Source organism: Pseudopipra pipra, chromosome W, assembly GCF_036250125.1.
Source record: "Pseudopipra pipra isolate bDixPip1 chromosome W, bDixPip1.hap1, whole genome shotgun sequence".
In the NCBI taxonomy this organism is placed as follows: domain Eukaryota; kingdom Metazoa; phylum Chordata; class Aves; order Passeriformes; family Pipridae; genus Pseudopipra; species Pseudopipra pipra.
In genome coordinates, this window is record NC_087580.1 from 6,175,434 (window position 1) to 6,244,860 (window position 69,427).

General features: G+C 52.8%; 1 protein-coding gene and 5 long non-coding RNA genes across 7 annotated transcripts; 1 reads left to right on the forward strand and 5 right to left on the reverse strand.

Annotated features, from left to right (window-relative positions):
• Positions 1–1,613: 1,613 nt before the first annotated feature.
• LOC135405194 (uncharacterized) lies at positions 1,614–3,134 on the forward strand. Its single transcript, XR_010425789.1, has 4 exons — positions 1,614–1,653; positions 2,379–2,414; positions 2,533–2,568; positions 2,710–3,134. It is a non-coding gene; the product is annotated as an uncharacterized LOC135405194 (long non-coding RNA).
• Positions 3,135–16,108: 12,974 nt separating this feature from the next.
• On the reverse strand, positions 16,109–16,810 carry LOC135405193 (uncharacterized). The gene is made up of 3 exons (XR_010425788.1): positions 16,588–16,810; positions 16,337–16,462; positions 16,109–16,244 (listed from the first exon to the last, which is right to left on the reverse strand). It is a non-coding gene; the product is annotated as an uncharacterized LOC135405193 (long non-coding RNA).
• An 855-nt stretch (positions 16,811–17,665) lies between these two features.
• On the reverse strand, positions 17,666–19,697 carry LOC135406492 (uncharacterized). Its single transcript, XR_010426290.1, has 3 exons — positions 18,602–19,697; positions 18,104–18,249; positions 17,666–17,992 (listed from the first exon to the last, which is right to left on the reverse strand). It is a non-coding gene; the product is annotated as an uncharacterized LOC135406492 (long non-coding RNA).
• Positions 19,698–25,143: 5,446 nt separating this feature from the next.
• On the reverse strand, positions 25,144–46,610 carry LOC135404816 (ankyrin repeat domain-containing protein 26-like). The gene is made up of 9 exons (XM_064639546.1): positions 46,393–46,610; positions 45,866–45,980; positions 45,448–45,621; positions 45,253–45,359; positions 44,457–44,547; positions 44,025–44,200; positions 26,401–26,494; positions 25,654–25,935; positions 25,144–25,395 (listed from the first exon to the last, which is right to left on the reverse strand). The coding sequence occupies exons 1-9, from the start codon at positions 46,608–46,610 to the stop codon at positions 25,156–25,158; spliced, it is 1,497 nt and encodes a 498-aa protein (XP_064495616.1). The 3' UTR covers positions 25,144–25,155.
• On the reverse strand, positions 33,470–34,493 carry LOC135405102 (uncharacterized). Its single transcript, XR_010425738.1, has 2 exons — positions 33,694–34,493; positions 33,470–33,601 (listed from the first exon to the last, which is right to left on the reverse strand). It is a non-coding gene; the product is annotated as an uncharacterized LOC135405102 (long non-coding RNA).
• On the reverse strand, positions 34,869–36,027 carry LOC135404352 (uncharacterized). Of its 2 annotated transcripts, XR_010425623.1 has the most exons (4): positions 35,959–36,027; positions 35,463–35,608; positions 35,101–35,351; positions 34,869–34,982 (listed from the first exon to the last, which is right to left on the reverse strand). It is a non-coding gene; the product is annotated as an uncharacterized LOC135404352 (long non-coding RNA). The 2 variants fall into 2 exon arrangements; XR_010425622.1 differs by lacking the exon at positions 35,959–36,027 and having other exon boundaries at positions 35,463–35,686.
• Positions 46,611–69,427: the final 22,817 nt, after the last annotated feature.

Here is a 69,427-nt window from a genome sequence, read left to right on the forward strand (position 1 = left end):
CTGGACCCATTTAGGGCCTGCAGTGCTGGGAACTGGGGTGGGCTGGATCTGGGATCTGACACATCGGAGCAATTCCCCAAGCCTTCCCCTTGTCTCCAGGTGCCCAACATTGCCCAGTGCTCCCCAGTGCCTCCAGTGCCTGGAGATCCCAGTCACGGGGCTGTTCCCACTGCCCAGGTCCCCCATTGTTCTCCCACCTAAGGAGGTGGGATTTTCCCAAATCATATTCAGTGGCAGCCCCCTTCTTTCCCCACGGGGCTGGAGTGGGAACAGGGACAATTGTGCTCAGACACACTGGTCTGGGGCCTGGGTCAGCTCTGGGGTGTCCCAGAGGGAAAGCTCTGGGAAGGGATGGGCAGGAGCACATGGGTGGATCAGGTTTTGGGGACTGTTGGAGGATGGATTGTGTTGTGTGGGATTGTCCCCACAGGGTATGCAGCTGCTTTCAGCTCCCTGCCCACCCCCTTGGCACCCCCAGGGGCCTGGGCCCTTCCAGGGGCAGCTGCCCCGTGCAGGAAGCTGGAGGGATGCCGGGGAAGGTGGCTGGATGGGTGCCGCAGGCGGGATGGACTCTGTGCCAGGGCTGGGCTTGTGGCCAGGGCTGGGGGCTGTGCCCAGCCGGGCTTTGCCCCGGGGGCTCTCGGGGAGGGGGCAGGGAGGAGTCCCGGCAGGGATAAATGTGCTCCTGCCCTTGTGCAGCCTCAGCCCGCGCTGCCCAGGCCCAGAGGAAGATGAAGGTCGCTGTGCTCAGCGTGGCCCTGCTCTTCACCATCCTGCTGAGCCCCCCGGCAGATGCCAAGGTGAGGCCCCCATGCCACGGCCATGGGCTCAGGGATGGGCCCCTTCCCAATCCAGGGGCTCCCCCAGCACTCCCAAGCACCCCCAGCCCCGGGCCAGGCCACTTTCTTCTGGCCACAATTCCCTCTCTCCTTCCCCTTCCCACAATTCAGCTCCTGCTGCTGCAGCTCCGCTTCCTCACGGGATGCTTGCACCCGGCTCCGTCCTGGCACAGTCCCACGGCTTCCTGCTCTTTCTGACCCCAAATCCCACCTTTTTGGGCCTCCCCATCCCATCCTCTTGGTCCCCTGGGGCATCTCCCCACCATCTCCTCTCTTTCCCAGCCAAGGCAAAGGCCCAACCCAAACTGGGTGGAACTGGGCCAAGCCCCACTGGAGTCCAAGGAGGACAAACAGGCCCAAGCTCCACCCTGGGCTCAAGTGGGACAAGGCCTGGCCAGGCTGAACTGGCACCAACTGGGAAATGCCCTGCCATGGCCCCTTCCCAGGGCCTTTCCTCCAGGCTCTGCCCTCAATGCCTTGCCTTTCCCCCTGCACTGGTGTCCCCAACTTGCCTGGGAGCCGCAATCCCAAAGAGCCCCGCTCAGCCCGGGGGGCAGCCGGGGCTGGAGGGGGTGGGGACACCCGTGTCCCCCCCAGCCCCACAAGGCCAACCCCAACCAAGCCTTTGCTCTCCTCCTGCAGCCCTTTGAGGCCAGTGGCGAACTCTGCGAGTTGGTAAGTCTGGGAGTTTGGGGGCACCCAGTGTGGGAACTGGGGGCACTTTGGGCCCCCCATCCCTTCCTGGCACTGGGGACACCCCAGTGACCAGTGATGTCTCCTTGTCTCTCTACAGGCAGGCATCATCGGCGGCCCGGTGGGTACCAGGGCTTGTGCTGGGCCCAGACCCTCCCCTCTGGTGGCCACCACCCTCCAGGGCATCCCAGTGCTCCCCAGTCCACCCCAGTGTGCAGCAGGGAGGGCCTTCCTCAGGGCCCCCACTCTATTCCCACACACCCCAGTCCACCCCACCACACACACACAGGGCATCATTCCCACACCATTTCTTCCCCTCTTTCTCCTCTAATCCTTTCCCTTTCCCACTGCCCATGACACTCGTGTCCAGAAATCCCCTTCCTTGACCCCTCAGTCCCAAACCCCCTCCCAGTCCCTTCCAGTTTTCTCCCCTTCCCCATTTCTCCTGCCCCCACCCCTGCCCTGCTTCATTCCCTGGGTGCCCTCCACTGCAATCCCTTCCTCCTCACCCGCATCCCCCATGGTCCCATCCCTTCCACACCCCAATGACCATCCTGTGGGATCCCCAATTCCCCCCACTTCACCCTCTTTGGTTCCCCTCCTCCTCCCTCCCACCCTCCTGCAGGCCCTGAATTCCCCTGGCTCTCCTTGTCTCCATCCCCACCCTGGGCCCTGCAGGAACAGGGATCCCAGGGGAAACTGGGTGCAGTGGGGCTGGGGGAGCAGAAGGGATTTTCCCCCTCAGACCAGGGACCAACCATGGGCTGGGGGGTCTGGGGACACCCGTGTCCCTCCCCCAGCCCCACGGGGGCCAATCCCGCTTAAACCTTTGCTCTCCTTCCCCAGCCATCTGCAGGACAAGGAGGAGCTGGATGTCTCCAGGTAAGTCCTGGAGCTGGGATGTCCCCATTGTGGGAAATTGGAGGAAATGTAGTCCCCCCATCCCTCCTGGGCCTGGGGACACCCCAGTGACCAGTGACACCTCATACTCTCTCTACAGGGAGACATCAATATCCATCCAGTGAGGAGGCCTGGGGTGGGTATCCTGAGTTCTGCTGGGCTCACACCCTCCCCTCTCATGACCACAACCTCCCCCCCGGCATCCCAGTGTGTCCCAGTCCATCCCAGTGTGCCCCAGTCCACCCCAGTGTGTCTCTAACCCTGCCTTCGTCCCCAGCCCCCCAAAGTTGACCTGGGGAAGCTGCTGCGCCAGTGACGCTCGGCTGCCTCTCTGCATGTCCAGGTGAGAAATATGGGAGGCTCCTCAGCCCCCCAAAGGAGCCTGGCAGGGCCCTGGGGGGTCCCTGAGCCCTCTGCAGTGGGCAGAGCTTGGGGACAGCAGAGGGACACCCAGGGGGCTGTCCCTGCTCCGTGTCCCGGGGCAGCTGGACAGAGCTGCCCCCAAGCCTTGCCTTGCACTGGGGGCTCTGCAGACCCCCAGGCTCACCGGGAGGGCAGGGAGGGGCTCGGGGAGGTGTCACAGCATCCCGGGCTCAGGGGCTCTGGGGCCACATGGATCTCAGCATCCAATTCCCTTCTCCTGCCCCAGCTCCCTGCAGACAGACGGGGTGGGGACAAGGCCCCTGCCATGTCCCTGTGGACACCGGGGATGACGTTTGGGGCTCTGTCTTTCAGGACTGGAAGTGGTGGTGACACCCGTGTCCTTGCCCCCTCCAGCGGCATGAGGAGATGATCATCCCTGGAGGACCCCCCTGATCCCCTGGGTGCCCTGGCAATTTCCCTGCAAGAATCAATAAACCCCTGCAGCAAAACAAATGCTCTGTGTCTGTCTGGGTGGGTGTGTTCCCACATCCAAGGGTGCCTTCCCGTGTCCATGTGTGTTCCCACACCCCCTGGGCACCCGGTGGTTTGGGGGCACAGCAGGAAACAGGGTCTGACTGGGGCTGTCCAAGCACCGTCCCCAAGGAGCACAGCTTGGTGTCGGGGCAGGGGAGGGTCAGGGACAATCAGCCAAGGCCCCTCAGTCCTTCCCTGAGCTCTGGGAGGGATGGGAAAGGGGATCAAAGGAGCCAGCGGGTGTCAAATGCCCCCAGATCTCAAGGGCCAGGCTCGGGGCTGAAGGGATGGAGAGCAGCCCTGCATCCAAGGCCATGGGGATAGTGGGGGATGAAAAGCAGGATGGGAGCCAGCAATGGGAGCTCACAGCCCACAACCCCCCGTGTCCTGGGCTCATCCCACAGCGTGGGCAGCAGGGGAGGGGGTTCTGCCCCTCTGCTCCGCTCAGCTGAGACCCCTCCTGCAGTGCTGCCTCCAGCTCTGGGCTCCTCTGGCTGCCTGCAACGCACCCGCCCGCAATGGCAATGGCTTGGGGGGATTCCCCTGCCAGCCCTGGCATCTCCTGCAGCTCCATGGGCTCCTCAGCACAGCAAAGACACGCACCTCTTGGGGCACTTCCAGAGGAGGCCACCAAGGGCATCCCAGGGCTGCAGCACCTCTAATGGAGACAGGCTGAGAGAGTGGGGGCTCTTCAGCCTGCAGAAGAAAAGCCTGTGGGGAGACCTCCTTGGGGCCTTCCAGTACTTCAAGGCAGCTTTTTAGTGACATGTGGGCAAAGGGTTCAGTAGGGCCTGTCACAGTAGGACAGGGAGTGAGGGAATTAAACTAAAAGAGGGGAGGTTCAAACTAGAGAGAGGGAAGAAACACTTGATGATGAGAATGAAACACTGGAACACATTTGCAGGGAGGTGGTGGATGCCCCATCCCTGCAAACATTCAAGGCCAGGTTGGATGGGGCTCTGAGCAAGGTGATCTAGGAAAGATGTCTCTGCTCCCCCTCCAGGGGATCCCCCGCCCTGTGCTCTTGGCTACCAGAGTGATGGGCAGCTCTCAAAGGATGCAAGTGCCCAGAGAGCAGAGGGAACACACAGGACCTCTGTTAGCAGGGACATCTTCAGGTGAGATGGGAATAGTTTGGACCAACACGCTCAGGCTCTACAGTTTTTCACAGTACTTTTGGAAGTTCTGTGAAACTGTAGTTGCTCACAATATTTGGGAGTCTGATAACCACGAGGTCCCACAGTGTCACAGGGTCCCCTTGGTGACAGGAGGTCATCAAGTGTCCCACAGATTTGTGGGGGTAGAGTTTTTGGAGGTGTTCTCTGACCCAATCTTCCATGAGCAAGGCAAGATCTTCCTTCCAACATTCCTACAGACCGGTCTCCCGGGCCAGAGATCCCTGAGGGCTGGTCTTGTCAGTGCAAAGGTGTTCAGTAACTCTGCCTTCTCTGCATCCTTGCCATGAGCAGAGCGGCTCAGGGGGCTCCTGGGGGTCTCTGCACACGAGATCCCCCTCACACTCTTAAGGGAACTTCCCAGGCTCACCATTCCCAGGACTCCCTGGCAGTCACTCTCCCACCAGCCCAGACTGGCACTGCTGACACTCAGGCCCCTTCCCAGCAGCAGCAGCTCCAGTGACCCGACGGGTCCCCTGTGACTCCCCACACCCCCCACTCTCACAGTCAGACCAGGTTTCCTCACTGCTTCCATTGCAGGTTTCCCATGGCAGAGTCTCATGTCTTAGAAACAATAAAACAATTTATTTCTTGTGAAGAAACACAGAAACAGCCCGAGCTGGTGCCTCAAGGAGGGACCCCCAACAAAAACCTCTATGAGTTTTTATCCCCTCCCACTCCAAGCACACAAACTGCTCTTCCTGTTGAGCCCTGGGCTCCTGCCCTGTCTCCAAGTGTCCTCTCCCTTGGCTGCTCCAGGGTCAGCAGCTCATGGCCTTTGGTCTGAGGCCCCTCACCCAGAGCTCATCCCACAGCTCCAACTGCAGCTGCTCCCTGAGCCACCTGCACCCACGGGATTCCTCAGCCCTGGGCACCACGAGGCTCCTGACAGTGTCCCAGGGTCCCTTTGGTTCCATGAGCCCCCACAGTGTCCCAGGGTCTCTTGGGTTCCATGAAGCCCTGTGGTGTCACAGGTTCCATGAGCCCCCACAGTGTCCCAGGGTCCCTTTGGTTCCATGAGCCCCCACAGTGTCCCAGGGTCCCTTTGGTTCCATGAGCCCCCACAGTGTCCCAGGGTCCCTTTGGTCCCATGAGCCCCCACAGTGTCCCAGGGTCCCTTTGGTTCCATGAGCCCCCACAGTGTCCCAGGGTCTCTTGGGTTCCATGAAGCCCTGTGGTGTCACAGGTTCCATGAGCCCCCACAGTGACCCAGGGTCCCTTTGGTTCCATGAGGTTCCACAGTGTCCCAGGGCTCTAAACTGGACATGATGGGGGAGGGGCACAAGCTCAGGCTTGTTCCGGGAAATCTGTGGGATAACATGAAAAACTTAGAGGGACAAGGTACCCGTGAGGGCCCCTCTGAGGTGACTCTGAGATGGAACAGCCACACTGGAGCACAGCTGATGTCTCACAGAGGTGAGCCAGGGACTCCTGGGGTAATGGAAGCCAACAGGGAACCATCAGAGAAATCCCCTTGTAGCAAAAGGAGGCTCAAGAGGGAACAAACACCTCGTTCAAGAAATTTCCCACTTTAGTCAGCTTGGTGCCAAGCTTGTTTTTACAGACCGTTACTGTCAGAGTTGATCATTACATCACTGAAACTTTAAGTTTTGCCAAACTAACCATGAGAAGCTTCAATGAAGAAATCCTGGGGGAACTAAAATCTGGACACATGGAATCCAGAATTTAGAGCCCTCCAAGGACATGTGAAGTAACCACAAGGTAAAGAAGAGACTAACAAAGACAATTCATCCTGTGCTGGAAACTTCCTGCCTGGTATAAGTAATAATAAGACTGTTCTTGCAAAACTTGTGCTACAGTCCTAATTGGTTTAGCAGTAGAGTAGAAAGTTACTGTTTATGCAGCCTTTGACCCCATTTTGAAGCAGCCTTTGACCCCCAGTTTGAAGCATCTGTATAGTTTGCTGAGGAACAAGAGAACCCAGCAGCTGCAAGGGATAGGGAAGCCCCTGCTTTGAAGTTTGGTGATCAACTCCCTTCATTTGTGGCCAGAATGGGACAGTTCATCAGGTTCCTGAGACTGTCCAGAGACAGGTGAGAGGGGAAGAAAGGGTAAGGAAATGTCATAATCTGGAAAGGAGTCCACAGGGAAAGACTGAGGAATCTCATCAGTGAGTAAATGTGGGAATGGGGGGAAGCAAAAGGAAAATGCCCAAGGGGGACAAAAGGTCGGTGCCCAAGAGGGGCAAAAATCCAGATAGGGGATGTGGCAAAAAGGGTGACAACTCTTATATTCCTCCAGATAGTCCCTGAGGTAAAACGTTGGAATTTTGTGGTGATGCGTGGTTCAAGCAAATTTCTTCCATAAAACTAGAGCATATGAAAGAAGGAGAAAACCAAAGCAAGAATAAATAGGAAATGAACTCAAAAGAGAGATTATAAGTCAGAATAACAATTTAATAAAATAATACAATAAGTACAATTATACAGACAAACAATTGGTTTTAACCCACAAACCCCAAATATATAACCCAGCACCTTGGGGCATGAACAGAGTGGTGTTCTTTGGGCCCCCTGAGTCCAAAGGAAAAGGTGAGGGGAAAACCTGTTGGTGAGAGTGCTGTTGCAGTCTGGTCAAGAGTGGTGATTGCAGTCCAGCTGAGGGTGGTGGTCTCAGTCTGGTTGAGAGCGGGGAGCTGCAGTCTTCCTCTGGATCCCACAAGTGGTAAAAAAGGTTCCAAAACTCCAAGTTTATATATTCTCCAGTTCAGGCAGGAATGCTCAGTCCTTCCCTCAGAGCGGGGTATTCCATAAAAGGGTGTGAGGACAGGAACATATTCCTATCTCGCAGGCCTCTTAATGCCTAGTTTATAGTCTGAGGAGTCAGGCTCTGTGTGCAGATGGTGTAAATGTTCTATTGATAACAGTTTCTGGGAAATGGCATGGAAGGCTATAGAATACACAGTTTTGGGTTACACCCATCCAGTGATGAACTGGTCTCAGCTGTCCTAACTAGGACATCGGGACACTGCAGAAACTCCTGAAAACAGAGGAACCTGAGACTGTGCAGAACCTGAGGGCAGAAAGGAGCCATCGGGACACTGCAAAACCTCGTGGAATGAAGGGGCCACTGCTTCACATCTGGGTCTCATGGAATCAAAGGAAACCTGGGACACTGGGGAAACTCATGGAAGCAGGGAGACCCTGGGAATCGAGGGGCCATGGGGACACTGCAGGACCTTGTGGGGCCAAAGGAACCCTGGGCTGCTGCAGAACCTCACGGAGCTGGGAAGCTGCTGTGTGGGGCCCCCACGAGGAGTGGCTGAGGCTGCTGAAGGAGAAGGGGAATGAAGCCAATTTGCAGAAGTGGAAGCCATGGGCAACGCCACTGAGCCCCCTTGCCACGGTCAGTTACCATGGCAACCATCATACATTCCCATCGTGTGCTGGGTTGAAAGTAAACCGGAGGGAGAAATGAACCCACCCGAGGGATTACAAGTCAGACTTACAATTTACTGAGAAGATTACAATAAATACAGTGATACAGAGAAAACTGGTTTTAACCCCCAGAAATAGCTGTATAAGCCAGCAGCCTGGGACAAGAACAGAACAGTGCTGAGCACCACGTGGCCCCCCAGGGTGCAAAGGACAAGGGAAAGCTGTTGGTGCAGATGATGGTGGCAGTTGTGTTGAGGTAATGATGGCAGTCCTGTGGAGAGTGCCAGTCCCAGTCCTGTTGGAGTTCTGGTCCTCCTCTCCATCCCACGAGTGGTAGCAGAAGTGCCCAAAGCCCAAGAGTAAATGTGCTCAGGTTCAGGTGGGGATGTGCAGCACCTCCCCCAGGGCAGGGAGTTTCACAATGGGCGATTTAACTCTGTGAGTCCCGGGGTATTTTTGGAGTGTGTGATGGTCTGGGTGTTGCAGCTGCCTGTTCTGCCAGTCCAAGGTGGCCCATTGGCAGAGATGACCCCTCAGGCTGGGGGTGAAGGTGCTAATGCCTCCCCGAGGGGAGTTATCCCAGCTAAGTCATGTGTGTGAAGACAAAGGAACACTCCTTGCACAGTTCTTTCCCAGCCAGCTGGTCGGCTGAGGTGTCAGGTGGTCCCTGGGCAGCTGCTGCAACGGATCCATTGTTAAGAGTCCATCAGAAATGCCACAGAGGGTGTAGAATACACAGTTTTGGTTGTAGCCACACAGTGATAAACTGGTCCCGGTTCTTGCAACTAGGAGAGATTGCTAGGGTTGGTTACCATGGCAACAATCATGCACTCCCATTGCAATGGTCAGTTACCATGGCAACCATCAGACATTCTCATTGCTATGGTAAGTTACCATGGGAACCAGCACACATTTCCATTGCTACAAACAGTTACCATGGCAACCATCATACATTCCGGTGCTACGGTTGGTTACCATGGCAACCCTCATACAGTGCCATTGCTACAGTCAGTTGCCATGGCAAACAGCAGAGATTTTCATTGCTATGGTCCGTTATAATGGCAACCATCACACATTCCCATTGCTACAGCCGGTTACCATGGCAACCATCATACATTCCCATTGCTAGGTCAGTATCCTTGGCGACCATCATACATTCCATTGCTATGGTCGGTTACCATGGCAACCATCAGACATTCCCATTGCTATGGTCGGTTACCATGGCAACCATCAGACATTCCCATTCCAATGGTCGGTTACCGTGGCAACCATCAGACAGTCCCATTGCTATGGCTGGTTACCATGGCAACCATCAGACATTTCCATTGCTATGGTCGGTTACCATGGCAACCATCAGACAGTCCCATTGCTATGGCTGGTTACCGTGGCAACCATCACACATTCCCATTGCCATGGTCAGTCACCACAGTGTCCTGGATAGGGAGCAGAGGGGGCAGTTTAGCGCTTTGTGGGTGTCACCAAGTTATTTATCCTGTACCATCCGTGCCATCCCTAGGGCTGTGCTTCCAGCAGGAAAAGCCGGGGCTCTGCACCGCAACTGCTCCATCCTGCCCCGCTCTCTGCAGGGCAGGGACTGTCAGCATCACTCCTGCGCTCCCCGTCCTCTGCCCTGCTGCTCCCCCTCATGTTTTCCCTGGATTGGGACGATGGACCTTTGGTGCTGAAAGGGGAAACCACGACGGGCCGTGGTGCTGAACCAAAGCTCTGAGCAGGACGGGGCGGTTGGGGAGCAGCCTCAGCCCCCTCAGCCCTCGGGTTGGGAGGAGAAGAGAGGAGCCAGCGCGGGACTGAGCCCAGGGAGCGGCTGCGCCACACGGCCGGGACGACCCAGCTCCCGGGGTTTGGCTTGTCCTTGGTTCTCCTTGTTGTTGGGCTGAGGGGTTGGACACGTTACCCTTGGGAGCTCCCCCACCGCATTGCCTTTGTCCGGGGGCACCGCACGGACACGTCACTTGGGGAGCACCCAGCATCTTCTCTGTGTGCCCCGTGGTGACCCCTTTTGGGAGTGAAACACCTTCTCTTTCTGGATACTTTTGCTGGTGATATTGCTGTTGTGACTGTGCGTCTTGTTCCATTGCTCTGTGCTTTTAGTGAATTATTATCTCCACCCAGAGTCTCTGATTTTTTGTCCCTCCCTCACCAGAAGGGCCGTGGGAAAGGGAGTGACTTATGTGAATTTTAATTTCCTGATGGTGCTAAAACCACCACACCTGCCATGCACCAGGAAAGATGGAATGATGCAGTGGGTGCTGGGACCTGCCAACATTGGGATGCACATTTAGCAAAGGTCACCTGGTCACTCAGCACTGGGGGATGTGCCAATCGGGCTGGCCCTGTCCAATCCAAGTTTTTACGTGCCATAGAAAGGGATAAAGTTCCTGTAGTGCACATTAAAAACATGCTGAGAAGACAGTCTGGGTTATTCCTGCTTCAGGCAAAGGGAAGTGCACCCGTGGGATTCACGTGTCTCAAGGACACGGATGCGCTTGGTGGGGAAGGAGGGAAAGATGGGAAATCCAGTGTGTGCCTCGAAGGGACTGGATTTTGGGTGAGAACAGCCAAGGAATTCAGTTGTGTTATGGTGGTAACTCTCTAACTCTGCATTCTCACTGCTGTGGCCGCTCTTTGCCGTGTCAGGGGTATTACAGTGAAAATCACTGAGAGAAATGAACAATGAGCTTGGAGGAGACCAGACAAGCACAGCGGTGATGGAACAAGAACTGGCTGCAAGAGGCAACAATCCCACAGTAGACAGCATTTTTCCTGCCCTGAAAGAGTATTTTGGCAGATGGAGCCTAAAATCCTGGACTAAATGAACTCAACAGACTTTCATAGACTAAGCAATGAGATCTGTGGGTTTCTATCAAATGATAGGAAAGGTGATGGTGGAATGTATTGGAAAGTGTGGGATCTGACATGGTGTAAATGGTGTGGAATAAGGGGTGGACACCAGCCTTGTCTTGGCTGTTCTTCCTAGTAGATAGAGTTAATCTTCCTATAGATTAACTACAGATTAATTCTGAGATAGAGTTAATTTTCTTCCTAACTAGAGAGTTAATTTTCTTCCTAATACCTGGTGCAGGGCTGTGGTTTGGGTTCCATGGGAGAACAATGTTGATCACACACTGATGGTTTGGTTGTGCTTACCCTCATCAAGGACTTTCCAGCTTCCCGTGCTCTGCCGGGTGCACAAGAAGCTGGGAGGGAGCAGGGCCAGGACAGCCGACCTGGAATTCCAAAGGGATATTCCACACCACAGAACATCATTCCCAGTGGATACATGAGGAGGGGTTGTGCAGGAGGGGCAGATCACTGCTTGGGGTGTGGGGCATTAGGCAGTGTGTGTGAGCAATCATGTTGAGCATCACTTGTTCCTCTGGGGTTTTATTCCTCTCTCTCTTTCTTTTGTCTCCCTTTTCAATACAGTTATTATTACAGTTACTACACTTATTATTATTTTCATACTTTACTTTGTTTCAGTTATTACATTTTTCTTATCTCAACGCAGGGGTTTTGCCTTTTCTTGATTCTCCTCCCCCTGTCAGTGCAGGGGGAGGTCGTGGGACTGAGTGAGCAGTTCTGTGGCACTTGGCTACTCACTGGGGTTAAACCACACAAAAAGGGAATGCACAGGAGTGGAGACCCTGCTGGGATGTGCTTTGTATTCAGGAACTGCCCAGCACCAGCTGGATAGAGAAGGGCCAGACCTTCTGTCCCTGCAGGGCTGGGATTCACTCCCTGCCCCAAAGGCCCCCAATGTGTCTGAGGAGCCCTGGGTGGTGCCTGTCCCACAACTGCTGGGAATGGGGACGGGGTCCCTGCACAGGCCCTGTGCTGTCCATGGCAGCTGCTGCACTTGTGCTGCAGAGCCCTGGCACCTCCCCTGGCACTACAGGCCCCTCTTTGGGTACTAAATTCAGGTTCAGCTGCCCTGAATTATGTTCAGCAAGGAAGGGATGTCCAGGAGACAACTGCCATTGTATTCTAAGGATGTGTAGAAAATACCCTGATAAAGAACAGGAGAGAGACCTCCCTCCCTGCATTTGGTCAGCTGAGCACCTCTGTGGGCTGCCCTGGACAGGAGGAGCAGTGACAGGTTCCCCTGTCCTACATGTGGGCACCTTCTGCCACTGAAGTTGGCCAAAGCAATGTCCCAGCAGCCTCCAAGAAGATCCCACAGCTGCTGCCCTGTGCCTAGGAACTGCTCCATTGGAGCCTGCAGTTCCCAGCAGGAATCTCGGTCACCTCTGGCCCCTCAGAAGTGACCAGGGATTTGTGTCCCAGCAGGTGACTCCTGGCTTTGGTCTTCATTCATTCCCACAGGAGATGGGACAAGGAGTCTAAGACGGTTTAAATAATTGCACGATACACTTTGTGGGTACAAAGCTGAATCCTTTGTTTGACACAACTCTAGCTATATATAGGGTTCAGGGAAGGGGGGACATACATTGTATTCACATTTGAGGTTGAGGGTCCAGGAAGTGCAGGGAGATATTTTTCTTCAAACAGATAAACAGATATTTCTTTATCACAATTACAACAGGAGATGGGGTAAACAAGGTGGTAAAAGGATTTTCATGGAGACAGCAAGTCTGCTTAATTAAAAGATAGTATAAAAATATCAGGCGGTATATGTAAACAAGCTTTCCTTGTCTGTCTTTCAATTCCATGGTTTCTGGCTAAGATAATTTCTTATCTCTGCAGTGTCATCTGCCCCAACAGGAGTCACCTGCAGGTGCCTGTTTTGGGCCCCCTGAACTGGGGCGGGAGGAACCCCACCCCATGGGGGCTGTGGAGGGAGCTGAGTGTCCTTCTGGCCCCAGGTCTGCAGAGCCACCAGGAGACACCTCTGTTGACTCAGCTGAGTCCCTTCCCTCAGTGCAGCTGAAGGAGATCCCTCCTGGGCACTGTCTGGGTTTCCTGTCTAATGATGGGACATGAAAAGGGGACTCTTGAACTTAACTCATTGTCTGTTTGGAGAAATGACCCTGCTGAAAGAAGTGTCTGTGCCCAGCTGAGAGAAGGAACATCATTATTTCCTTAGCTGTGTCCCAGCAGAGTCCCCTGGAGCCCCAGGGACACTTGGAGGGATCCCTGAAGGGCAGAAGTGCTGCCTGGGGCTGTTGCTGTGCTGCTGAGCTGGGCCGGGCTCCTGGCACACAGGGAGCTCCTGGCAAGCTCTGCCCAGGAGCAGCTCCTCTGCACAGCCCAGCAGGGCTGAGGGCACTGCCTGCAGCACCCAGGGCACAGGAGAGAAGGCAGAGAGATGAGAGGCAGCCTGGGCTGGGAGGTGACTGAGCTCTCACTGTGGGAGAAACCTTCACGGGATTTGAATGAATATTTCTCTGGCTGCAGGAAAGTTCAACTTCCCTTCCTGGAGGGATCTCCTAAAGCTGTCACATCCCACAGCTTCTAGGATCTTTCAGCCGGACTCTCCCAGTTGCTGCAGTGCAGAGGAAGTGGCCATATGGCAGAGCAGGGCAGGAGCTGCAGGCAGCAAGGGTAGAGAGGAGTGAGCAGGAGGTTCAAGAGATCCTGGGGTGGGAGGATAGGGCAGAGCTGCTCGGGGGAGGAACCTTCCCAGCCCTTTGCCAGGGTCAGGCTCTGGCTGCAGAGCAGTGCAGGTGAGTTCCTGCAAGTGCCTCTCCCAGCTGCCAAATGCCAGCAGTGCCAGGAGCTGCCAGGATGGCTCTGCTGGATTTCCTGGGGTGCAGCAGGAGAAGCTGCTGCAGAGCAGGACTTGCTGCTGCCCCCTCAGAGGCCCAGGGCCAGAAGGTTCCCTGTGGCAGGGCTGGCTGTGGGGTGGGAAGGTGGGGGTGCAGCCAGGGGTGCCCAGGGCTGTGGTGCAGAGCAGGGTCCTGCCCCCAGGGCTCTGTGTGCTGGGGCAGGGACTCTGCTGCCTGCCAGGGGCAGCTCTCAGCCCGGCCAAGGAGCTGCCACGGGGCTGGGGGAGAAGGGGTGGGTGGAAGGAGTGACCCCTCAGGGCAGGGCAGGGCTGGGCAGGGCCCTTCAGCTGCAGGCTCAGGGCTCCTCACAGCTTCAGCTCCACCTCCTCCATTTCCAGGGGCCCTTCTCAGGAAGCACATCCCCCCAGAACACCTCCCCCTTCCCAGCCACCGCAGGGGTCTGGGATCTGCTCTGCAGCCCCTGCCCAGGCAGAGCTGCCCCTGGGCACTGGGCTGGGGATGGCTCTGGCAGCACTGGCAGGGAGCTGAGCTGGGCACAGGCAGGGGCTGCTGGCAGGAACAGCTCCTCACCCAGGGACAGGCAGGCAGGGAGAGGGAGCTGCTGCCAGAAGTGCTGGGCAGGGGGATGTGGGCCCTCCCTGCTGTCCCTGTGGCACAGACCCCTTCCCTGAGCAGCTCCTCCCTGGGCTCCTTTCCCAGCCTAAGCAGAGCCTGTGCCCTCAGGCCATGGCCCCTGGGCTGTGCATTGCCCTGCAGCAGCCAGAGCCCAGGCAAGGACAAGGCCCCCATTTCCATCTCTCTCTGTGTGTCCCTCCTCCCTTGGCAGCCGCATTGTGGCATTTCCCTGCCATCCCCTGTTGTCTGGGCTGTTCTTCTTCTCACCATTGGCTTTTCTCAGGCAGTGCAGGGGCTTTGGGGTGGCAGGTTCCTGTCCGGACACAAACCCTTTGGGTGCTGCTGTGGGGATGTGTCTGTGGGAGCAAAATGCCCAAGTGCCCTCCAGGCAACTTCAGGACATTCAGCTGCTTCCCCGGGTGTCCTGCAGGGTGTCCTCCAGAAGGGCACAGCTCTGCCATAGTATCTCTGTGCTATCTGGGATCCCCATGGAGAGGACACCTCGATGGTAAGAGCCATAGAAATGCTCTGGGCAGCTGCAATGATCCCTCTGTGCAGCAGTCTGGGAGAAGAAAGAGGAGATCCTAATCAGGCACCCTGAGGAAAGACAAGGAGTCTGTCAATCTGCCCTTTCAGCCCAGATTCCTCTGCTCCCAGAAAGGCCCTGTCTCTTTTTAAGGGAGCTCCTTAGTGTGATCCTCCCTCAGCTCCAAGCTGCCAGCGAGGGGCGGCTGAGAACAGGAGTGATGGCCAGCGTAGTTCTTCTCTCTGCACTGAGACCATCCCTTTGCCTCCCAGGACCCACGAGATTTCACTTGGAGAACATCAGAAATGTCAGGGATTTCAGCCATCCAAATTTACTTCTAAATTTGGCAAGTGAAACTGTAACAAAACTACAGCAAATCCCCTCAGCTCTGCTCTGCAGTTGGGAAAAGTGTGAACAGCAGGGCTGGAGATGCTTTGATGTGTCACAGGCACATTTAATCTCGGATCACCCCGTGTCCCGAGTTGCCTCTCACAGCAAGGAGGATTCCTCGGGAGCCTCTCACAGAATCCCTGCTCTCAAAGCCCCCATCAGCCAGCAAAACCCAGAGCTCAGGGGAGGGGGATGCAGAGAGGTCTTCCTAAAAAGAGACACGTTTTGCTAATAGAGTCTGACCTGACTCAGTCCTGCCTTTTCCTCCTCAACAGAAAACCACACCCTGAGGCAGCTCAGAGCTGGAGGCAGCACTGCAGGGGGGGTCTCAGCTGAGCGGAGCAGAGGGGCAGAACCCCCCTCCCCTGCTGCCCACGCTGTGGGATGAGCCCAGGACACGGGGGGTTGTGGGCTGTGAGCTCCCATTGCTGGCTCCCATCCTGCTTTTCATCCCCCACTATCCCATGGCCTTGGATGCAGGGCTGCTCTCCATCCCTTCAGCCCCGAGCCTGGCCCTTGAGATCTGGGGGCATTTGACACCCGCTGGCTCCTTTGATCCCCTTTCCCATCCCTCCCAGAGCACAGGGGAGGTCCAGGTGCTCCAGGGGCTGCCCCGTGTGCCCCTTGCCTGTCCCAGCCCCCAGCAGGGACATTCCACGATGCCCCAACCTGCACTGCTCAGGATGCTCATGGAGGGGGTGAAGGGGATCTCATTTGCAGAGACCCCAAGGAGCCCCCTGAGCCTCTCTGCTCATGGCAGGGGAGCGGCCCGAGAGGCACTGGGTGTGCAGGGGCTGGAGAAGGAGGGGACAGTGACACAGGAATGCAGGCACAGAGATGGGAACACAGCCATGGAGATGGGAACACACATGGAGATGGGAACACACCCATGGAGATGGGAACACACCCATGGAGATGGGAACACACACATGTAGAGATGAGAACACACACACAAGATCAAGCAGAGTAGCTTTGCTGAAGGGATTTATTGATCATTCAGGGAAAATGCCCCTGGGCTCTGAGGGAAAGCAGGGGGTTCTTCCAGGGATGATCATCTCTTCATGGTGCTGGAGGGGGACAGGGCACGGGTGTCACCACCAGTCCTGAAAGACAGAGCCCAGAATGTCACCCCCAAAGTCCACTGCAACATGAGAGGGGCCTTGTCCTGACCCCTCTCCCTGCAGGCACTGCTCACCTCAGCCATCCAGGGATGCAGCCACGCCTTTCTCACCAACAGGACCCAGCACCTTCTCAACCACAGGGGGCTGGGGACAAAGACAGGCTCAGAGACACACTGGGTGCAGTGGGATGTATTGGGAGCCTGGGGGAAGAAATGGAATCCTTGGGGAAGGTGCACTGGGGTATACTGGGGCAGACTGGGATGGTCAGAAGTGTCATGGCCATGTGAGGGGAGGACCCGACTCAGGCAGAACTCCTGGTACCCACCTGAGCCGTCTTCAGGATCCCAACTTCCACTAAATGCAGCTGGAGAGAGACCAGGAGCCCTGGCTGGTCACTGGGATGTCCCCGGTGCCAGCGAGGGATGGGGGGACCAAAGTGTCCCCCAGTTCCCAGACTGGATGCCCTCCAGTCCCCCCGGCCCACTCACCTCCCGCAGATCATTTTGGGTTCCTGCCAAGAGTGCCTGGGCAAGGAGAGCAAAGGGTTAAGCAGGATTGGTTCCTGTGGGGCTGGGGGAGCAACACGGGTGTCCCCAGCCCCCCCAGCCCAGGGTTGCCCCCGTCTGAGGGGGAAAATCCCTTCTGCTCCCCCTGCTCCCACTGCACCCAGTTTCACCTCCAACCCCTGTGCCTGCAGGGCCCAGGGTGGGGATGGAGACAAGGAGAGCCAGGGGAATTCAGGGCCTGCAGGGACGGTGGGGGGAGTAGGAGGGGACCCAAAGATGCTGAACTGGGGGGAACTGGGGAGCCCACGGGACTGGGATTGGGGTGTTGAAGGGGCCCTGTGTGGGATGCAGGGGAGGGGAAAGGAATTCAAGTGTAGGGACATGGGGACTGCAAGGGAGAGGCTTGGTGGGGACAGGAGGAGGAGGATGGAGGAGGACAAAAATGAGGGGACTGGGAGATGGTTGGGAGTGGAGAGGGAGGCAAGGAATGGTCTTGGGAGGTACCAGGGCAGTGGCCTGGGTGAAAGGCAAAGGTCTGGAAAGAAAAGCTTTGGGAATGATCAGTGGGAGGATGTTTGGGGACCCTGGGTAGGACACAGAGCAGATCCTGGGGAGGAGATGCCTGAGGGGACCAAAAAGGATGGGATGGGAGGCCCAAGGCGTGGGATTTGGGAGCACCATTAAAAGAAAGAGGTGGGGGCCCTCCCAGCAATTGACAGTGGACCTCCCTTGTCAGGGATTGCTGAATGGCTTCCTGCTGTTGCATCTTTCATTTCTTATCCAAAATCACCCAAATAGTTTTCAAACAGTGCCTGCCAATGGAGCTTGAAGGCACTCGTTCCATCAAAGCCATACCTGTAATTCAGAGGCATAAATAGAGAATGTAGATTTGTCTCTTAAGGTGTTCTCTCATTTCTACTAGAGGTCAATTAGCATCATGTAAAACATGATCATTAAAATTAAAAACTCTTACCCTTCTATTTCCCTTTGAAAAATAATTCTGCTCTTAAAACTCTCACTTCTGTTTGATTGTTTTAAATCCAAATGAATGTGTGTACTAGTGGACACAGACAGGGCTCCCTCACAGAGAAGCCCATGAAGTATGGGCTGGATGAGCAGACAGCAGGCTGGTTGAAATCTGCTGGCCGGGGTGGTGATCAGGAGTGCAACATCCAGCTGGAGGCCAGTGATCAGCAATTCCTGGTGAACATCTTCATTGATGATCTGGATGATGGGATATAGTGCTCAAGTTTAATGGAGCTGATGAGTTTACATTCCGACTGCAAGGAACATGTTTTCACATCTGAAGCAGGGGATGGGAAACCAGAGACTCACTGTGAACACCCAATGATTTCCAGAGCCTTTCCAGAGCATTTCATTCAAATCCGGGAATTTTGGATTAAAAAATCATGGTGCTCCTCCATTACTCTGGAAAGGGGACCCTGGTCTGTCAGGAGTGAGGACATTGCTGAATCTGAAAGCTGGAGAAGACAACAAGAAATGTGCGACCCTCCAGAGGATGAAAGCCCCGGATGAAGTTGTCAAGAAGTTCAGACCCAATGCCTTTCGAGTTTTACGGTTGTGTCTAAACATTTCTTGTAGTTTTTCCCTTGTTTGTCCCCTGAAAGTTTGATGAAAACTCCCCTTGATGTCTGTATCCTTAGACCCCGCTCCCCGATTGGCCAAAGTTTGTTGCATTGCAGTATTTCCTTTTTTGGCCACCCTTTCCCTAAAATGGATAAACCCTACCCCTTTTTCCCTTATCTAGTTACACTTTGCATGCTGGGGTCCCATCTGGGGTGCCAGGAAGAGCTGTGCTTTGGTACCAATTACCTCTGAAGCTGCTCGTATGCCTTCATAGGCTGCTAAGATTTCCTTCTCCTCAGGGGTGGAATTGGCCTCAGAACCTCTGTAGCTTCGGCTCCAGAAACCCAGTGGTCGCCCTCACGTCTCACCAGGTACCTTTGACCAGAGGCTCCAGGAGGGACCTTTCTCTCCAGCTGCAGAGTAGAGCACATTCTTTACATCTGGTCCTGTCCTGACTGCTCCAAGAGCCACGGCATGTGCAATCTCTTGCTTGATCTGCATGAAAGCTTGTTGTTGTTCAGGACCCCACTGGAAATTGTTCTTTTCACAGGTCACAAAGTAAAGAGGGCTCACCATCTGGCTGTACTCTGGGATGTGCATCCTCCAGAAGCCAATGGCTCCCAGAAAAGCTTGGGTTTCTTTCTTGTTTGTGGGTGGAGCCATTGCTACAATCTTGTTGATGACGTCTGTTGGTATCTGGTGTCGTCCATTTGCCATTTCAGCCCTAGGAACTGGATCTCTTGGGCAGGGCCCTTGACCTTACTCTTCTTGATGGCAAAACAGGCCTCGAGGAGAATCTGGATGATCTTCTGTCCTTTCTCAAAAACTTCTTCTGCTGTGTCCCCCCACACAATGATGTCATGGATGTACTGGATGGATGGATGGGGGTCACAGCATCTCGGTTCCTCCGATACTGTTGCCTGTGTACAGTTGTCGTGGCCATTGGCACTTCTTGTCCCCAAAGCTCCAGCGATTCCTTTCGTACAACAAGGGGACCAATGCAGCACCACCTCTCCAATTTTAAGTAGCATTTTCGCTGCCTTCACCACTAGGATCATTGTCGCTGAACAATGTAGGGATGGGTTAGAGCTGATCTTGGAGTCTTTGCTACCAAACCTTGAAGGCCACCATTAAGGAAACTGGCTACTAGGCTGTGGATGTCGAAATTAAGGAAAGGAAGCAATTTGTTCCATCCATCTGAACGGTCCCTTAGAGGATGTCCTAGGACAGGCACAAAACCAGCAAGAATCAGGAAAAAAATTAGTAAAAAGGCCATTGTTATTATTTTTCTTTCTCCTTGTTCCTAAACAAAGCTATGTTTAGATAAACAAAATCCTCCTTGGCAGCTCTCCCAGGTGTGTCCCAAAACAATGGGGGATGTTTACAAACAAACCTGCTCTTGGCAGCTTTCCCAGACAATGTTCCCACAACAAAACCAAAGGAACCAAAACAATCCCACTTCTGACACCAAAACCATCTGTAGCCGGTTGGAGTTGGCTTCCTGCCAAACCCCACAGGCTACAGAAGATTACTACGTGTAAATTTAGGGTAGAACTTAGGTAGGAGGTTCCTGTGCCACAGAGCTCTTTCCCACAGTTTCTCTTGGAAAAGAATGGAGTTCCACAGCTCATTGCTTCCATTTCAATCTTTTTGGCCTTTGACCACTCTGGAAAATCTGTACCAACCTGATGAGCAGAAGTCTTGGGTTTTACCACAGGTGTCTGGGTGGTGTTCTGAGAGCCAGACTTCTGCTCAGTCCCAAACTGATGCCAAGGTGTCCCAGGCCAGGTGAATCCAGAAGTGGACTTGCAGCCAGAACTCCGCTGACAGCGCTGCTTGGGACTGCAGATCTGCTTCTGTGGCGCTCCAAAAAGAGCTTGGTGTTGGCCACTGCAAGTCTCTCAGTAGCTCTGAAACATTCACAAGCACACACAGAGTCATCTCTGGCAGGAAGGCTTTTGCAAAGTTCCCCTCCACAGCCTTGGCTACTACTCGACTTCTAAAAGCCAAGGGCATGAAGAGCGTCCAAAACAAGCACATCCTTTGAGCTGAGCTTGTTCACAGGGCCTGTTTCTAAGAAATCACACCAAGTGCAAGGAGCAGCCAGTGTCACCTCCAGAAGAACTCTGGCCTACCCTGGCCTTCTCAAGGAAAGCTCAACCCTCAGACCCGCTGCCAAAACAGAAGCCAAGAAAGAGCCGCCTTATTTTGGATTCACAGAATCCAACTCTCTTCTCCCAGAGGCCTCTCCTTATTCAAACAGGAAAGGGCACAAGATTCATCTTCTCTGTCACCCACAGGATGACGAGAGGAGAGACTGGCAAAAAGACTGCCTGCTAAAACAACCTCAACTTGAAAAGACACCAATAATGCCACAGTGGTGCTGCTGTGGGGTTACTGCTGGAACTCTAAAGAGAAAGGAAGACAGGTCAGAGGAAGGGAAGGGTCTGAAGGAACTTTCCCCACAAAGATGCCACGTTCTGCTTTCACACCTGATGCTGGCCAGATGTAGAAAAGGGATTTCCAAGGAAAATGCAGGAGGAAAAAGGAGTCTGTTCTTACCAGTCCAAAAAAGCAGGGACTTACCTTTCCAGTTTCTTGGCGAGGCTTTTTCTGGTTTTGGCTTCCACCAGATACAGCTCTTTGTACTTGTCCACTTCTGCCTGGGTGGATTCTTTTTGAAAAGGTCTTTCTGCTTGGTTGCTTTTTGTCCTTCCCAGTGCACGTTCCAGATCTCTAATTCTGTCTTCTAATTGTTTTTTCAGTGAGTCCACATCACTGGCTCTGATTTCTTCTAAGGTGTCCTGGTGGGCTGCCTGTGCCTGAAGGAGACAGTGCACCTTCAACCACCACAAGAAAAAGAGAGCTCTGCCCAGCACAAAATTGCACACACCCAGTTCCAAGGGCCCAGCCTTACTCAGAGAGGCGGTTCTGCCTCCTCACTCCCAGCAGCAACCAAGGCAGAACCCAGGAGCTACCAGGGCAAACAATTCTTTGCAGTGGGAAAGAAGCCCAAATGAGCACTCTGCTTCAAAGCTACTAATGAAGAGACACTGGGTCTGTAGGACAGGGCATGTCCAAAAGGATTCTTCAAAGACAAGAAGAGCATCCCCCACCTCCACCCCCTCACCCACACCCCTGTAATTTCAGTGACTCCTTTTCTGAGCACTTTCACCCCCTACAAGGACAAAGCAGCACCTGTAGGTCTGGCCATGACAGCTGCAAGTTGCCAAACCCATTCAAGGATGAGCAGTGAGAAGCAGAGCAGCGCACAGAGATCCCCCCCAAGCACTGCAAAGTGGGAATCTGCCTTGGGCAGCCTTTGGATTCAGGGACCTGCCAGCACATTCCACACCCATGACAGCACTCCTGCCCAACCATATTGCCTTCTGCCACTGCCTTCAGCAAAGACAGAAGCTAACCCACAGAATACAGGAGCAAAAGAAAAAGACCAAACACCATGGTCACAAGAGAAGTTTACGTAGCACCTGTGGACACGGGGGAGAAATTCACTTACTTGCAAAAACTCATTGACTTCCTGGAGTTTTTGTCTTATTTCCTGGTCTGCTTGTTCTTCCACCTCTCTTTTACACTGTTCTAGTTGGCTGCGATCCACCACGTTGGTCTCCAAATGATGGTGGAGTTTTGCCAGCTCTTCTTGCAGCTGGCATTTGTCCATGGCCAGGTTCTCGCACTCCCCACGCAGGGCAGACAGTTCTTCTTGCAAAGCCTAATTTTTGGCTTCCAGCTGCGTGCACTGTTCACGTTCCCTGTCCAACTGCTGGGAAAGTTCAGCAACCTGCAGACAGAAAATAAAAAAAGGAACTCAGCGTGGTGTAAAGGCAGTGAATTCTGGGCAAACCCCAAAAGGGGGTGCCCAGGGAGACTTTAGTCATCATCTGCTGGCTCAGGACTAGACACAAAGTGCAACCAGGCTTTTCTTTTCCAGCAAGAACAGCTTTCCCATCATTTGTCATAGGATTCCTCAGCTTCCCAGCCTTTTGGAGTTCCTCATGCAAAAATGCTCCACGCTTCTGGACTCCAAAGGAATCACTGCAAAGGCAGGAAGCCATTCTACAGGGATGCCTTCAAACCCAAGCGTGGCTCTGACAGACGCCGCTTTAGCAATGGATCCGAGTGACGAGCTGAGAAGGGATCAGAGGTTCTGTGCCACTGCTGCACAGGCACAGCAGCCTCAAAAGTACTGCTGGGAACAGTCCTTCTGGCTCCCCGCCACAGGATGGGCTGAAACAGCTCCCCATGAGCAAGAAGGGACAGATTTTCCCTTGGGAGGCCCCTGTCCTCCTTGGGCCCTGGGCAGCAACAACACTGTGCAGAAAAGCCAAACCTCAAGTGCCTCCTGCTCAGCTCGTGCCTGAGACAGGGCTCAGGGGCTGATGGTGCCCTGCCAGTGACAGCGCTGTTCCTCCCCTCTCTGCCAGGGCAGCAATTCATCTGGCACACCCAGAGGACGCTGTCACAGCCTCCCTCCAGCTGCAGCCAGGCCTGAGCTGGGCCCCACTGCTCTCAGCCCATGCACGTGATGTCCTGCCAGGACGGCAGACCTGCCCATCCCTCAGGCCCAGCCGGGGGATCTGCACTCTTGGCTGACCCCGCTCACTCTCAGGGGACCTGTTCTGCTCTTCTTGCTCAGGGCCTGTGGGACGGCTCCCTGGCCCCTCAGCTCACGCACCCTGCCAGGCTGGCTGCCACTCCTGGCTTGCCCCTCCTCTGCAGGACAGCCTGGCCTCCATCAGCCCTTACACCTACTGCTTTGCCCTCAACATTTCCATCTTTCCCCAGAAGGAGAACTACTCCGGATTAGTTCGAGTCATCTCCCACTGGAACAGCAGGAGGAGCATTAAGAAAAGCCCATCACATCCAAAATGCAGCCAAGCGAATAAAAACATCCACACGACAAGAAATAGAGGGAAAGCATCTCCCAGCTTTCAAAAGAAGGAACACCACAACCAAAAAGCCCCACCCAGAGCACAGCTCACCTCTCTTTGGAATCTATCAACTTCCTTGACCTTTTCAGAATATCTCTTCTTCATTTCTTCCAGCTGGGACTGACTTCCTTTCTCTTCATTAACCCGGAGTTTCCTCCTCTCTATCCTCAGAAGCTTTTCCAGCCTGCACAGCAAATTAGTCAAGAAACCCATGAAACACAGGAAGAACCAGCCTTTCCCCCACGGTCTCACAGAAACAGCACAGACAGCATCCAAGCCTAGAATGGCTTGGCTTGGCAGGGACCTTAAAGATCATCCAGTTCCAAGCCTCCTGCTCTGGGCAGAGACACCTTCCACCAGACCAGCTTGTTCACAACCCCATCCAACCTGGCCTTGAACACTTCCAGCCATGGGGCATCCACAGCTCCTCTGGGCAACCTGTTGCAGTTCCTCACCACCCTCACAGCAACCAATTTCTTCCGAGGATCAAATCTAAACCTACTCTCTTTCCATTTGAAGCCATTCCCCCTTGTCCTCTCACTACCTGCTCTTTTAAATGCGCCCTCTTCATCCTTCTTGTGGGCTCCCTTCTCACCCCAAAAGGCCACAATTAGGTCACCCCAAAGCCTTCTCTTTTCCAGGCTGAAGGGTTGCAATTGTCCCAGCCTTTCCTCCTAGCAGAGGTGCTCCATCTTTCCAAGCACCTTGGTGGCCTCCTCTGGACTCAGTCCAACAGCTGGAGGTCCTTGCTGTGCTGAGGAGCCCAGAGCTGGATGCAGCCCTCCAGCTGGGCTCTCCCAAGGGCAGAGCAGAGGCAGAATGCCCTCCCTCCACCCGCTGGCCACGCTGCCTTGGACGCAGCCCAGGACACAATTGGCTCTCTGGGCTGCGAGCGCACATCGCCGGCTCATGTCCGGCCTCTCCTCCAGCCCAAGGGCTTCTCGGCAGGGCTGCTCTGCCCCTCTTCATCCCCCAGCCTGCACTGATACAGGGGCTGCCCTGAGCCACGGCCAGCAGCTTGCACTGGCTCTTGGTAAACCATCAGCAGATTGCCATGGGCCCACTTCTCCAGCTTGTCCAGGGCCCTCTGGATGGCATCAGCTGTGTCAACCACACCCCTCAGCTTGGTGGCAGCTGCAAATTTGCTGAGGGCGCACTCCAGCCCTTCCTCTGGATCATTAGTGAAGACATTAAAGAACACTGGGCCCAGTCCAGACCCCTGAGGGACACCACTCGGCACTGATGGCCCTCAGCACTCTGAGCCATTGATCACCACCTCTGCATGGCACTGTTCACCCAATTTCTTATCCATCTAACAGTCCACACATCCAGTCCGTCTCTCTCCACTTTGGAGAGAAGGATGTTGTGGGGGACTGTGTCAAAGGCTTTCCAGAATGACAGGGAGATGACATGGGCAGCCCTTGTCCACTGAGGCAGTCACTCCATCTTAGAAGGCCACCAGGTCAGTCAAGCAGGACTTGCCCTTGGCGAAGCTGTGCTGGTGCTTCCAATCACCTCCCTGTCATCCACGTGCCTTGACAGAGCTTCTAGAAGGATCTTTTCCATCACCTCCCCAGGCACAGAGGGCAGGCTGACAGGTTGGCAGTTCCCAGGGCCCTCCTTTCTACCCCATTCAAAGATGGGCACAGTGGGGTTCGCTTTTTCCCCTCACCTGGGACTTCCCCTGACTGCCACGACTTTTCAAACATCAAGGAGAGTGTCTTGGCAACTCCATCAGACCCTGGTGGCCAATGGAGGGCAATAATGCTGGCCAGATGGAGAAGATGGATTCCCAAGGAAAATGCAGGAAGAAAAAGGAGTCTCTCATTACCTCTCCAAACAAGCATGGACTTACCTTTCCAGTTTCTTGGCAAGGCATCTTCTGGTTATCACTTCCTCCAGATACAGCTCTTTGTACATCCCCATCTCTCCCTGTGTTGCTTCTTTATGAGAAGCACTCTCTTGTTGGGTGTTTTTGACCCTCTCCAATTCACTTTCCAGATTTCTAATCCTTTCTTCCAACTGGATTCTCACGGATTCACAATGACTGTCTTCAATTTGTCCTAGTGGGGCCTGGTGGGCTGCCTGTGCCTGAAGGAGACAGTGCACCTTCAACCACCACAAGAAAAAGAGAGCTCTGCCCAGCACAAAATTGCACACACCCAGTTCCAAGGGCCCAGCCTTACTCAGAGAGGCGGCTCTGCCTCCTCACTCCCAGCAGCAATCAAGGCACAACCCAGGAGCTACCAGGGCAAACAATTCTTTGCAGTGGGAAAGAAGCCCAAATGAGCACTCTGCTTCAAAGCTCCTAATGAAGAGTCTGTGGACACTGGGGAGAAATTCACTTACTTGCAAAACGAGGCTGACCTCTTGTAGCTTTGCACTTCTTTCCTGGTCAGCTCCTTCTGCCACCTCTCCTGTACACTGTTCTCTTTGGCTGCCATCCAGCACCAAAGTCTCCAAATGGTGGTGGAGTTTTGTCACCTCTTCTTGCAGCTGACATTTGCTCTTCTCCAGTTGTTCACACTTCCCAAGCAGAGTGGACAGCTCTTCTGGCAAAGCCTGGTTTAGGGCCTCGAGCTGCATGCCTGTTCCAGGCTCCATGTCCAGCTGCTGGGAAAGTTCACCACCCTGGACACAGAAAAAAAAAAGAAAGGGAAACTCAGCATGGTCTAAAGGCAGTGAATTCTGGGAAAACCTCTCAAGGGGGTGGCCATGGCAACTGTATTTATCATCTACTGGAAAGGAGCCTAGGAAACACTTGAAAGATTCCCCCACAGAAAGAAGAAACTTTAGACCTACTTAAGAATTTGGGAGACACTTCTGGCAGCAATACTTCTGGGTCCCTTGGAGCTCATGACGAAACTCCTCATTTAGAATCTAAGAATTCCTCCAGTGTCCAGCACACCAAATCCCCTCAGGGCTTTTGTAGCAGCTGGGGAAAGGACCAGGCTGCTTTCTGAGCAGCCTCTGCTGAGGAGAAGGCAGAAACTGAGCTCCCCAGGCTCTCCAGGAAAACTTCATCTGGCAATTGCCCCACAGAAATAGGCAACTAGGCTCAAGAGTCACAAAAAGGCAAATTTAGCACCAGCTTACTGAGGCAGAGGCTTGCAGGGCTCTTGGAAGGGCTTCAACGCTCTCGCTTGGCTGCTGGACAGTGCCTTCCAATCTGCTGTTCTCACTGGCAAAGCTTAAGAAGAAATACAGCTCTTATTACCAGAAAACCCAATGCCAGACAAACTGTGCTAAGGAACAGAAGCCACAGCAGAAGTGTCCTTCAAAATCCCACTGACTGTCCCCCTGTTTCCACCCAATCCCCCAAAGCCACAGACCCCTCGCTTCACTGGGTTACTCTCTTACTGTTGCGCGTCTTCTTCCAGGCGGTCCTGCAGTTCCTGGGAAGAAGTTATTGCCTCTCTTTTCTTGTCATCCAAGGCAGTCTTCAAGTCAGGAACACAATGCTCAGACTGAAGATGCTTTTCTTCCTCCTCCTGCAGCTGTAAAACCACGGGAAGAATCCACAGTTGTCAGGGGAGCTTTTCCAGAGAGGAGCCAGCTGCTGCTGAAGAACTCAGGTGCTGCATGTCTGTGTGCATCCCCTCTGCCCAAAGAACTGCAATCCATTCAAGTCCCTTCAAAGCTTCACTTCTACTCCCCAATGAACACAATGAACACTGGTTTGTCCGTTTTCAGGATGGAGAGGAAGCAACAGGCACCCCCAGGTTTCTCCCTGTGGGGACAGGCTTTCCATACCTCCGCGCCAGCCCTGTCCAGCTCCTCCTGCAAGTGCAGATTATCTTCCTCCAGGTGAGCCTCATGGCTTCCAGGAACCACAAGAGCACTCCTAAAGCATGCAAAATTTCATCGGAAACATGTCTGACCCTGCATCAGTTTTCCCCTGCTTGCTCCCAAAACAGCTCTTCCCCCCTTTCCTACAAGCTCCGGGAAAGCAAAGCCAAGTCCATGGAAGTATTGGAGAATTTCTCTTACAAGGGGCCTCCCTAAAGCAGCCTCAACTACCAGCTCAGGCCATGCTGTTCAGGGCTCCTTGCACTGCTCTTCAAAGTGCCCCCAGATGCGGCTGCACAAACTCCCAGGGCAAGCCCTTCGACCCCCTGACCATCTCCATGGCAGGAAGTTTTCTCCTTCTGTGCTCGGAGCCCCTCGTGTCCCCTGGGACAGTGTTGCTTCTCTTTCCCCCAACGCTTCCCTTCAGAGCACTGAACGCCCCAACTCTGCCGTGCCTCAAACCCCCCTGGCCTGCAGAGCAGCCACGCTGCTGAGCTACTGGCAAGTTTCCCCGGGGCTCTGGCTCTGGGTGTGGGGAGGGCACCACAGACAAGGCTTTCTTGCAGACCTCAGCGGGCAAAGGACGAGAGCCCCTGAGGTACGAGAGCAGCCAAGGGCAGACCTGCATTCACCAGTCCCACGGGGAACTGCTTCCACGGGGCTGCTCCTTCTTTTTCCCAGCTCATTGCCACGCCCCTCGTCTGGGTCCCACTTGCAGACTACCCAGAACACCCGGGGGCTGTTTTGACAAAGCCCTCACCTTTCCCCCTGGGCTTGAGCAGGCCTGTCAGCTGCTTTGTTCACAAGGCACTCCAGAATCTCCTCGTGCTGTTGCAAGGCTGCAAGTTTCAAGGGGGTAAATCCCCACTAAAAGGAGAAAGAATCCCCATTAGAAAGACACAGACAAGCTCTGCAGCTGTTGGAAAGAGCAGCTTTAGCCACGTGCCAAGGTTACCTGGTTCTGAGCATCACTGTTGGCATGATGCTCCAGTAACAGCCCTGCTACAGCTGTGTTTTTAGAGAGGACAGCCAGGTGAAGGGCAGTGTTGCCGTCAGCGTCTGCCAGATTGGGGTCGGCACCGTGTTCCAGCAGAACAGCAACACATTCTTCCTGCTCCTGCTGGACTGCCTGGCAACAACACACCAAAAGGGAAAGGCTTCCAACTTTTCATCCCCCTCTGTCACAACGCCCTCAGCTCCTGAGTGCTGCCATAGAAGACCATCTGCAAAGATCAGCTAACAGAGGCTGTGCCCTGCCCATTGCAATAGGTGTGTTTCTATGGCCCCGCCCTGCAAGGAATCCTGCCAGACACCTCCCCTTTAACACCCCAGCACTGAGCCCCACCTCCAAGCTCAGAAGGCATTCCACACACCTTCATCAGGGCTGTTCTCTTGAAGTTGTCAGTGAGGTTGGGCTGGCTGTTCTTTCTTAGCAGATATCTGACGACATCTGCATGGCCATTGGCTGAAGCCAGATGTAGAGGTGTCCTAAAAATTAAACAGACACTCTTAACCCAGACAGACAAAGGACGAGCCCAAGCTATGTCTCTACCCAGCACCCTTGGGACCCTGCCCGGACTCTGCTGCTGCTGCTGCTGCTGCTGCTGCTGCTGCTGCAACCCTGCCCTGATGAGCCAGAGGGCAGAACAGGTGAGGGCTGAGCAGCTGCAGAACAGCCCTGCAGAGAGAGCACGGCCAAGGGGCAGGTGGGCAACACGCGTTTGCAACAGCGCTGGAGCCCGGCCGGCAGCTCCGAGCAGTGAAAAGCTCAAGAGTTCCCTGTCCCAGCTGACAGGGCAAATGTCACTTTTCAAGCCTTGTCCTTAAGAGAGGGCTGCCGAGGACTACTGCAGCTTGGCTCAGGAGCAGCCAAGGTGTGCCATCAGCGTGGCCCAGAACTCACCGCATCTCCTGGTCTGGCCTGTCGATGCCGACTACCTTGACGTACCAGCGCCAGCGCCTCAGCCAGCCCAGGTCACCGCGGGCGGCCGCACGGTGCAGCCTGCCCAGCCCCTGCTCCCGGAGCTGGGAGGCGCTGCTGGAGCTGGTGGCAGCCCAGGGCTGCCCACTGGGACTGCTGGAGGGCGACTGCCGTCGCTTCTTGCTCAGAAGCCACGGCATGGCCCTGCTTGGAGCTCCCAGCAGCAGGAAGGGCAAGAAGGCCCCGGCGGGCTGCCGGGAGCCAAGTGGGGATGAGGAATGGGACGGGGCGAGGTTTAGGGGGAGGGTGACAAAGGGGACGAGAATAAGGACGGGCACAGGGTAGAAAGCACAAGGCAGACGAGGTCGCCCTGCGCAGTGGTCGTGGCCTGCAGCTGCCAAGACGGCGATGCAGGCGCGCAATGCTCCCCGAGCGGGATGTGCTGCTGCTCCCCGAGAGGCTACAGCAGCTCTGGGCGCCGGCTGCGGGCACCAACAAAGCCGCGCCCGACTGGCGCCTGTGGCGTCACAATGGCTGGTGGAAGGCTCAGCACGTCAGCGTGGGGTGTGACAGAGGCCACGGGGCAGGGTGGGGCCGGGCGGGACAGGGCAGGGCGGGGCAGGTGTGAGGGCGGCCCTGCTGGGCCTTGTGGGAAGGAGGCGGCCTGGGCCTTGTGAGGGCGGCCGGTGGGAGTGGGCACTGCCCCGCCTCAGGGCGCCCCGGGGCAGGGCCCGGGACGCTCCCACCGGGCCGCAGGCTGCGGTAGGCGCTGGAGCAGCTCCCGCATCACCCGCTCTGGCTTTTTGCTTCAGCCTGGAGCCGGGCTGCCTCTGGACACACTGCCATCAAATGAGGCTCAGGACGAAGTGGGGCCACCACAGCTCTCAAGAAATGCCCATCCAGCGCTCCAAGCCCGCCAGGCCAGAGTTCCAGGACAATTCCCCAACTCCTTTGTCTTGTCCCTCTTGAAGAGCAGACACCTCACCCCCCTTCCCCTCACAATTGCTCTCTCCTGCTGCTTTGCCAGATGCCAACAGTGAATTTCTGCTCTGCTGCTCCACCAGCCAACGGGCAGCACACAGCAGGGCAGGAAGAAACTTTCAAACACATCTTGTCCCACTTTGTCCCAATGACAACACCAAGTGAAGGACCACAAGTTCTGCACCAGCTTTCTCAGGGGAGGGACACTACAATGCACCGCAAACAGGCTGAAGAAATTTCCCTTTTTCTTTATGGGCTGCAAACCGGTCTGCTTCCCACAGGATCGGGGATTTGCCTGTGTTTATGGCTACCAGAAGCTCACCCACTATCTTCTGCCCAGAACACAAAGAGGAGGGCTCAAAAGCACTGCAAGAGTCTGGCAACTGAGTAGCAGCAATAGCTCACCTGGAGGCCATGATCTTAACACCACTGTGCTTCAAGCCTTCCCAGAGGAAGGGCACACATTTGCCTGGCCTCTGGGACAGGCTGAAGATGCAGCTGTGAGCAGAGCTGAAGGGAGCAGAGGACAGCTCTGGCTCGGCCTTCAGGCCTGGCTTCTCTTTCAGCCTTGAAGATGTCTGCTGGACTGATTTGCACTCAGAGCAAGGGCAGAAAGAGAAGTCTTAACTCCCAGCCCGGGAAGAAAGCCATAAGAAGCCTTCAAAAATATGACTCTCCTCATCCCTCCCACCTAGGCCCAAAGAGCTCCAATTCTGTCACCAAACGCAGCAGTTCTCCTCAAATGTCGGGACAGTTGTGGCAGCCGTGCCCTTTCTGCCAAAGTTGGACAGGTCCCCACCTGTCCCAGAGGCAAGCAGAGGGAAGAAGAGGGGACAGCCTTGGGATGGGGGAATGGGAGAAGCAAAGCCAGCAGGGGGAACAGAAGAAAACGAGGACACATCCTGGAGTCTTGATGGCGACTGCCGTTGGTTCTGGCGGAGGAGCCCCTCTATGCTGTGTGTGCTTTGGCACAGGCTGCACTGTGGGTATGGCCCTGCTCTGCTGGTGGCCACTGCTCACCCTCTGCACATAATCATGGAAAGACTAAGGTGCTCTAGTCCAAGGCCTGTTCTGGAACAGGGTTTCCTAGAGACAGTTGTCCTGATCCCTGAAGGTTGGGAAAAGCCAGGAAAGACATAGGTAAAGAAGACATTCAGTATTTCTGCTTTTTTCCTGTCCTGTGGAACAAGCTGCCCCATCTTGTTGAGAGATGGGCCCACATTTTCCCTGCTTTTCCTTTTGTCACCTACAGACATAAAGAAGTCCTTCCTGTTGTCTCTGACATCACTGGCCTGATTCAGTTCCATTTGGGCTTTGGCTTTACCAACTTCATCCCTGCATGCCCAGATAACATTTCTGTTTTCTTTCTTTGCGTCCACTCTCTGTAAGCTTCCTTTTTGTGTTTGAACAAGAAGCTCCTTGTCAAGCCATCCATGCAGGCCTCCTGGAATTTCTGCCTGATTTCCTGCTTTTTAGGATGAAACTCTCTTGAGCTTGATGGAAGTGATCCTTGAATATTAACCAGCTCTTTTGTGTCACTGTGCTTTGCAAGGTGTTGCAAAGGCTGTTAAACCCAACAAGTATGGAAAGGGGGTTTCGATGAGAAGAAAATTAGTAGGTGCAAACCCAGGATGAATGGGCTCTGTCTGTAGCACTGGGCCAGATTCAATGAAATTTACCAGTAACACAGTTCCCTGTGGCACAGCTGCTGGCATGTGGAGCACAAGTCCTCACTGCTGTGTTAACTTATGAGCCTTGCAGTCATTCAGCCCCCAAGGACAGCTCTGTTTGTGTTCACAGAGATCCAATGACAGTAAGAATCCCTGCCCAGCCTGGTGTTCAAAGGAGTTGACAGTGTAGAGATGGGGGAAATACACTGGGGGATTTGTTCCCCAGTGTCACGGGTTTACTTGTTCTAAAAACCCGGACGGGAATTTTTTTTCCCCTGCTGCCTGTGGGGGAGGGATGTTGAATGGGGAGGACAGTTTTCTGCCTTGGGTGATTACCTACCCAAAGGAGCTGGCTGGCAGAACTACATTCCAGCCTGACAGCTCTCTCTGGGGCTGGGGGGGGCTTTTTTCTCCCCTCCTCTCCTTGGAAAGTGGCACTTCACTTTCTGCCTTAACGGAGGCAAGGGGGGGATGTGTTGGAAAAACTCTGAGGCCGTTTTGCTCTCGACCTGGTCATCCATCTAAGAGAAGGTCACTCTGAACCAACCTACATCCTGAGCACCTCGCTGCCACCGTCCAAGCTCGCTCGGCCCCGGCAGATGAACCTCAGGATTAAAGGGTGGGCTCAGTTCAGTGCACGCTGTGTCTCACCTAAAATATCCATTGCTCAGGCTCGAAGGCCTTACCCGCATTTGCAAAGCCCTGTATCACCAGCGCGCTTGTAACAAATGTGGGTGGAGACCTTTCCCAAATCTTCATTTGTGAAGACTGGCCATGATGAGATGAGGGGATTGAGTCCATCATCAGCAAGTTTGCAGATGACACCAAGCTGGGGGGGAGTGTCCATCAGCTGGAAGGCAGGAGGGCTCTGCAGAGGGACCTGGATAGATTGGAGAGTTGGGCTCATTCCAACGGGATGAGGTTCAACCAGGCCAAGGGCCGGGTCCTGCCCTTTGGCCACAACAACCCCCTGCAGCACCCTGGGCTGGGGACAGAGTGGCTGGAGAGCAGCCAGGCAGGAAGGGACCTGGAGGTTTGGATTGACAGGAAGCTGAACATGAGCCAGAGCACGCCCAGGTGGCCAAGAAGGCCAATGGCATCCTGGCCTGGCTCAGGAACAGTGTGGCCAGCAGGTCCAAGGAAGTGATTCTTCCCCTGGACTCAGTGCTGGTGAGGCCACCCCTGGAGTGCTGTGTCCAGTTCTGGGCCCCTCAGATCAGGAGGATATTGAGGTCCTGGAGCAGGTCCAGAGGAGAGCAACAAGGCTGGGATAGGGACTCAAGCACGAGTCCTGTGAGGAGAGGCTGAGGGAGCTGGGGCTGTTCAGCCTGGAGAAGAGGAGGCTCACGGGAGACCTCCTCACTCTCTGCAACTCCCTGACAGGAGGGTGTAGCCAGGTGGAGGTTGGTCTCTTTTCCCAGGCAACCATCAGCAAGACAAGAGGGCATGGTCTTAAGCTGTGCCAGGGGAGGTTTAGGTTGGATATTAGAAAGAATTTCTTTACAAAGAGGGTAATCAGCCATTGGAATGGGCTACCCAGGGAAGTGGTGATTCTCCGTCCCTGGAGGTTTTTAAGAAGAGACTGGATGTGGCATCAGTGCCATGGTCTAGCAACCACAGTGGTAGTGGATCAGGGGTTGGACTTGATGATCTCTGAGGTCCCTTCCAACCCAGCTGATTCTATGATTCTATGGGAACACACACATGGAGATGGGAACACACACATGGAGATGGGAACACCCATGGAGATGGGAGCACACACATGGAGATGGGAACACACACACACAAGATCAGGCAGAGTGGCTTTGCTGAAGGGATTTATTGATCATTCAGGGGAAATGGCCCTGGGCTCTGAGGGAAATCAGGGGGTTCTTCCAGGGATGATCATCTCCTCATGGTGCTGGAGGGGGACAGGGCACGGGTGTCACCACCAGTCCTGAAAGACAGAGCCCAAAATGTCACCCCCAAAGTCCACTGCAACATGAGAGGGGTCTTGTCCTGACCCCTCTCCCTGCAGGCACTGCTCACCTCAGACATCCAGGGATGCAGCCACGCCTTTCTCACCAACAAGACCCACCACCTTCTCAACCACAGGGGGCTGGGGACAAAGACAGACTCAGAGACACACTGGGTGCAGTGGGATGTATTGGGAGCCTGGGGGAAGAAATGGGATCCTTGGGGAAGGTGCACTGGGGTATACTGGGGCAGACTGGGATGGCCAGAAGTGTCATGGCCATGTGAGGGGAGGACCCGACTCAGGCAGAACTCCTGGTACCCACCTGAGCCATCTTCAGGATCCCAATGTCCACTAAATGCAGCTGGAGAGAGACCAGGAGCCCTGGCTGGTCACTGGGATGTCCCCGGTGCCAGCGAGGGATGGGGGGACCAAAGTGTCCCCCAGTTCCCAGACTGGATGCCCTCCAGTCCCCCCGGCCCACTCACCTCCCGCAGATCATTTTGGGTTCCTGCCAAGAGTGCCTGGGCAAGGAGAGCAAAGGGTTAAGCAGGATTGGCTCCTGTGGGGCTGGGGGAGGGACACGGGTGTCCCCAGCCCCCCCAGCCCAGGGCTGCCCCCCGTCTGAGGGGGAAAATCCCTTCTGCTCCCCCTGCTCCCACTGCACCCAGTTTCACCTCCAACCCCTGTGCCTGCAGGGCCCAGGGTGGGGATGGAGACAAGGAGAGCCAGGGGAATTCAGGGCCTGCAGGGAGGGTGGGGGGAGGTTGGGGGGGACCCAAAGATGCTGAACTGGGGGGAACTGGGGAGCCCACGGGACTGGGATTGGGGTGTTGAAGGGGCCCTGTGTGGGATACAGGGGAGGGGAAAGGAATTCAAGTGTAGGGACATGGGGACTGCAAGGGAGAGGCTTGGTGGGGACAGGAGGAGGAGGATGGAGGAGGACAAAAATGAGGGCACTGGGAGATGGTTGGGAGTGGAGAGGGAGTCAAGGAATGGACTTGGGAGGTATCAGGGCAGTGGCCTGGGTGAAACGCAAAGGTCTGGAAAGAAAAGCTTTGGGAATGATCAGTGGGAGGATGTTTGGGGACCCTGGGTAGGACACAGAGCAGATCCTGGGGAGGAGATGCCTGAGGGGACCAAAAAGGATGGGATGGGAGGCCCAAGGGGTGGGATTTGGGAGCACCATTAAAAGAAACAGGTGGGGGCCCTCCCAGCAATTGACAGTGGACCTCCCTTGTCAGGGATTGCTGAATGGCTTCCTGCTGTTGCATCTTTCATTTCTTATCAAAAATCACCCAAATAGTTTTCAAACAGTGCCTGCCAGTGGAGCTTGAAGGCACTCGTTCCATCAAAGCCATACCTGTAATTCAGAGGCATAAACAGAGAATGTAGATTTGTCTCTTAAGGTGCTCTCTCATTTCTACTAGATGTCAATTAGTATCATGTAAAACATGATCATTAAAATTAAAACCTCTCACCCTTCTATTTCCCTTTGAAAAATAATTCTGCTGTTAAAACACTCACTTCTGTTTGATTGTTTAAAATCCAAATGAATGTGTGTACTAGTGGACACAGACAGGGCTCCCTCACAGAGAAGCCCATGAAGTATGGGCTGGATGAGCAGACAGCAGGCTGGTTGAAATCTGCTGGCCGGGGTGGTGATCAGGAGTGCAACATCCAGCTGGAGGCCAGTGATCAGCAATTCCTGGTGAACATCTTCATTGATGATCTGGATGATGGGATATAGTGCTCAAGTTTAATGGAGCTGATGAGTTTACATTCCGACTGCAAGGAACATGTTTTCACATCTGAAGCAGGGGATGGGAAACCAGAGACTCACTGTGAACACCCAATGATTTCCAGAGCCTTTCCAGAGCATTTCATTCAAATCCGGGAATTTTGGATTAAAAAATCACGGTGCTCCTCCATTACTCTGGAAAGGGGACCCTGGTCTGTCAGGAGTGAGGACATTGCTGAATCTGAAAGCTGGAGAAGACAACAAGAAATGTGTGACCCTCCAGAGGATGAAAGCCCTGGATGAAGTTGTCAAGAAGTTCAGACCCAATGCCTTTCGAGTTTTACGGTTGTGTTAACATTTCTTGTAGTTTTTCCCTTGTTTGTCCCCTGAAAGTTTGATGAAAACTCCCCTTGATGTCTGTATCCTTAGACCCCACTCCCCCATTGGCCAAAGTTTGCTGCATTGAAGTATTTCCTTTTTTGGCCACCCTTTCCCTAAAATGGATAAACTCTACCCCTTTTTCCCTTATCTAGTTACACTTTGCATGCTGGGGTCCCATCTGGGGTGCCAAGAAGAGCTGTGCTTTGGTACCAATTACCTCTGAAGCTGCTCGTATGCCTTCATAGGCTGCTAAGATTTCCTTCTCCTCAGGGGTGGAATTGGCCTCAGAACCTCTGTGGTTTCAGCTCCAGAAACCCAGTGGTCGCCCTCATGTCTCCCCAGGCACCTTTTGCCAGAGGCTCCAGGAGGGACCTTTATCTCCAGCTGCAGAGTAGAGCACATTCTTTACCTCTGGTCCTGTCCTGACTGCTCCAACAGCCACGGCATGTGCAATCTCTTGCTTGATCTGCCTGAAAGCATGTTGTTGTTCAGGACCCCACTGGAAATTGTTCTTTTTACGGGTCACAAAGTAAAGAGGGCTCACCATCTGGCTGTACTCTGGGATGTGCATCCTCCAGAAGCCAATGGCTCCCAGAAAAGCTTGGGTTTCTTTCTTGTTTGTGGGTGGAGCCATTGCTACAATCTTGTTGATGACGTCTGTTGGTATCTGGTGTCGTCCATTTGCCATTTCAGCCCTAGGAACTGGATCTCTTGGGCAGGTCCCTTGACCTTACTCTTCTTGATGGCAAAACAGGCCTCGAGGAGAATCTGGATGATCTTCTGTCCTTTCTCGAAAACTTCTTCTGCTGTGTCCCCCCACACAATGATGTCATGGATGTACTGGATGGATGGATGGGGGTCACAGCATCTCGGTTCCTCCGATACTGTTGCCTGTGTACAGTTGTCGTGGCCGTTGGCACTTCTTGTCCCCAAAGCTCCAGCGATTCCTTTTGTACAACAAGGGGACCAATGCAGCACCACCTCTCCAATTTTAAGTAGCATTTTCGCTGCCTTCACCACTAGGATCATTGTCGTTGAACAATGCAGGGATGGGTTAGAGCTGATCTTGGAGTCTTTGCTACCAAACCTTGAAGGCCACCATTAAGGAAACTGGTTACTAGGCTGTGGATGTCGAAATTAAGGAAAGGAAGCAATTTGTTCCATCCATCTGAACGGTCCCTTACAGGATGTCCTGGGACAGGCACAAAACCAGCAAGAATCAGGAAAAAATTAGTAAAAAGGCCATTGTTACTATTTTTCTTTCTCCTTGTTCCTAAACAAAGCTATGTTTAGATAAACAAAATCCTCCTTGGCAGCTCTCCCGATAGTGTCCCAAAACAATGGTGGATGTTGACAAAACAAACCTGCTCTTGGCAGCTTTCCCAGACAATGTTCCCACAACAAAACCAAAGGAACCAAAACAATCCCACTTCTGACACCAAAACCATCTGTAGCCGGTTGGAGTTGGCTTCCTGCCAAACCCCACAGACTACAGAAGATTACTACGTGTAAATTTAGGGTAGAACTTAGGTGGGAGGTTCCTGTGCAACAGAGCTCTTTCCCACAGTTTCTCTTGGAAAAGAATGGAGTTCCACAGCTCATTGCTTCCATTTCAATCTTTTTGGCCTTTGACCACTCTGGAAAATCTGTACCAACCTGATGAGCAGAAGTCTTGGGCTTTACCACAGGTGTCTGGGTGGTGTTCTGAGAGCCAGACTTCTGCTCAGTCCCAAACTGATGCCAACATGTCCCAGGCCAGGTGAATCCAGAAGTGGACTTGCAGCCAGAACTCCGCTGACAGCGCTGCTTGGGACCACAGATCTGCTTCTGTGGCGCTCCAAAAAGAGCTTGGTGTTGGCCACTGCAAGTCTCTCAGTAGCTCTGAAACATTCACAAGCACACACAGAGTCATCTTTGGCAGGAAGGCTTTTGCAAACTTACCCTCCACAGCCTTGGCTACTACTCGACTTCTAAAAGCCAAGGGCATGAAAAGCGTCCAAAACAAGCACATCCTTTGATCTGAGCTTGTTCACAGGGCCTGTTTCTAAGAAATCACACCAAGTGCAAGGAGCAGCCAGTGTCACCTCCAGAAGAACTCTGGCCTACCCTGGCCTTCTCAAGGAAAGCTCAACCCTCAGACCCGCTGCCAAAACAGAAGCCAAGAAAGAGCCGCCTTATTTTGGATTCACAGAATCCAACTCTCTTCTCCCAGAGGCCTCTCCTTATTCAAACAGGAAAGGGCACAAGATTCATCTTCTCTGTCACCCACAGCATGAGAGTAGAGACTGGCAAAAAGACTGCCTGCTAAAACAACCTCAACTTGAAAAGACACCAATAATGCCAGAGTGGTGCTGCTGTGGGGTTACTGCTGGAACTCTAAAGAGAAAGGAAGACAGGTCTGAGGAAGGGAAGGCTCTGAAGGAACGTTCCCCACAAAGATGCCACGTTCTGCTGTCACACCTGACGCTGGCCAGATGTAGAAAAGGGATTTCCAAGGAAAATGCAGGAGGAAAAAGGAGTCTGTTCTTACCAGTCCAAAAAAGCAGGGACTTACCTTTCCAGTTTCTTGGCGAGGCTTTTTCTGGTTTTGGCTTCCACCAGATACAGCTCTTTGTACTTGTCCACTTCTGCCTGGGTGGATTCTTTCTGAAAAGGTCTTTCTGGTTGGTTGCTTTTTGTCCTTCCCAGTGCACGTTCCAGATCTCTAATTCTGTCTTCTAACTGGTTTTTCAGTGAGTCGAAATGACTGGCTCTGATTTCTTCTAAGGTGTCCTGGTGGGCTGCCTGTGCCTGAAGGAGACAGTGCACCTTCAACCACCACAAGAAAAAGAGAGCTCTGCCCAGCACAAAATTGCACACACCCACTTCCAAGGGCCCAGCCTTACTCAGAGAGGCGGCTCTGCCTCCTCACTCCCAGCAGCAACCAAGGCACAACCCAGGAGCTGCCAGGGCAAACAATTCTTTGCATTGGGAAAGAAGCCCAAATGAGCACTCTGCTTCAAAGCTCCTAATGAAGAGACACTGGGTCTGTAGGACAGGGCATATCCAAAAGGATTCTTCAAAGACAAGAAGAGCTTCCACATCCACCTCCAGCCCCTCACCCACACCACTGGAATTTCAGTGACTCCTTTTCTGAGCACTTTCACCCCCTACAAGGACAAAGCAGCATCTGTAGGTCTGGCCATGACAGCTGCAAGTTGCCAAACCCATTCAAGGATGAGCAGTGAAAAGCAGAGCAGTGCACAGAGATCCCCCCAGGCACTGCAAAGTGGGAATCTGCCTTGGGCAGCCTTTGGATTCAGGGACCTGACGCCACATTCCACACCCATGACAGCACTCCTGCCCAACCAGATTGCCTTCTGCCACTGCCTTCAGCAAAGACAGAAGCTAACCCACAGAATACAGGAGCAAAAGAAAAAGACCAAAACCATGGCCACAAGAGAAGTTTACGTAGCACCTGTGGACACTGGGGAGAAATTCACTTACTTGCAAAAACTCATTGACTTCTTGGAGTTTTTGTCTTATTTCCTGGTCTGCTTGTTCTTCCACCTCTCTTTTACACTGTTCGAGTTGGCTGCGATCCACCACGTTGGTCTCCAAATGATGGTGGAGTTTTGCCAGCTCTTCTTGCAGCTGGCATTTGTCCATGGCCAGGTTCTCGCACTCCCCACGCAGGGCAGACAGCTCTTCTTGCAAAGCCTGATTTTTGGCCTCCAGCTGCGTGCACTGTTCACGTTCCCTGTCCAACTGCTGGGAAAGTTCAGCAACCTGCAGACAGAAAGAACAAAAAAGGAGCTCAGCATGGTTTACAGGCAGTGAATTCTGGGAAAACCTCAAAAGGAGGTGCCCAGGGAGACTTTATTCATCATCTGCTGGCTCAGGACTAGACACAAAGTGCAACCAGGCTTTTCTTTTCCAGCAAGAACAGCTTTCCCATCATTTGTCATGGGATTCCTCAGCTTCCCAGCCTTTTGGAGTTCCTCATGCAAAAATGCTCCAAGCTTCTGGACTCCAAAGGAATGACTGCAAAGGCAGGAAGCCATTCTACAGGGATGCCTTCAAACCCAAGCGTGACTCTGACAGACGCCGCTTTAGCAACGGATCCGAGTGACGAGCGGAGAAGGGATGAAAGGTTCTGTGCCACTGCTGCACAGGCACAGCAGCCTCAAAAGCACTGCTGGGAACAGTCCTTCTGGCTCCCCGCCACAGGATGGGCTGAAACAGCTCCCCGTGAGCAAGAAGGGACAGATTTTCCCCTGGGAGGCCCCTGTCCTCCTTGGGCCCTGGGCAGCAACAACACTGTGGAGAAAAGCCAAACCTCAAGTGCCTCCTGCTCAGCTCGTGCCTGAGACAGGGCTCAGGGGCTGATGGTGCCCTGCCAGTGACAGCGCTGTTCCTCCCCTCTCTGCCAGGGCAGCAATTCATCTGGCACACCCAGAGGACGCTGTCACAGCCTCCCTCCAGCTGCAGCCAGGCCTGAGCTGGGCCCCACTGCTCTCAGCCCATGCACGTGATGTCCTGCCAGGACGGCAGACCTGCCCATCCCTCAGGCCCAGCCGGGGGATCTGCACTCTTGGCTGACCCCGCTCACTCTCAGGGGACCTGTTCTGCTCTTCTTGCTCAGGGCCTGTGGGACGGCTCCCTGGCCCCTCAGCTCACACACCCTGCCAGGCTGGCTGCCACTCCTGGCTTGCCCCTCCTCTGCAGGACAGCCTGGCCTCCATCAGCCCTTACACCTACTGCTTTGCCCTCAACATTTGCATCTTTCCCCAGAAGGAGAACTACCTCTGGATTAGTTCGAGTCATCTCCCACTGGAACAGCAGGAGGAGCATTAAGAAAAGCCCATCACATCCAAAATGCAGCCAAGCGAATAAAAACATCCACATGACAAGAAATAGAGGGAAAGCATCTCCCAGCTTTCAAAAGAAGGAACACCACAACCAAAGAGCACCACCCAGAGCACAGCTCACCTCTCTTTGGAATCTATCAACTTCCTTGACCTTTTCAGAATATCTCCTCTTCATTTCTTCCAGCTGGGACTGACTTCCTTTCTCTTCATTAACCCGGAGTTTCCTCCTCTCTGTCCTCAGAAGCTTTTCCAGCCTGCACAGCAAATTAGTCAAGAAAACCATGAAACACAGGAAGAACCAGCCTTTCCCCCACAGTCTCACAGAAACAGCACAGACAGCATCCAAGCCTAGAATGGCTTGGCTTGGCAGGGACCTTAAAGATCATCCAGTTCCAAGCCTCCTGCTCTGGGCAGGGACACCTTCCACCAGACCAGCTTGTTCACAACCCCATCCAACCTGGCCTTGAACACTTCCAGCCATGGGGCATCCACAGCTTCTCTGGGCAACCGGTTGCAGTTCCTCACCAGCCTCACAGCAACCAATTTCTTCCCAGGATCAAATCTAAACCTACTCTCTTTCCGTTTGAAGCCATTCCCCCTTGTCCTCTCACTACCTGCTCTTTTAAATGCACTCTCTTCATCCTTCTTGTGGGCTCCCTTCACACCCCAAAAGGCCACAATTAGGTCACCCCAAAGCCTTCTCTTTTCCAGGCTGAAGGGTTGCAATTGTCCCAGCCTTTCCTCCTAGCAGAGGTGCTCCATCTTTCCAAGCACCTTGGTGGCCTCCTCTGGGCTCAGTCCAACAGCTGGAGGTCCTTGCTGTGCTGAGGAGCCCAGAGCTGGATGCAGCCCTCCAGCTGGGCTCTCCCAAGGGCAGAGCAGAGAGGCAGAATGCCCTCCCTCCACCCGCTGGCCACGCTGCCTTGGACGCAGCCCAGGACACAATTGGCTCTCTGGGCTGCGAGCGCACATCGCCGGCTCATGTCCGGCCTCTCCTCCAGCCCAAGGGCTTCTCGGCAGGGCTGCTCTGCCCCTCTTCATCCCCCAGCCTGCACTGATACAGGGGCTGCCCTGAGCCACGGCCAGCAGCTTGCACTGGCTCTTGGTAAACCATCAGCAGATTGCCATGGGCCCACTTCTCCAGCTGGACCAGGGCCCTCTGGATGGCATCAGCTGTGTCAAACACACCCCTCAGCTTGGTGTCAGCTGCAAATTTGCTGAGGGCGCACTCCAGCCCTTCCTCTGGATCATTAGTGAAGACATTAAAGAACACTGGGCCCAGTCCAGACCCCTGAGGGACACCACTCGGCACTGATGGCCCTCAGCACTCTGAGCCATTGATCACCACCTCTGCATGGCACTGTTCACCCAATTTCTTATCCATCTAACAGTCCACACATCCAGTCTGTCTCTCTCCACTTTGGAGAGAAGGATGTTGTGGGGGACTGTGTCAAAGGCTTTCCAGAATGACAGGGAGATGACATGGGTAGCCCTTGTCCACTGAGGCAGTCACTCCATCTTAGAAGGCCACCAGGTCGGTCAAGCAGCACTTGCCCTTGGCGAAGCTGTGCTGGTGCTTCCAATCACCTCCCTGTCATCCACGTGCCTTGACAGAGCTTCTAGAAGGATCTTTTCCATCACCTCCCCAGGCACAGAGGGCAGGCTGACAGGTTGGCAGTTCCCAGGGCCCTCCTTTCTACCCCTTTCAAAGATGGGCACAGTGGGGTTCCCTTTTTCCCCTCACCTGGGACTTCCCCTGACTGCCACGACTTTTCAAACATCAAGGAGAGTGTCTTGGCAACTCCATCAGACCCTGCTGGCCAGTGGAGGGCAATAATGCTGGCCAGATGGAGAAGATGGATTCCCAAGGAAAATGCAGGAAGAAAAAGGAGTCTCTCATTACCTCTCCAAACAAGCAAGGACTTACCTTTCCAGTTTCTTGGCAAGGCATCTTCTGGTTTTCACTTCCTCCACATACAGCTCTTTGTACATCCCCATCTCTCCCTGTGCTGCTTCTTTACGAGAAGCACTCTCTTGTTGGGTGTTTTTGATCCTGTCCAATTCACTTTCCAGATCTCTAATCCTTTTTTCCAACTGGATTCTCATGGATTCACAATGACTGCCTTCAATTTGTCCTAGTGGGGCCTGGTGGGCTGCCTGTGCCTGAAGGAGACAGTGCACCTTCAACCACCACAAGAAAAAGAGAGCTCTGCCCAGCACAAAATTGCACACACCCAGTTCCAAGGGCCCAGCCTTACTCAGAGAGGCGGCTCTGCCTCCTCACTCCCAGCAGCAATCAAGGCAGAACCCAGGAGCTACCAGGGCAAACAATTCTTTGCAGTGGGAAAGAAGCCCAAATGAGCACTCTGCTTCAAAGCTCCTAATGAAGAGCCTGTGGACACTGGGGAGAAATTCACTTACCTGCAAAACAGGGCTGACCTCTTGTAGCTTTGGACTTCTTTCCTGGTCAGCTCCTTCTTCCACCTCTCTTGTACATTGTTCTCTTTGGCTGCCATCCAGCACCAAAGTCTCCAAATGGTGGTGGAGTTTTGTCACCTCTTCTTGCAGCTGACATTTGCTCTTCTCCAGTGTTTCACACTTCCCAAGCAGAGTGGACAGCTCTTCTTGCAAAGCCTGGTTTAGGGCCTCGAGCTGCATGCCTGTTCTAGGCTCCATGTCCAGCTGCTGGGAAAGTTCACCACCCTGTGCACAGAAAAAAAATAATAGGGAAACTCAGCATGGTCTAAAGGCAGTGAATTCTGGGAAAACCTCTCAAGGGGGTGGCCATGGCAACTGTATTTATCATCTACTGGAAACCAGCCTAGGAAACACTTGAAAGATTCCCCCACAGAAAGAAGAAACTTTACACCTACTTAAGAATTTGGGAGACACTTCTGGCAACAATACTTCTGGGTCCCTTGGAGCTCATGATGAAACTCCTCATTTAGAATCTAAGAATTCCTCCAGCGTCCAGCACACCAAATACCCTCAGGGCTTTTGTAGCAGCTGGGGAAAGGACCAGGCTGCTTTCTGAGCAGCCTCTGCTGAGGAGAAGGCAGAAACTGAGCTCCCCAGGTTCTGCAGGAAAACTTCATCTGACAGTTGCCCCACAGAAATAGGCAACTAGGCTCAAGAGTCACACAAAAAGGCAAATTTAGCACCAGCTTACTGAGGCAGAGGCTTGCAGGGCTCTCGGAAGGGCTTCAACGCTCTCGCTTGGCTGCTGGACAGTGGCTTCCAATCTGCTGTTCTCACTGGCAAAGCTTAAGAAGAAATACAGCTCTTATTACCAGAAAACCCAATGCCAGACAAACTGTGCTAAGGAACAGAAGCCACAGCAGAAGTGTCCTTCAAAATCCCACTGACTGTCCCCCTGTTTCCACCCAATCCCCCAAAGCCACAGACCCCTCGCTTCACTGGGTTACTCTCTTACTGTTGCGCGTCTTCTTCCAGTTGGTTTAGAGTCGGATTGGTCTCGCAAGATGCCAACAGGAGGTCCTGCAGTTTCTGGGAAGAAGTTAATGCCTCTCTTTTCTTGGCATCCAAGGCACTCTTCAAGTCAGGAACACAATGCTCAGACTGAAGATGCTTTTCTTCCTCCTCCTGCAGCTGTAAAATCACGGGAAGAATCCACAGTTGTCAGGGGAGCTTTTCCAGAGAGGAGCCAGCTGCTGCTGAAGAACTCAGGTGCTGCATGTCTGTGTGCATCCCCTCTGCCCAAAGAACTGCAATCCATTCAAGTCCCTTCAAAGCTTCACTTCTACTCCCCAATGAACACAATGAACACTGGTTTGTCCGTTTTCAGGATGGATAGGAAGCAACAGGCACCCCCAGGTTTCTCCCTGTGGGGACAGGCTTTCCATACCTCCGCGTCAGCCCTGTCCAGCTCCTCCTGCAAGCGCAGATTATCTTCCTCCAGGTGAGCCTCGTGGCTTCCAGGAACCACAAGAGCACTCCTAAAGCATGCAAAATTTCATCGGAAACATGTCTGACTCTGCATCAGTTTTCCCCTGCTTGCTCCCAAAACAGCTCTTCCCCCCTTTCCTACAAGCTCCGGGAAAGCAAAGCCAAGTCCATGGAAGCATTGGAGAATTTCTCTTACAAGGGGCCTCCCTAAAGCAGCCTCAGCTACCAGCTCAGGCCGTGCTGTTCAGGGCTCCTTGCACTGCTCTTCAAAGTCCCCCCAGATGCGGCTGCACAAACTCCCAGGGCAAGCCCTTCGACCCCCTGACCATCTCCATGGCAGGAAGTTTTCTCCTTCTGTGCTCGGAGCCCCTCGTGTCCCCTGGGACAGTGTTGCTTCTCTTTCCCCCAACGCTTCCCTTCAGAGCACTGAACGCCCCAACTCTGCCGTGCCTCAAACCCCCCTGGCCTGCAGAGCAGCCACGCTGCTGAGCTACTGGCAAGTTTCCCCGGGGCTCTGGCTCTGGGTGGGGGGAGGGCACCACAGACAAGGCTTTCTTGCAGACCTCAGCGGGCAAAGGACGAGAGCCCCTGAGGTACGAGAGCAGCCAAGGGCAGACCTGCATTCACCAGTCCCACGGGGAACTGCTTCCACGGGGCTGCTCCTTCTTTTTCCCAGCTCATTGCCACGCCCCTCGTCTGGGTCACACTTGCAGACTACCCAGAACACCCGGGGGCTGTTTTGACAAAGCCCTCACCTTTCCCCCTGGCCTTGAGCAGGCCTGTCAGCTGCTTTGTTCACGAGGCACTCCAGAATCTCCTCGTGCTGTTGCAAGGCTGCAAGTTTCAAGGGGGTAAATCCCCACTAAAAGGAGAAAGAATCTCCATTAGAAAGACACAGACAAGCTCTGCAGCTGTTGGAAAGAGCAGCTTTAGCCACGTGCCAAGGTTACCTGGTTCTGAGCATCACTGTTGGCATGATGCTCCAGTAACAGCCCTGCTACAGCTGTGTTTTTAGAGAGCACAGCCAGGTGAAGGGCAGTGTTGCCGTCAGCGTCTGCCAGATTGGGGTCGGCACCGTGTTCCAGCAGAACAGCAACACATTCTTCCTGCTCCTGCTGGACTGCCTGGCAACAACACACCAAAAGGGAAAGGCTTCCAACTTTTCCATCCCCCTCTGTCACAACTCCCTCAGCTCCTGAGTGCTGCCATAGAAGACCATCTGCAAAGATTAGCTACAGAGGCTGTGCTGTGCCCATTGCAATAGGTTTGTTTCTATGGCCCTGCCCTGCAAGGAATCCTGCCAGACACCTCCCCTTTAACACCCCAGCACTGAGCCCCACCTCCAAGCTCAGAAGGCATTCCACACACCTTCATCAGGGCTGTTCTCTTGAAGTTGTCAGTGAGGTTGGGCTGGCTGTTCTTTCTTAGCAGATATCTGATGACATCTGCATGGCCATTGGCCGAAGCCAGATGTAGAGGTGTCCTAAAAATTAAACAGACGCTCTTAACCCAGACAGACAAAGGATGAGCCCAAGCTGTGTCTCTACCCAGCACCCTGGGGACTCTGCCCGGACTCTGCTGCTGCTGCTGCTGCTGCTGCTGCTGCTGCAACCCTGCCCTGATGAGCCAGAGGGCAGAACAGGTGAGGGCTGAGCAGCTGCAGAACAGCCCTGCAGAGAGAGCACGGCCAAGGGGCAGCTGGGCAACACGCGTTTGCAACAGCGCTGGAGCCCGGCCGGCAGCTCCGAGCAGTGAAAAGCTCAAGAGTTCCCTGTCCCAGCTGACAGGGCAAATGTCACTTTTCAAGCCTTGTCCCTAAGAGAGGGCTGCCGAGGACTACTGCAGCTTGGCTCAGGAGCAGCCAAGGTGTGCCATCAGCGTGGCCCAGAACTCACCGCATCTCCTGGTCTGGCCTGTCGATGCCGACTACCTTGACGTACCAGCGCCAGCGCCTCAGCCAGCCCAGGTCACCGCGGGCGGCCGCGCGGTGCAGCCTGCCCAGCCCCTGCTCCCGGAGCTGGGAGGCGCTGCTGGAGCTGGTGGCAGCCCAGGGCTGCCCACTGGGGCTGCTGGAGGGCGACTGCCGTCGCTTCTTGCTCAGAAGCCACGGCATGGCCCTGCTTGGAGCTCCCAGCAGCAGGAAGGGCAAGAAGGCCCCGGCGGGCTGCCGGGAGCCAAGTGGGGATGAGGAATGGGACGGGCGAGGTTTAGGGGGAGGGTGACAAAGGGGACGAGAATAAGGACGGGCACAGGGTATGAAGCACAAGGCAGACGAGGTCGCCCTGCGCAGTGGTCGTGGCCTGCAGCTGCCAAGACGGCGATGCAGGCGCGCAATGCTCCCCGAGCGGGATGTGCTGCTGCTCCCCGAGAGGCTACAGCAGCTCTGGGCGCCGGCTGCGGGCACCAACAAAGCCGTGCCCGACTGGCGCCTGTGGCGTCACAATGGCTGGTGGAAGGCTCAGCACGTCAGCGTGGGGTGTGACAGAGGCCACGGGGCAGGGTGGGGCCGGGCGGGACAGGGCAGGGCGGGGCAGGTGTGAGGGCGGCCCTGCTGGGCCTTGTGGGAAGGAGGCGGCCTGGGCCTTGTGAGGGCGGCCGGCGGGAGTGGGCACTGCCCCGCCTCAGGGCGCCCCGGGGCAGGGCCCGGGACGCTCCCACCGGGCCGCAGGCTGCGGTAGGCGCTGGAGCAGCTCCCGCATCACCCGCTCTGGCTTTTTGCTTCAGCCTGGAGCCGGGCTGCCTCTGGACACACTGCCATCAAATGAGGCTCAGGACGAAGTGGGGCCACCACAGCTCTCAAGAAATGCCCACCCAGCGCTCCAAGCCCGCCAGGCCAGAGTTCCAGGACAATTCCCCAACTCCTTTGTCTTGTCCCTCTTGAAGAGCAGACACCTCACCCCCCTTCCCCTCACAACTGCTCTCTCCTGCTGCTTTGCCAGATGCCAACAGTGAATTTCTGCTCTGCTGCTGCACCAGGCAACAAGCAGCACACAGCAGGGCAGGAAGAAACTTTCAAACACATCTTGTCCCACTTTGCCCCAATGACAACACCAAGTGTTGGAAGGACCACAAGTTCTGCACCAGCTTTCTCAGGGGAGGGACACTACAATGGACCACAAACAGGCTGAAGAAATTTCCCTTTTTGTTTGCGGATGTGTCAGGGTTGTGTTAGATGTTGATACTTTTGGTCTGTTTTTGGCCCAGCCGCCTGGGACAGTCTCTCCTTTTCCTGCCAAGGTAGGAGAAAACAAGCACTGAGAAACGGGAACTTCATCCTTGAAGGAGGCGTTTTGTACAAACTACAATTAATTGGTGTCTTATTATTGGCTGATGGCCTTCCAAGGGCATTTGAAGAAGAAAGTGAAGGGGAGGGGGATGAAGTATGGCCCCAGACTCCCTGAAGTACAGTGTGCAAGTGTGGGGGGAATTCCAAAGGACACACGCATGCGCAGAAGGGGCACCACTTCCAGAACGCTGGCAGGGACTGAAGGCCTCTGGCTGGGTGGTGCTGGCCACACCTGCCCAGGCAGACCTCACCAATTAATTGGGTAAAAAGCTGATGGCTCGTGCTCAGCAGACACAAGCTTCACCTGAAAGGACAACGTTGCCTGTTGCGGGGACGCTGTGACCTTGTGAGCCTGCCGACTGTCCCAGAGTGCAGCTTCTGCTCTGGGCAATTCTGGGCATTCTGGGGAGGTGAGATAACTTCAGAAGCAGCACCTGGGGGACTGGGGGAGTCATACTGAGGGCTTATTTTTCTCCTCCTTCCTCTCTCTTGGGTTTTTTCCTTTTGTTGGCCACCTCTTGATAATAAATATTGGTTTTGTTCCTTCCAAACTCTCCCTGATACAGCTGCTAAGAAATTAATTAAAAAAACAAAACAAAACAAAACAAAACAAAACAGCCCCCCCCCCAACTAGAGGAGAACTGTTCCATATTCAGTAGTACCTGCACAGATAGGACCCCAGCTGGCAAAAAGCAGGATTCATTGAGTTCAAAAAAGTATTTCTTTTATAGGACATAACCTGTAAGGTTTGAAGAAAGGAAACCCTCATCAATCACAGAATTCTAGAATAAATAAATTTTCTCCAGAAATGGGACTACCCAAAACTTTCTCAGTTAGAATAGAGCTTTGCTCAAAAGCTGGCAACCTAACCCCAGAATAGCTCTGGGTATAATAAGAGACAGGGTGCTGAGAGTGTTCCAGCAGGTGAGGGAAACAAGGGGCAGCAAATGAAGTTAAGAAGTGACAGTCCCCAGCTCCGGGAAGTCTGAATTTTTAACTGGACATCAGCTTCCCATTGTCACTGTTATGTGCTATCTATGCATCAATAGGAGGTTTTGTGAGGGTGGTTTCCAGAGGAAGATCCAAATGAGCTCACACTTAAGGGACCAAAGAGCCAAAGAGCCTCTGTTCCCTGCACAGTGGAGCTGCTGGTGCAGCCTCAGCAGCCCAAGGCAGAGGTGGAAGGAAACAGCTTGCAAATAAAGCTGCAGAAATGAACAACTTCCATGAGTTGCCACCAGAGCAACGGGACATTTGGGATGGCTTCATCCTGGAAAGGAGACCTTCCCTATTTCTGTGGGCAAAGAACATACAGGACAGGAAAAAATAGCACTGTAGTTCCATTACAGTGTCAAACCACCAGATAATGGAAGCCACGAGCTTGTCCCGTGGTGCTTGTTCAGGGGTGACAGATGATGTGACGGCAGCTGTGAGTGACATCTGGGTGGCTCTGGCCTGCTCCTGCTCCCACTGTGCCCTGTCCAAGCTCCAGAGCCACCTGAAGGCCATGGGGAAGGGCCCTGGTGAGGCTGTGCTCCTCACCTTGGGCAAAGTGGCCGCAGCTCCGGCACGGCACTCTCGGCCCCCTGGTCTGGGCAGGGGTCTGCGGTCATGGGGAGGTCCCTCCCCTTTCTCTAAAGCTCCCTGTTGGACTGGGGGTACGAAGTTGCTGTGCCTCCTTGCTCTGAGCCAGGGCCAGCCGGCTGCTCTGCCTTACCAGCCCAATCCCAGTTCCTGCAGGGTGGGAACCCGCTGGGAAAAACCTGCAGGGTCTCTGCCCCTCTCTGTCCTCCTCATTTGCCTCAAGGGCTCCTCTGGGTCCCCCTTAGGAAGACAGTTCTCCCCACACCCCCTGGCTCATCCCGCACGGCCCAGCAGCCCCAGCCTTGCCAGGGAACAGCCCCAGCCTCCTGTGTCTCTCCCTACTCCTCTCAGTGCCTGTCTCTGCCTTCTCCGCAGCCCCTGGTGCATCCCCTTCCTGGGAACGCCGCTCCCGCCCTGCTGTGCCCAGTCGGGTGTGGAGGGGCCGGATCCTGTGCCCGTCTGCAGTGCTGAGTGTCGGCTCCTTGGCCGGGATCCCAGGGATGGGGCTGGAGTGACCTTGGATGCCTCCCTGTGATCTCAGAGGGAACATGGGGAGTGTCAGCCTGCTGCAAGGTCAGGCTTTGGAGATCCCCAACTGCTGTGAGTGAGCAGGAGGAGCGGGGGAAGCCTGGGAGGTTTCTGTGGGCAGGATGTGGCAGTGCTGGGGTGGAGGAGCTGCAGGGTCCCTTCCCCAGTGCTGGGGTGGAGGAGCTGCAGGGTCCCTTCCCCAGTGCTGGGGTGGAGGAGCTGCAGGGTCCCTTCCCCAGTGCTGGGGTGGAGGAACTGCCGGGTCCCTTCCCATGACTTTGTTCCCTGGCTTTGCTTCAGGGTTAAAAGGGTGAGTACATGAGAGGGGAAGTGCAGGGGTGCAGTGGAAGAGGCTGGAGAGGAACAGCCACTTAGGAGGAAAAGGTGCAATGGGGAGGAGGAGAGAAACAGCCAGGGGTTTGAATCCAGATACCTCAGGGCACAGGCTGAGCCTGGATCCAGAGCTGGTCCTGGGCTGAGCCTGGGACTGCCCAGAAAGCTTGGCTTGGGGGAGGGTGCAAGGAACCTTCCTGGCTGCAGACTCTCAAGTGCTCCCTTTTCTCTTCTCCTGGCACAGTTGTGAAACAATGGTCCAAATATGTCACCCAGGAGCAACACCCCTTCCCTGGCAGCCGGGAAGTGCAGCTCTGTGAAGACATTTACCCCCTCTTCCATTACGTGCTGGTCAATTGGCTGGGCTGCCAGGAGGAGAGGAGAGAGCTGCTGCTTCCCACGCCTTGGGCCACAGCTGGGATGGCCACGTCCGTGGGTCCATCTGTGCCTGGTGGCACGTGAGGAGAGGGGGGCTGGGAAGGGCCGTCTGGGTGACAAAGCACCCCAAGCCAGGAGCCTGCCAGCACCGTGTCCGAGGCTGGGGGCTCCCTGGAGGGACACAGCCGAGTCCTGGGCTCCTTCTGCAGGGAGGCCTGGGAGGCCAGCATGGGGAAATGCTGCTTTCTCTGCTCTCCAGGGAGCCCTTCTCCTGCAGGCCAGAAGGCAAAGGGAAACCCCTCCCAGCAGGGAGGACAGACCGACCTTCAGCCCTCCCAGCAGAGCCTCTCCTTTCCCTTTCCAGGACAAGCAGCACGTCCTCAGGGCTGGCACTGCCATGACACAGCTCCTTCTGCACGAGGAGCAGCACTGAGAGCAGCCCTGGGAGCAGCTCCTCTGGCTCCAAGACCAGGAGGGCCGAGACACCCCCAGGTCGCTGTCACGGGTGGGAGTGGAAGGCTCAGACAACATTTATTACAGAAGCCCTGCTGGGGAGTCACAAGGGGCAGAAAGGACCCCCTTGCTTTCTAAAGTCCTTCTCAGAGAGGAGTCTCGGTGTGCCTGGATCCAATCTTAGCCTCGGATCATGTCAATGGTTTAAATCTGAGGAATTACAGAGGTGGGATTGAACCACTTCTGTCCTGCAGGTTTGAATGATGACAAAGTGAGACTATTTCTATAAAATGAATCATTTATTGATACAAATGATCAGACAAATCAACAGGTGAACAGAGAGAAGATCTTAATAAGAATGATTTACTACACAATATAAAGGCTAAGACTACTACTAGCACAGGGTAGGATAGGATAGTGCACTCTAATGAAGCAATTACTGAAGCAATTATACTCAAGGTAGCAGAAGGGAAATAATCATTAAGTAGAGATTGGATGTAACTCACCCATACCAATGCTTGTGGGGAGAACTCTTTTGCTCAACCTCCAGGAGTATCCTTGGGGGGTCCCCAGCCCAAGGGAGGAATCTCCACACATACACCCCAAGAAGGGCTATGTTTGAAGAACCTGACTGCAGAGAAGTGGACTGGACTTTTATAGTATAAAGTGATTGACTGCTAGTCACAAATTTACAGGCCAGCCACCAGCTTATCTGCCACACCCAACTTCAAAAAGCAGGATGTGTTTGGAGTTTGGTGAACCAGGCTGGTTTTAGCCTCATTCAACACCAAAACCCACCACCGTGGCACCACCAGAACTCACCACAGCCAGCTTGCATGAGAGCCTGCACTGTGGGCATTTTCTGATGGGCTTCTGGGCCTTCTCGGGGTAGGCCCCCCTGCCACAGCCCCCCCTTGACTACAGTCAGTCATCTTTACCTCATGAAGTGGTAGTGCAGGTACCTCTTGCCTCCATGCTATAAAAGTGTCCGCTGCAGATGTGAACCTTATGGCTGAGTATGGTGAGATACATCAGTCTCCTAAGTTTTACTGCCTTACTTGAACTCCTGGACTTTAAAAGGGGCCTAGATCCCATTCCCATTACTTGGGATGGCACATGTGTGAGCAGTTGTTTCCTTTCCCCCAGGCTGCCACAGGGGGAATTTTTGCTGAGATGCAGGAAGGAGGAGGTTCCCCAGATCTGCCTCACCACCTGCCTGGCATGAGCTCTTTCCTCTTGCAGATTCCTCCCTTCTGGGCTCATCTCAAGTTCTCACCGTCTGCACAGTGGGGATTTTTTGTCCAGTGGCTTCTCTTCCAGCAAGTTCCTTCTGTGGCTTTGACAGGGTTTGGAGAGAGGGAACTGCACTGAAGTCCTTACCCCACCCCATGGCTCAAACACTCTCTGCCAGGGACTTTTCCTCAGTTCACGGGTTTTCCATCAGGGTGATGTGCACGTAGACAAGACAGAGCAGAAAAGACACAAACAGCAGAAACAACAACAAGAGTAATCATACCACAGACATCAGCTATTCCAATCATGAAAAATGTAAATCCAATTGCAACCATCAACCCAATCCTCATCAGCCACTGCCCCCACCCCGCCAGTCCCAAGGATTAGAACATGGACATCAGCCAGGAACTGGGGCCAGTTCCTTGAAGCCAGTCCTTGGGTTGGAGTGATTGCAAAAGTTCTGAGGTTGGATCAGCCATTGCTTTCGTTTTGCCTCAGGTTTTTTCAATTGATGCTGTTACATTGTGAATGGCAATACAACATTCAGGAAGATTTAACATTCCACACACCCCTTGTTCCTTTAACAGTAACGTATCTAACACCAACCCATTTTGTAAAGCCATTTTTGACACCTGCTGGACTCCCAAGTTCAGCTCTCTGGACACACACCTGTCCCAATTACTGAGGGCATGCACCTGCCCTGGGGTACTTTCCAAGGCCCACTGGTGGTGTGTTAGAACTAGAGAAGGTGTAAAAAATACCCAAAGATGAAAATCTATCCTTTGCCTGACTGTATAATAATCTGGGGCACGTGTGTCAGTGATCCAGTCTCAGCTTTGTTCAGGACAACTCAGTTCCTGCCCTGTCCTTCCTGCCCACGGGTAAGGAGAGACACGATTTGGGCAAAGGGATGGCAGCACTACCCCCCACCTCAGAGCAGAGTGATGAGTCAGGAACACCCCAAGCTGACCCAAGTGGGGCACCAGAGCTGCTTGTCTTGCAAGTCCAGGGGTCTATCAAGTACATTTGGGGCTTGAAATGAGTCCCAGAATTCCACAGCAAGTTCTGATTTTTCAATCCCATCGAGGGGGATCCCCAACAAATACACCTCACGTATAAGACACGTGTTTTTCAGCCAAGACTCAAAGGGCATCTCCAGGTCTCCCAGTAAATTGGTTCCCTTTGCACACCAGAACAAGTGTGACTGGGTTTGTAAGGAGGTGTGTTCATATAGTTCAGAGGCTTTAAAACAGGGTTCTCTCTTGGCCACATCCACATCGAGTTGGAAGAATTTCTAGGCAATGTTCCTGCCCCACTGGGTAATTCTACACACCATGAAAAATTAACTTTTGGTGTACAAAGTCCTCATACAAAATATAACAGTGTTCATATAAGCACATCTTTACATCAGGCCTATGCTCCATTCTCAGGGGACAGAGCACAGGGGAGAGCTCTGTTGTGATTTAGTCCTGACACAAAACAAAAAGCTGTGGTTTTACTGGTGGTGGGGTCATAAATGAAATTAATTCCCTTTCAAATTTAACTGTATTATCCCCAGGTGCTTTTCCTTTTTTTATTTTTTTAATTCTAGTGGGCAAATTCCCCTCATCACATTCCTTTACAATTGCTGCTACAGTAAATTGCACCCAAAGTTTAGAAGCATGTGGGGTGCACAGTGGACTAGAGTTACCATATTGATTAGCAAAAATGAAAGAAGAGATGCAAAGTAAAAAACCTGCTTAGGACGCAGGGTAGGAAACCCAACAGTACATCAGACACGTTCAAGTGAGAATACAAGTGTTTCCAAAACTGGTTACAGGTCTTGAGAGCTGGTAAAAGGCCTTCCTGTATTTTATCCATGTCCCCTCTGCAGTCCGTGGCCGTCCCTCCTTCTGGTTTAGGAAGGGGGACTCAACCATTTCCATGTAATGTTTTCTTTTGTTAAGATTATTTAGTTCACTCATTAACATCTCTGAAAAATTTAGCCAAATCATAATAAATCTAAATCCTTCTGAGGCAGAATGGGAAGGTTAATACATATTTACAGGATTCCAAATAGGCATAAATTCTTGTACCAACTCCCAGGCTAAATTTGATTGAGTTTTCTGAGACAAACTTATAGGTCCATAAGATAAAAGCTTTCCCCACCCCATTCTTTTTTGAAAAAAGACAAAATGAACTTAGCAAAAATCAAACTGGCAATACACAGAATGGTTTGTCCTATAAAATCCTCCTAATATTTTTAGTTCTCAACAAGTTGCTTGCCATGGAAACACAAACAAATCACAAACATTAATAAACTGACAGCACAAGCAATTATGGGGCAGTTAAAAGCTCCATCGGTTTCAGGCAGCTGGGTCTCACCTGTCAGCAGGTTCCTAGAAAAACAAAGGGAAAATTTGGCCTAATATAGACCAATCCTTAAAAAGAAGAATGAATGTCTTGTCTGGCAGGATGCTACTCAAGCAGCAAGTAACCAAAGTTCAAAGGGCCTAAGGGAAAAATGATTATCCCATCTTGGCTGGCTGTGAGCCTTCTCGGGGAAATCCGCTGGCAGCTGCCCTGCTTGCAACTCCTTCCTCTCATCTTCAGTGGGGGCAGTGCTGGCATTCCTGGAAAGAGAAAACAACACAAACTTCCCCTATTTTTCAGGGGGGTCCCCTCTGGTTGGCAGAGCAGCTGTTAAAGGCCAAGCATTGGTATTCAACTGTCTGTAATAAACTGCCCGGGAGGAGAATAGGAAGGGAAGGCTGAGACCACTCCTCCAGGGCTGAAGCACGGGTGTGCTGCTACTGTGGCTCCTGGGTTTGCAACATTTAATGCTGCAGCTGTCAGTGGAGCCAAATTAGCTGTAACTTCAGAAATTCTGTTTGGTGTTGCAGCAAACCCCAGCACTGTGAGAGCACAGTCCCTGTGTTTCCTTTAGGGTTAAGATTACCAGATTTCCACTTTTCAACCTGGAGCCATAAAGTCACCTCAGCAGTTTGGCAGATCCCACTTGCTCTGTTTACTGCAGTGATTTTAACTCTTTGCTACCCGGGAAGCACACCTGGCCTCTCAGCATCCCACTGCTTTAATGCTGACCAGATTTCAATCTCACCTCATTTATGGCCAGACCTTCACATCTCCGTAGCCGTACATGGCACCATTTTAGTAGCAGTTTGCTGACCCTGACAATCGTTTGTGGTTTCAGTTTTAATTAAGGGTCGTAATGTTACTTCCTCGTCATCAGCTGTCAATGCAAACGTTAGGTTTTGCTCTTTATCAGATTAACACTCATTCACCATCTCCCAAACTCCTCCACTGAACACAGAAGGTTTGAGTCACAGGTTCTACACCCTGCAATTCTTCCCTCGGATTCTCTCTCATGTGCATTCCAAAGCTCTGGGGGAAGCTTTCCAACACGGTGCTCACCAGCAGCAGCCCCTCCACCTGCATCTCTTCTTCCTTCTCCTCATTTAACTGAAAGTACAATTCCTTCACCAGATCTTCTAAAGAACGTATTATTTCATGTTCAGATTTCTGAGTGACCAATCACTCATTATCCCAATTTACTCATGCCAGCTCCACCCCAGGGTGGACCCTCTGGGTCTGGAGGGTTCCCGCTCTGCCCGGTGGGGACACATCAGCTCCACGGTTCAGGTGGGGGAGGGTCCCCAGAGGGGACCTTGGCCAGGGCTCAGCACCAGGCTCGGAACTGGTGCGGACCAGGGCAATCCGACTGTTTAATTAAAGCCAAGCATCGCCAAGGCCCACGGCGGGGGCTGATGCGCTGGGATTTCTGCCCAGAGCTCTCAATGGCAAAGGGAAGAAATTCAGTGAAGTGCAGGTAAACGGCGGGAGTAACTATCACTCTCCTAAGGTGGGAGCAGAGTTACTGACTGGGCTCAGCCGCAGAGGTCGCACCTCCTCGTGGTCCCGCTGGATGCCCTTTACAGGTAACTAAGTCGGCCTCGGCCCCAGTTCGGAGGAGGGGTTAAAGCCTCTCTCTCCCTATCGTCTGGAGTCACTGCCCAGCGAGAGTAATCAAACGAAAGTGATACAAATTTTTGGTAATAACTTACAGAAGTTATTTACCCAGAACCTTGCCCACGGGCTCAAGTTGGGCACAGGTTGACAGATATTGAGGGGTACTGTTAACCTTGTCATCTCTCACTTGGATGGACAAACTACATAAACTGACAAAATGGGCTGGTTGATGAGGCTTATGCATGTACCAACAGCCACTCAAACTGATCCTAATGATTGGAAACCTTTTGTAGCCAAATCAGATGAAACATCAAGTCCCTTAGTAACAACATCAGATGAAACTGAATTGCAACAGTTAGAGTTCTCTAGCTCAAAGGAGATAGAGAACTGGCAGGCCACTCAATCTTTAATACAAGGGGATAAATTGGCTTTACTTCCAGAAGTTTACGAGTCATTTACACCAGACTCAGTCAGAGAAAATAAAAACAATCTCTCTGACACTGAAAATGAAAACCATGGAGATGAGGAGGACTGTTGGAGGATGTTATAAGTAAACCAAGGAAATTTGCTGTTCAAGAAATGGGTTAATTAAGTTGTTATGTTATTAAAAGTTATGAGTAGAGTGATTATGGAATCCTTAACCATAAATTTGACTATTGCAGAACACAACGCAGAGTAATTCAGTGTTTTTGAAGTTGTTTGTTACAGGCATATTGATATGGACTAATGTAAAGGGGCAAGCCATGAGGAGTCATGAGGAGTCTTGTGACTAGATGACATCACCCTATGGAAAGTTCCAGAACCACGACCTCATAGAGACTAATAACTTTAACCTCATTGGTGGAAGCCCCTCAGCAACGGCCGACTCCCGGGATTAGAAGGACCAACCACAGATCTGCCCGCGAAAGAGGAACCAAACAGGGAGCAGCTTGCGAAACCCCAACCAATGGACTATTGACATGACTCAGGGGGGTGGTGTCAACCAAGGGTATAATTGCTGCTGTTTCGGTTCCCCATTTTGCTGACTGTGGTGGAGCAAGGGTTTCCCCCGGTCGCCCGGCTGGCCGCTTTTGCTTGTTAGCATTAATAAACCTTTTTACCTTGCAATCGAAATTATAGCCTCATTTTATCTATATCAGAGGAGAAGAGACGGAGTGGCAAAAATATGAAGCTTGGAGAAAGATTTATGACCCATAAATGGACATTTTTATACGGGATTGGACACTGTTATACTGGATGTGACATTCCCCGAACTTGACAGTTTTACCCCACTTTTCCCCAGTTTATTGCTATATTGTTATATGATTGTGTGTACCCCCAGTTGTTGTTTTTAAAATTATCCTCCATATTGTCTCCTTCTTCCCCTCACAGTTTTCCTGCCTTAACCCTGTTTTCCCGCTCCTCTGCCTGCCATTGGCTGATGTTTGGTGCAGTGCAGAGGTAGCTGCCATTGGCCCATTTCCCCAGTTACACCCTAAACTCCTCCCCTCCTTACCCAGTTACCCAATCACATTCATCCCTGAGTTGTCAGTCCTATGCTCCTCCCTAGCCCAGACTCCACCCCTAAACCTACCCTATATAAGTTACTGTTTCCCTAATAAAGTTTGGCATTGCTCCTCAACCTCTACTGTGTCAAGACCCTGATTTGCAGTGCCCGATCCTATTCCTTTTCCCGCGGGTCGTGGCAAGTGGCGCCCAACGTGGGGCACAGTAGAGGTCTCCTGTATCAGGAGAACTCCTGTGCTGCTGCTGGGCTCAGACGACTCCAGGAGCGGAGCTCGTCCCGCCGACCCTCCTCTGCATAGCTGACGGCTGTGGACTTCCATCGAGTCGCACGGGTCGCACGCCTGGAAAGGTGAGCTGCAGGGGACATCCCTAACACCCTCACCCAACACCTCATCCCCGTAATCAAAACTAAAAAGGGAGGAATAACATCCGGAAGTGTGGTGAGAAACCCAATTAACATCATGGGGCTCACACTTTCCACCTCCCAGAAATTTGTCTACCGCCGCCTCAAAGACTTTGTGATAGAACACGGTCACCCGCTGGATAAGAAATCAGCGAAAGCCCTCGCCAGATGGCTTGACTGTCATGGTCACCAAGTTAATGACAACACGACATTTGATAAGTGGCAAGCCATCGGATTCCAGCTATGGCGAGAGAGCGGCAAGGGTGACCGGCTTGCTAAGGAGGCGCTGATAGCCTGGAGGCTTGTTCTGATGGTGCTTCAGCACCAGATGATGAACAAGAACATCAGCAACAACAACCAAGGCGCTGAATCCTCCAAGTTAATCGAAGAGAACAAACCAGACACGGACAAGGACACTAAAAATACTGATACGGACACTCTTCACTCGGATAAGGACACCGCAAGTTTCCACCAAAATGGCGGGAGGGAAAAGAAGGACATCGGCTCCAACGCACAAAATGGCGGGCGGGAGACGGACAGCGAGTCCCAAGATGGTGGGAGGGCGCGAAGAAAAGGATCGCGTCGATCTCGAGATGGCGTCGAGGAGGCGGGGCCCCGGGTTTCGCGGGAAAAATCGACGCGGGAAAAGCGGAGGCGGGCTCTCGTAGCTCCACCCACAGCGCCGCCTCCGCCCCCGTATACGCGTGCACGGAGCCCCTCCCCAGACACGCCTTCTTCCACGCCCACTTCCGCCACTCCAGTCTCCTCCCCGGAACCTTCTCCCTCCCGGAAACCACACGGTGCAGTGGGCGGGGCAAGGGCAAAGGCCCAAGGTAACATCCGCCAAGATGGCCACGCCCATAAGGCCCAGGCCACCGAGGCCTACTCCGCCTGCCAGTACCCCCACTCCGATTATCACTGGGTGCCACACTCCTGGGAGGAACCATCTGACGCTCCGGATATCTGGAGAGCCTTCCGGGAAGAGGCAGCATCCACCAAAGACACAGAGTTCTTAAGGGCCTTTCCTGTATATTATGAAGAGGGCAAACCACCAGAATGGCGTCCAATTTCATACCCCATGTTAAAAGACATAAAGAAAGTTATCGTGGAGTATGGGTTGGGCGCCCCCTTTACCACTGGGTTACTCGAGTCCTTTTTCTCAGCGTACACATTAATTCCATTCGATGTACGGGCGGTGATGGGAGGATTACTGACAACCGTACAGGCCTCAGTCTTTGAGGCGGAGCGGAAAAAGCGAGTAGTGACCTGGGTGAATGACCGAATGGAGAGGCGAGGTATCCCCCTATGGCAAGCCAGACATGCTTTATGGTGAGGGAGATTACGCTCGTAGAGGGGATCAAGCACGATTAGACCCTAAATTGTTAGATAAATCTAAAGAATTGGCATTAGAGGCCATAAAGAAGGTGGCCGACGCTTATGTGCCGACCCCCTCCTTTACCTCGATTAATCAGGGCGTAAAAGAACCATTCACAGAATTTATAACTCAGTTGAAAGAGGCTATTGCCCGGCAAGTTCCTCAGAAAGAATGCCAGGAAATATTGTTTAATAAATTGGTTATCGAAAAGGCTAATGAGGACTGCCAAAAAGCACTTAAGCTTCTAAAAGATCCCACTCTACTAGACATGATAGAGGCGTGCAAAAATATAGGATCGAACTCCCATAAAGCACGTCTGATGGCTGACGCTTTCTCTGGTCCCAATCATTGTTTCGAGTGCGGGGAGAAGGGACACTTTAAAAAACATTGTCCGAAGTTCTCTCAATCTACCCCTGACTTACCCAACACTTTATGTCGCAGGTGCGGGAAGGGACGGCACTGGACTTCCAGTTGCCGATCCCTCACAAATATCAACGGAGAGCCTCTCCCTCCGCGCCGTTCACCTAGGTTGCGAAAGCGAGTGACCTTCTCGTCACTGCCGGACCTTCGGTCATGTGAGTGTGGGCCGTCAGGAAACGGGGAGCTGAGCGCTCGGGGGAGTGCGATGACACAAGTTGCCCCCCACGTGCGCTCGATTCTGCGCCAGCCATCGCGTCCAGCTACCCCGTGATTCGGCGGCCGCTCCCTGACCCGGTCCCGGTGGCGAGTCAGTGTTCTCCACTCCCCTGGGTCATCCTGTCGGCTGTTCACCCCTCCCTTCACCTCAGCTCATATGAACAACTTGCCAGAGTCGAACCATCAACAACAGTTGACCCTGACGCTACTTACTTGGTCACTTCACATTTCTCAGCAGCGGATAAGGGCATTATGGTGGTACCTACCCTTCTGACTGGACTTACAGGCACTAACATCGCTGTCTGTTTATATGTTCAAACCCCCCTGTGCAGCTGGAGGACCGCTTTCCCGTGGCCAAGATGATCTCTATGGACGACTTGCTGCGTGCGCTGTCCTTCGACAAGGAGCAGAGGAGGAAGGACAACAAGGAAGTCCTATGGTCAACTACCGCTGAATCCTCTCGCCCTCTATTGTTTAATCTATTATTCACAGCCGAGACATCCGCAGCGAGTCAAAGCAGAAGGTCTCTTGGACACGGGAGCGGACGTTACCATCGTTGCCTCCAGGGACTGGCCGCACGGGTGGCCCGCACAAACAGCTTATGTGCAAGTTAGCGGTGTGGGGGGGACCCAGTACCCGGTCAGAAGTAAGGAGGTACTCACTGTTTATGGGCCGGAGGGCAGACCAGCATCCCTCCAACCATACATTTTGAATATACCAATCACACTGTGGGGACGGGACGCTATGGAGCAGTGGGAGCTCTCTTTGAGAACCCTGTCTCCTGAAGAAAATTTTTAGGTGGGGTCACTGAAGTGAAGCAGCTCCCCAAACTGAGCTGGAAAACTGATGTGCCAGTTTGGGTTGATCAGTGGCCCCTACCTCGCAAAAAGCTGCAGATTCTAAACAATTTAGTGAATCAGGAATTGGCCAAAGGACACCTGGAGTCTTCCACCAGTCCCTGGAACACTCCAGTGTTTGTCATCCAAAAATCCTCAGGTTCCTGGAGATTTCTTCAGGACCTGCGAAAAGTAAATGAAGTCCTGGAACCAATGGGAGCCCTCCTGCAGGGAATGTCATCTCCATCTATGCTCCCTGCTGAATGGCCCCTAGTGGTCATTGATATTAAGGACTGCTTTTTTCAAATATATTTAAATTCGGCTGATTCGGTCCGATTTGCATTTTCTGTCCCTGCCATCAACGCTTGCGAACCCCACCGCAGGTTCCAGTGGAAGGTGCTCCCCCAGGGGATGAAAAACTCCCCAACACTCTGTCAGATGTATGTGGCAGAGGTGTTGCGTCCAATTCGGCAGAAATACCCGCAATCAATCATCTTCCATTATATGGATGATGTGTTGATATGTGCCAAATCCCAACTGGCAGTAGATAAGACCCTAAATTCAACTATTTTGGCTCTAAAAGATAAAGGATTGGAAGTATCCCCTGAGAAAGTTTAAAGGGAAGCACCTTGGAAGTATCTTGGACTCAAAATTACACAAAGAACCATCAGGCCTCAGGCCATCGAGATTGACAAACGAGTCCAGACATTAAACAACCTCCAAAAACTACTGGGTGCGATCAATTGGATCCGACCTGTGCTGGGGATCACAACCGATGATTTGCACCCACTGTTCAAGCTGCTCCGAGGAGATGCTGATCTGTCCTCCCCTCGTCGTTTAACACCAGATGCCATGAGGACCCTATCCACTGTTGAAAAGAAGGTATCTGAAAGACAATCGTATAAGGAGGACGGAGGGACTGCCATCCTCCTTGGTAATTATAAGAGAAGAAAGACAGCCTCTCGGCCTTCTAGGCCAGTTTACTGGTCATAAAAAGGACTTCTGCTTGTGGGAGTGGATATTCCTCCCGCACCAATTCGGTAAGACAATCACCACCATCTCAGAAATGATTGGCAAGATAATATTTAAAGCCCGCACTAGGTGTTTAGAACTCAGTGGTGAGTAGCCGGATTTTATTTACCTCCCACTGACTTCCGAACACCTAGAACAACTGCTGCAAACTTCCATCGATTTTCAAATTGCCATCGGGGGCTACCCGGGAGAAATTTGGCTACACCTCCCGGCGTGCCCATTTATCCAGAGATTAATCAAAATTCCGCTAAAGCTAAAAATTGTTCAATCGGATCTACCCATAAAAGATGCTAAAACCATATTTACTGATGGCTCTGGGAGAACTGGCAATGCGGTGATAATTGGCAACATGATATACATAAGGTACAAGGTTCTCCCCAAATTGTGGAACTTTCGGCAGTTGTGCGAGCTTTCCAAATTTTTAGTGGTGAGCCAATTAATATAGTCTCGGATTAGGCCTATGTTGTTGGTGTGGTCAAGCGCATTGAAAATTCGTATCTAAAAGACGTGTGCAATCGGAATTTATTTGAATTGCTGACTAAATTGTTATTTTTAATCCAGAACAGACAATTTGGCTTCTTCATTGTCCACACCAGGTCACACACCACTCTACCAGGTCCTGTGGCGGAGGGAAACCAGCTTGCCGACCATCTGGCAGGTATGGTGGTTACTCCCAATTTACACCAACAAGCAAAAATTTCTCACGAGTTTTTCCACCAGAATGCACGGTCGCTACAAAAACAATTTGGCCTCAAATTATCGCAAGCAAGGGAAATTTTGAAAACGTGCCCTGATTGTCAGATTGTCACGCCAGTCGTCCCGGAAGGAACCAATCCGAGAGGTCTTTCGGCGTTAGAAATCTGGCAATCAGATGTCACGCACATCCCTGAATTTGGCAGACTAAAATATGTGCATGTGTCTATTGACACCTTCTCAAAAATGATCGTAGCCACTGCGCATGTTGGTGAGAAGAACCGTGATGTAAAGACACTTTCTGTCCGCATTCGCGAGGATGGGTGTCCCAAAGCAAATAAAAACAGACAACGGGCCCTCCTACGTGTCTGCGGACACGAAACGGTTCTTTGAACAGTGGGGAGTACACCATACCACCGGGATCCCTCACAATCCCACGGGGGAGGGTATAGTGGAACGTGCCCACCAAAATGTTAAAAATTTGCTGAAAAAAACAAAAAAGGGGGAGTATTGGCCTGTCCCCCCAAGAGAAATTAGATAAAATTATGTATGTTTTAAATTTTTTGAATATGCTGGAGGAACAAGACACTCACGCAAACAGAAGTCCAGCAGGTCGCCATTTCGGATTAAGTTCTACCGCAGTAACCTCTCAGAAGGGTAAGATCATGTACCGGGACCCACTAACCGAAACATGGACGGGCCCTTTCCCCTTGATCACCTGGGGGAAAGGCTACGCCTGTATTTCAGGTCCAGACGGGCCAAAGTGGGTCCCAGTCAAGAGAGTAAAGATTCACCATGACTGAGCTGCGCAAGAACCATCATGTATCCACTTCGTTCCGTTGTGATCTCCAGCGTCATCATCCTCGGACTCATCCCTCTCTGAGGCATGACACCTCTGCGAGAGTGGATGAGTCAACCCACTGAAAATCTATGGGTAACGCTGGCCAAGGCCACCGGCACGGACACCTTGTGCCTGGCCTTGACCAGCGCAGGCAGTCCATTCAGGACATGCCTTGTGGGAATCCCAATTACTCCAGCTGAATGGGATATGTTTCTATCTCAAACTCGGGTCAGAGGACCCCTTCCACTTAATTCCCCCAACTTAGCACAAGCAATCTCAGCACTTACCTTTGTCGACATCCCATTTCAAGAAATTGACCTCCTCGGTTCCTTACCTACTATGACTTGTGTTATCTTCCATAGGTATACCCAGCCGGTTTTGTTCACCCCCCACAACGTGAATGCCTATAGATCCATCTACCGAGGGACCACTTCGCCGTGGTGCAATAACTCGTTGGCCACCACCATACCAACGGAGCATGTGCCCAGAAACATGCGACTTCCAAAAGGGTATTTCCTGCTGTGCGGAGATCGGGCGTGGCCTGGCATTCGGGCCTATCCGGAAGGGGGTCCCTGCACGGTAGGAAAATTAGCTCTATTCAACCCAGCGAAGTTTCAGTTGCAAAATCAATTTGTCCTCTCAAAAAATCGAGTTAAGAGGTCCCTCTCATTTGCGATGGGTGCACCCCTTCGATTTCCTGGATCTAAACCCGCAGTCCCTAAACCCCAGCCTAGACCCAAAAGTACTCCCCCACAAATTCTACTCCAAAATTCTCTCCCTGCACCACATATGAATGTTGGAAGGCCACAGTATTGGCCCACTCCTCTGCCCTTCCCAGAGGACTGTGACTCAAACATTCACATCTGGTCCAGGGTGAAAAACTTCTGGGCATCCTTCCCTATCCCCGGGATAGGGACAGCACATGCTCTCTCCTTGCTCACGCACCTTGGGTGCCGGTTAACCAAGGAGGCAAACGCAACAACACAAGCAATTGAGGGCCTGCTGGCGGATACTCAGAAGTTAAAAGAGGTAAGTTTGCAAAATCGAGCAGCTATAGATTTCCTTCTCCTGGCACACGGTCACGGGTGCCAGGAATTTGAGGGGATGTGCTGCATGAATTTCTCGGATCATGCCGAATCTATTCATCAAAGCATTAACCAGCTAAAGGCCCTGGTCCGAGAACTTCATCAGGACAAAAGCGAAGGGCTCGGTAACCTCTTCGATTGGCTGAAACTACCAAATTTACCCAATTGGTCCCGGAAACTTGTCATTTTATGCCTTATATCCCTTTTTGGCTTGATTTCACTGTGTACCGTTTTACCCTGTTTGATTTTCTATTTAAGAAAGACGCTGATGTCTTCTATTACCGCCAACATCGCTGCTGTGAAACAAAACAAGGAAGGGGGAGATGCTGGGGAACACACTGACAAGTGGAAGCAGTTTCAAACCTGGAGACAAATCTACAAACCCGAATAAGACACAACCTCACCAAAATGGACTTATATTTACTGGATTTGACCTTATACCGGACTGGACAGTTTTCCTTGTTATCCCCAGTTTTCCCCAGTTTATTGTTATACTGTTATATGGTTGTGTATACCCCCAGTTGTTGTTTTAAAATTCCACCCTCCATATTGTCTCCTTCTTCCCCTCACAGTTTTCCCGCCTTAACCCTGTTTTCCCACTCCTCTGCCTGCCATTGGCTGATGTTTGGTGCAGTGCAGAGGTAGTTGCCATTGGCCCATTTCCCCAGTTACACCCTAAACTCCTCCCCTCCTTACCCAGTTACCCAATCATGTTCATCCCTGAGTTGCCAGTCTTATGCTCCTCCTTAGCCCAAACTCCGCCCTTGAGTCTACCCTATATAAGTTACTGTTTCCCTAATAAAGATTGGCATTGCTCCTCGACCTCTACTGTGTCAAGACCCTGATTCGCAGTGCCCGATCCTATTCCTTTTCCCGCGGGTCGTGGCAGCCGCCATTGGTCCTCCAGCTGTCAATCATTAACTAATATCAACGGCAAGTTCCTTCCCCCAAGAAAATTCCTGGGACTGAAAAGAAAAGTCACCTTTAGTTTGCTGCCGGACCTCCGCCCGTGCTCTTGTGAGCACTCGGGAAACGGGGAGCAGAGCGCTCAGGGGGGAGCGACGACAAAAGCATCCCCTCAGCTGCGCTCCGTCCTGCGCCCGACACCGCGCCCAGTTACCCCGTAATACAGGAGCCCCCACCGGTCCCAGTCCCTATAAAGCAACAGTGCACCCCCTTGGACTGGATCATTTTAACAGTTGTCCATCCCTCAACCCACCTCAGTTCGTACGAGCAGTTGGCCAGGGTTAGGCCATCTGCAAACCTTCACCCAGAAGAGACATATTTAACAGTGTCCCATTTCTCGGCAGTGTCAAGAGGTGTCATGGTGGTTCCACCTCTCCTGACGGGTCTTGCTAATGATAACATTGCCGTGTGTTTGTCTGTCATACTTCCGCCCCTACAGCTGGAAGATCGGTTCCCGGTCGCTAAAATGATCTCCACTGACGCCCTGACTGGTGTGATGCCCAAGGACGAGGAGGAGTGAGACTCTGAAGGAAGCCAATTGGGTGACCTCAGTGAAGTCTTCTCAACCTCTCCTAAAATGTTTAATTTCTTTTCCAGAGCCAAGACATCCCCAGAAAATTAAGGTGGAAGGGCTTTTGGACACAGGGGCGGACGTAACCATTCTGGCAGCAAAGGACTTGCTGTCCGGTTAGCCGGCCCAGTCCACAGACACACGTGTAAGCAGAGTAGGAGTCTCACAACACCTGGTCAGGAGTAAAGAAATTGTTATGGTGTACGGGCCGGAGGGCAGGCCTGCATCCTTTCAACTGTTTGTATTGAACATTCCGATAACACTGCGGGGACGGGACACCATGGAACAATGGCAGTTAAGTTTGAAGACAAAAGAAAATTTTTAGGGGGGGTCACTGAGCAGGTGCAGCTGCCCAAACTAAATTGGAAAACTGAAACCCCTGTTTGGGTGGATCAGTGGCCCCTACCCAAAATGAAGCTGCAAATCCTAAATTATCTGGTTAATCATGAATTGGCTAAAGGACACTTGGAGCCTTCCACCAGTCCCTGGAACACTCCAGTGTTTGTGATACAAAAATCCTCAGGCTCCTGAGATTTCTCCAGGACCTGCGCAAAGTGAACGAAGTCCTGGAAGCGATGGGAGCCCTCCAGCAGGGAATGCCCTCACCATCTATGCTCCCTGCTGAATGGCCCCTAGTGGTAATTGACATAAAGGACTGCTTTTTCCACATTTACCTTAATCCGGCTGATTCGGTCAAATTCGCGTTCTCAGTCCCAGCCATCAACGCTTGTGAACCTCACCGCAGGTTCCAATGGAAGGTGCTTCCCCAGGGGATGAAAAATTCCCCAACACTATGCCAAATGTTTGTGGCAAAGGTGCTGGAACCTATCAGACGGGAATTCCCGCAGTCAATCACCTTCCATTATATGGATGATGTATTGATCTGCGCCAAAACAGAACTGGCGGTAGAGAAGACTTTCAATTCGACAATTTCAGCTCTGAATTCCCAAGGATTGGAAGTATCCCCTGAAAAGGTACAGAGGGAAGCACCCTGGAGGTACCTCGGACTCCAAATTATCTCTAAATCCATCAAACCTCAGTCAATTGTGATTAATAAGGAAGTCCAAAATTTAAATGACCTCCAAAAACCATTAGGAGCGATCAACTGGATCCAATCAGTATTGGGGATTACAACTGGTGATTTGCACCCCCTATTTGAGTTGCTTAAGGGAGATGCAGACTTGTCCTCCCCCAGAACCCTAACTCCTGACACAGAGAAAGCCCTTTCCACAGTCGAGAAGATAGCTGAGAGACAAAGAAACAGAAACATGGAGGGACTGCCATCTTCCTTGACTGTCGTTGGGGAACACAGCCACTGGCCATATTAGGCCAATTTTCTGCAGGTACTAAAGACTTCTGTTTGTGGGAGTGGATATTCCTCCCGCATCAATTTTCAAAAACCATTGTTACACTAGCAGAAATGATTGGAAAACTAATTTTTCAAGGACACACCAGGTGTTTGGAACTCAGTGGGGAAGAGCCAGATTTCATTTACCTTCCACTGACTTCCGAACAGCTAGAACAACTGATGCAGAATTCCACCAATTTCCAGATTGCCATCGTGGGCTACCCGGGAGAAATCAAATTCCACCTCCCAGCATGCCAATTTTTACAGAGGTTGATCCCAATTCCTGTCAAATTAAAAATTATGCCATCAGACATACCAATAAAAGATACTAAAATATTGTTTACCAATGTGTCGGGGAGAACTGGAAATGCTGTAATCGTCTGACAAGAAAATGGCAATTGGCAACAAAATATTCATAAAGCCCAAGGTTCTCCTCAAATCGTGGAATTGTCAGCAGTTGTTCGTGCCTTCGAAATTTTCAAAGACGAAGGGATTAATATTATATCAGGTTTGGCCTATGTTGTGGGCATTGTGAAAAGAATAGAAAATTCATGTTATAAGTGACCTGAAGAAATTTGCTGATCAAAATAGAAAAGAGTTAATTGTTATATTATGTTGACTGTTTTGTTAGACACATAAGTTAACATGTTGTGAAATACCTAACCACAAGTTTTGTAAGGTGCAGAACACAAGGCAAGAATGACTTAGTATTTTTGGAGATGTTTGTCTCAAGCATACTAATAAAGACTAATATGGAGGGGCAAACCACGAGGAGTCCGGTGATCAGATGTCATCCCCATGGAAATTTCCAGGACCACGGCCTCATAGAAACTAATGACTCTAAAATTATTGGTGGACACCCCTCAGCAACGGCGACTGCCCGCGAACGGAGGAACCAACCACAGGTTGGCCCGCGAAGAGGGAACCAAGCAGAAGGCAGCCCGCGAAACCTCCACCAATGAACCAACGACATGACTTTGGGGGGAGGTGTCAACAGAGGGTATAACCGGTGCTGTTTCTGTTCCCTTTTACGGACTGTGGCAGGAACTGAGGTTTCCTCCAAGTCGCCCGGCTGGCCGCTTTTGCTTGTTGGCATTAATAAATCTTTTATTTCCTTGCAACCCAAATTATGGCCTCGTTTCATCGATCTCAATTGGTGCCGTGACTCGGATGAAGACCCCTGAGTGGTAGAACCACTCTCTGGGGAGGGCGCCCCCGTCCCATTTTTGGACGGCCCTGGGGAGATTCTATTATTCAGATTCTTCATACCGACCAATTTATTAAGGCCAAGCAAGCAAAAAGAAGGTTTTCTGCAGATCTCTGTAATTTCCACATGTGGGTCCGGACAACGTCCAGCTCAGGGAGGAGCTCGGACAGGTAATTTTGGTAGGCTCGGTTTGCGGGCGGCAGCTGATCAAGGGGGAGGCAGCTGTGGGTCTGTCCGGTTGGGGAAAGTCCGCTCCAGTGCCCCGGGTGGTGCTGCCGCAAAGAGCGAAGACTCATCTAGGGAGAGGTGAGTATTGCACACCCCTTGGCACCCCTGGGGTGTGCCTGCTTGAGACGTTCCCTGAGAACGAAGTGATTGTGGACCCCTAAGTAGTGCGGTTCCTGTAGCCCGCGAGGGAGCAGGCCACGAACAGGGGGAAGCGTTTGTGGTTTGAGTGCTTGAGTGAGAGCGAGAAGGCACCCCAGAAGATGGGATTGGGGGAGGGAAGGACTCAGGAGTAAAATTAAGAATTTGAAGAAGGACCCTCTGGGAGAGAGGCAGTCTGCGCTAGGTAGCTGCAGCTCCCAGGGAGAAAGGAATCTTACAGTTAGGGACCTATCTACCAAAAAAGAGAATAAATCTGTGAGTGAGCCTGGAAGAGACTCTT

Coding starts and splice junctions, on each gene's coding strand:
- LOC135404816 (XM_064639546.1), bottom strand. CDS start 46,610: ATGCCGTGGCTTCTGAGCAAGAAGCGACGGCAGTCGCCCTCCAGCAGC. Junction 44,201..44,456: donor TGGACAGGGCTGACGCGGAG/GTATGGAAAGCC, acceptor GTGATTTTACAG/CTGCAGGAGGAGGAAGAAAA. Junction 25,936..26,400: donor CCCTGCAAGCCTCTGCCTCA/GTAAGCTGGTGC, acceptor TTCTGTGTCCAG/GGTGGTGAACTTTCCCAGCA.